The 72,089-nt window shown below is 38.4% G+C and overlaps 2 protein-coding genes across 4 annotated transcripts in view; one reads left to right on the top strand and one right to left on the bottom strand.

The window, feature by feature from the left end:
* Positions 1–15,148, bottom strand: part of HFM1 (helicase for meiosis 1) — a 33,126-nt gene extending 17,978 nt beyond the window's left edge. The window contains 18 exon segments of the mRNA XM_057374147.1: positions 161–294; positions 1,060–1,154; positions 1,569–1,714; positions 3,115–3,216; positions 3,308–3,351; positions 3,995–4,083; positions 4,164–4,364; positions 4,800–4,961; positions 5,106–5,183; positions 5,532–5,683; positions 7,925–8,057; positions 8,559–8,629; positions 9,264–9,311; positions 10,783–11,048; positions 11,806–12,112; positions 13,582–13,703; positions 14,093–14,191; positions 15,080–15,148. Coding sequence (XP_057230130.1) covers positions 161–294; positions 1,060–1,154; positions 1,569–1,714; positions 3,115–3,216; positions 3,308–3,351; positions 3,995–4,083; positions 4,164–4,364; positions 4,800–4,961; positions 5,106–5,183; positions 5,532–5,683; positions 7,925–8,057; positions 8,559–8,629; positions 9,264–9,311; positions 10,783–11,048; positions 11,806–12,112; positions 13,582–13,703; positions 14,093–14,163 — 2,221 coding nt within the window. The 5' untranslated portion in view covers positions 14,164–14,191; positions 15,080–15,148.
* A 21,188-nt stretch (positions 15,149–36,336) lies between these two features.
* On the top strand, positions 36,337–51,379 carry CDC7 (cell division cycle 7). Of its 3 annotated transcripts, none has more exons than XM_057374125.1 (12): positions 36,337–36,416; positions 37,981–38,131; positions 40,048–40,134; positions 41,533–41,668; positions 42,303–42,396; positions 42,509–42,651; positions 44,453–44,540; positions 45,241–45,336; positions 46,335–46,513; positions 47,722–47,804; positions 47,901–48,050; positions 48,991–51,379. In XM_057374125.1, exons 2-12 carry the CDS (start codon positions 38,038–38,040, stop codon positions 49,359–49,361), a joined length of 1,521 nt encoding a protein of 506 aa, XP_057230108.1. In that variant the 5' UTR covers positions 36,337–36,416; positions 37,981–38,037; the 3' UTR covers positions 49,362–51,379. The 3 variants fall into 3 exon arrangements, with proteins under 3 accessions (XP_057230108.1, XP_057230116.1, XP_057230100.1); XM_057374133.1 differs by having other exon boundaries at positions 36,341–36,428; positions 40,051–40,134; XM_057374117.1 differs by having other exon boundaries at positions 36,341–36,428.
* Positions 51,380–72,089: the final 20,710 nt, after the last annotated feature.

Here is a 72,089-nt window from a genome sequence, read left to right as displayed (position 1 = left end):
TGAAACTCCCACTACTTATGTTAAAGCAACAAAATGTTACAGGTCATATTGAGTATCTTGTTTTCATCATGTTATGAAATAACAGTCCATAAGAAAATTAAACAAATAATATGGACCTAACATCCTAGGGGCATAAATAGATAAAAAAATAAAGACAAACCATAATGAGTCGGATTTTTCAAGGCTCTAATGTACAAGAATGTTGATCGTATCCATTCCAAAGCTACGCTGACATCCGTGACAGTATGTAGCACTATTTCTGCATTTAAGTGCTCAATAAGATGCCTGTGCAAGCTAGCAAAAAAAAACCCCAAGAGTTAAGGATATTTACCAATTAGCAATACRAAAAGTGCTAAAAATATCTTTTGGGAARAAACAAAACCAAACCAAGCCYTYCCCCCRACCCACAACAACTGTTCACCATATTCAGTGAAATCAACAGAAAACAGTAAAGATGATGCAAATAATGAACARTGTAATTTGTTTATTATACCATAATGAACAGCAAGCAAAAATAAACTGTCAACTGTGAAGTTTCATATTTATTTGAAAACAAAGTTACATACATTAAAAAATTAGGGCACMAATATTCTGTGCTGATGAAATTCTAAATATATTTGAGAAATTAAATATTAAGAAAAGTACATGAGTAAAATTATCTATTTTACTCTTTAATATCTTAACTTTCCTACATATTTCTCTTGATAATCTGTTAACATCAGATATAGGTCTAGTATTTTCCAGGCTCTATAATCAGAGACATGATCTGCATTCAATTCCTCATTTTTGGCTTTGCAGCATATACTATTTCAGTTTCTTCAGTTTGCCAGCAGAATTAATTTTTTTTTTTTTTTTAATTTAAGATGTTCTAAAGATGCTTTTGGCTGGTAAAACAGAGGCTATTAACTCCTGAATAGCTTAGTTTTATTTTCCTTAATTCTTGAATTCTTCTAAATCAACCAAAGAAACATCCCAAAACCCCCCTGAGAACAACCACATTTTGTAGAAACTATGAAGTTTTGCTACTATCTACATACTCTTATAAAAATACTCAGTTACCTGCTCTCTATTATATCAGCACCATTTAACATCTGTATATATCTCTCCCTGGTACTGCAACGAGTCATAATAACTGCTGTAGCTGTWGTGTCAAACTGAAAAATAAAACCCCAAATAAAAGCTGTTCTCTAGCTCTTCGAAAAAAATCCAATTGAATATGCATCACGCACCTGTTGAATCCACTAAAACTCTTTCCTTAAACACTTATCTRAAATGGCTATTGTGTGCCAGTTTCMTACTTTTTCTTTAATCCCCATTCACTATGTAACCTAAATGTAATCTTCAGAACTTTTTCCAGTGTTAAGGTGAAGAGGTAATTTTTGATGGACAATTTYTGAAGCAAAGAGATTTCTTTCTTAATAGAAAAGTTACCTAGGAGTAATTTAAGTATTAATAACCCTTTAAAAACCAAATGTTGCAGTAAAATTCCTGCTGTAAAATTCTTTGACAAGAATGGTATCTACTGATCTGCCTAYCGATAGCATCAATACAATAAAACATTTGCTTACCTGAGGCCTTCCAGCTCTCCCAATCATTTGCAGAATATCAGTTTCACTGTACTCTTGAAACACTCCTCCAACATAATGCATTGTAGATTTTATAACCACCAGGTGTGCAGGTAGATTGACTCCCATAGCTAAGGTGCTAGTGGTAACTACATAAGATCAAAGTATATGAACACCATCAAAATGTCTGGCAGACACTAAACAAGCAACAAATGGGTGACTTAACTCTTGATGCCTAAGAGCTCTTAGTTTCTAGTGGAATCAGTAGGCATCCTGCACCACAAAGAATTTGACGTACATTAGACTTTTTGATGCAGATACAGGTACTTGCATAACAATTTCTGTGTATCTGATCATCAGCATTCATTTGTTATCAAGTTCTTCAATTAATCACACCCCAGATACTTTAATTTAAACATTCCTTTATATTTGGAGATAATCCAGAATCTGACCCATGTTCAATAATGGAGATAATCCAGAATCTGACCCATGTTCAATACAGTGAAGAAACATTATTCCTCTTTCTTCAAGGGTAGGTATTTGAATACAGCCTTGATTTCAGCCTGCTTAGCAGTGGTCAGCATCTTTAAGATATATTGTTTTAAGTAATCAGTCATTAGCATTTTTTATATCCATGGTATCAAACCAGAATCACCCCTGATATTATCACAACAYTTTACCAATACACACTCTCACATGGAAAACATCAATCAAGTGTGTAGCAAGTTATCTTACACTCATGTTTTCTAATTTACTTCCTGTAAATAATATAAGGGATGGCAGGCATTCAACATGGAAAGCCAGTCACATGGGCCAAGTGATATTACTGTTCTGCTAGGGAAATGAAGTTTTAATGAAATTACCAATGCTTTTTGAAATTAAATCAAATTTAAAATTAAAATCAGCAATTCTATTATTTGTTCATATGACCATTGTAATAAGAAAGAAAAAAAATCCATTAATCTTTTAGTGCTGTACATGAACCATGCARAGAATTCTCTATAAGGTCTGGATCTTTCTTTTTCAAAAAAAAGAAAGCCCGGATGAGTTGAGACAATCAYGTCTCAGATCCCTTCTCATTCCATGTAACAACAGATAAAATATTTCTGATGAACCTCCCCATCAGTCACAACACCTTGCATGGGAGTTTGAAAATAGTATCCTGCCCACCTAAAACACATAAATGAAGAACCTAGAGAAACCACAGTTGCAAAGGAAACTCCGAGGAAACRCATGCTACAACAGAGGTCCACCTCAATTGGAGGGCTCAACTGGAAAAGGAAATGGGCATGGCCAGACCTACATGGACATATTGAGGGGGGAATGACCTCCATGGATGCTGAAAAGAAGTTCTATGGTCTTTAGTGACAGTGCCTATGTAAACTCACAGGGTAAAAGTACGTGTGAAACACAAAAGCATCTTTAYCTGGATTTCACAAATTCCAAAGGTTAAGCAAACTATAGAATCATAAAACATTACCACTGTCAAACTGCAATCTTCTCAAGACACATAAATGACATTTTGGCTTTYGAAGTTAAATTTACTTACAAAGTACTGGCAAGTCTCCTGCAGTAAAAGCTCCTTCAATTATTTTTCTGTCTGATATCTCCATACCCGCATGATGGTAAGCCACACCACATGTTAGAAGATCTGATAATGAAATAATTATATAAACCATTTAACTAAGTTTTCTCAAGCAAATATTCAATCACAGAGCAGAGAAGTAGTAAGTTACACTTACCTCTCAGTTTGGAGTCCTTCAATGAATTTGCAAACCTCTGTAATCTATGCAACACACACATAAACAAAAAAAAATTAAAATATAGTTTTTTTTAATATTTTCAACCACCACCTATCTCTTTTTCACAGAGGGAACAGACTGACTCTCTGAGGCAGTCTGGAGCCTTTCCAGCCCGGTCATCATTCCAAGTTACAATCTACAATCCCTACATGTTGTTCATATAAGGCAAGTTAGAGCATATTTGATGTCTACAGTCAGGAGGCAGCTTCTGCAGCTGCCATGACTAGGCAATYCTGAAGTAAATAATAATTAATATGGCTGTATTTAATAACAGTATCTGGTAAAGAAAGGACATCTTACAGCCTAACATAAAACACTAGTAAAATCACTATTCATATGCTTCATCTTTGCACTACAAGTTCTTAGAGGTCCGTAAGAATTAGCATTTTTATGTTTAGAAAGCAGCTTTAAGAAACGTTTGTGAAAAGTATCCTAAAACTCTAGAACCAAACTTTGAGACGCAAACAAAACTTCCCAAGTGTGTCAATTTACCAAAAAGAATGTCARCCATGATGATGATTTTGTTGCACACTCCTCTGCCAGAAAATGCATTAGTTCAACAGCTTTCCTCACAGGTATCACAATAAAATGTACAAACATTTATTTCCAATTTAAATAGAAAAATACCTTTGTTTCTGTTCTATACTCAGTAGAAATTTAGCATCTTTTGCAAGAACAGAAGCAGCCTGCTGTACTCCTTTTCTTGTGGCACAAAACTATAAACAAAAGATATTTTTGAATCAACACTTTCAAGAAAGAAACAATTTCAAACATGATTAAAAAAAACCTGTCATACCACAAGTGCTGGTTTTTGTTCCGAGTATGTTTGWATAATGCTAGCTATCTTGTAGTTGAGTGTTAAGTCAAATTTGAATTCTGTCTGATTGTCACTGCAAGGGAAACCAAGAACAATTTTGCGTAGCTTCACTGGTCGTTGATCCTCATCTATTTTCAGGCATACAGCAGGCATCTTACTATCTGAAAGCCATTCTGCAATCTTTAAAAAAGAAGAAGTAAAACAGAAAAGATAAATTTCTTCTTTTAATCATACTCCTGCTCTAATAGCATCACAGAATAATTAACTTAGCTTTTGTCACATGTAGACTATTAACACTTTTTTTATCATTTAAAATCACAGGTGAGATTCTGCTTTCTACAGGACCAACATAATTTGGAATGAAATCTCTACTCTGTTGTGATTTCTACATAASAGGCAAAAACCACAAACAGAAATCAAAAACTGAAGCATGCCCACAACTGGCTGATAGTTCCATCTGGTTGAAGGTAATCTTCCATTAGCAGCAGCCTCACAGCTGGCTTCAGCTGACAGCTTAAAAATTACAATTTTGATATCAATCTAAAATTGTAATTCCAGATAAATTTCATAAATACAACTTCATTGATCAGAATACAGTTAAAATGTAACTCTTACATCTTGAGTATTTGGGATTGTTGCAGAAACAGCTACAAATCTCAAGGGAGGAACAGTGTCATGATTCTCTAGCAGACGCCAAAGAGAAGACTGAACAGTTTTCATCCGACTGACTACAACTTCCAAAGTTGCACCGCGACTTTCATCCTTTATAACGTGTACCTATCAGGAATTTTAAAAGACTTGCTAAATATTTCTCCAGTTACAATCTAGACATGTGCTAAATAAATGTAATATTTTCTAAGCTTCTTTTTATCTTCACAAAAGATACAAAACCAGTGCATAAACGCCAATCCATTTTCTTACCTCATCAATGAGAAACAGGCGTACAAGCTGGACTATGGAGTTGTCTCTCCACTTTCTAGTCATGCTATCCCACTTTTCCTTGGAGGAAAAAAACAACACATCAAAACAACAGAAGCTGGAAGATGTTTTAAAGACCAACATATGCCACAACCATAGTACATGCAGACAGGCCTAAACTTTAATAAATCTTTAAAAGGAAAACAGTTAAACAAATTCAAGCTAATGCCATGTATGTTTCATCTGCCCATTATTATATTACTAATTGGTGTTTATATGAACTGAGTCCATAAACAGCAGTGTGCTTTGTAATAAGYTATATAATACAATTACTATGTATTACAAGAAAAAAGGAGCAGTCCTAGCAGCATAGAAGACTGCTAATGTCTGTTAGCCTAAGTTSTTGTAAGAACTGGGAAGGAAACCTACAGGTGTAGTGATAATAATATCAGCATGATGTATTTCAAATAAATCATCCATCAGTGTATCTCCTGTCAGTTCCTTGCAGGTGAGTCCTATAGGTCCAAATTTTTCTTTCCAGTCATCAAAACGCTGACTGCATAGGGCTTTTATTGGAGCCACTAAAAACAACACCAAATAATGAGAATTAAATCAGGAAAACCAAATCTTCAGCTGCATTAAAAATGTATGCATTTAGTTTCTTTAGTAAGATGTCTTCTTGAATTTAATTTCTCTAATTTTCAGCTTTGCTTCAGAACCATAAAATCTGTAACTGGTTTTACTGTCCTTATTATCCTACCCCATGTGCATAATCAATGTTGAGCTTTGRGCAGMAGTTCTCTCCATCAGCAAGAAGAAACAGAACACTTTAATTAAGATTATTTATTTTCTCTCTTAATCCTGTATCCTGTTGGGTTTGGATTTTTTTTTTTTTTTTTTTTTGCAGTACCACATGGAAACAATCATTCAGCTATCAAAGATTTTCTCACAGATGGAAGGAACCACAGGAAATTTTTCTATTGTATTTTCTAATGGAAGATCAGACAAATACCAACCTTTTTCCAGTTAAGAATTATTTGAGTATTCTGTATTCAGAGAGAAAAGAGGTTATAAGTGAGAAACCATCCAAGAGCAAGAGACAAACTATTTATTCTGGTATTCTATCTAAATCAAATGTAGAGTTAAGTGTAGGGTCATATCAAGCAGCTAATTCAGCAGCTAGCAGTTCTCTTGCTAGTTCTCATGAACAGATTCCTAAAACAATCTGTACTTTTTTTTTTTTTCTTGAGGATACACAGCGTACTTTTGCAGATTCTTTTTTTCCAGAAATCAGATGTAATCTCAACAAAGACTGGTATTGACAACACACGTAAGGCCACACTGGATGGTTAATCTACACAGAAAATACAGTGATTTAGGTGAAAGAAGACATCTATGCATGGTCTGAAAACAGCCACAGTATAGCAGTGATTACATTCTAGGTTAGTTAGAGCCACTGGAATATGAATGATTWCTGTGTATTAGCTCACAAATGATCYCTRAAACAAAGAGATTTAAAGAACCAGTCTGCTTCAGAAAGCGGTGCAAAAYCTCATAAGAGTATAAGAGAAGTAATTAGCTCCAGAAAACTGATTAAGCTACCAGCAAGTAATTCACAAAATCATAAAGCTAATCATCTTTAGCAATGCAAGAATGCGAGAAACARGTGATTGGTCCTGAAACTACAGTCACCAGTCGTTTGATGTAAAGCTAACAATTGAGAAACAATTCTAATTTACAGAACTACTGCAAGCTAATTCACATGCATGGGGCCACTGAGGAATCAGGTACCAGTGCTCATASCAGCAGGACACACATAGTCTGATTACCACCTCTGTTCCAACATTCAGAAAACTGGCAAGCCTCCCTTTCCATCATCCTTCCAGTGGAAGCTGGAAAGGTCAGCAAATCTAATTCCACTAGCAGGTAACTGCTTCCTTACTGACAGTTCCAACCAACCAACTTGGATCAATTCTACAAARGCAAGCAGAAACTGTTACCAGACACTCAACCTAGTTCTGATGACAGAGAACTGTAACACATACCTTCTTCCAAGATCAGTTAACAATACACAGTAAACTCTAAAGCAACACTAGTTTTATTGTAAGAAGTTGAACCCAGTGGAATTCAGAAAACAAATGAAACAAACATCCCTTTTGTAAACATAGGGATGAAAACMTTCAATAGCAAAGCTGACAAACATMTCACTGTATGAATAAATTAAAATKARGACAAAATCACCAATTTAATCCAATTTAGATGATATAAACTCAGTTGCCCAGGAAGGAAAGAAAAAAGGTGTAATTGTTGTGACTATCTTCAAGTATTTTCATATTCCTACACAGATGAATTAAACTCATGAASATCACAGTTCTGCWGCATCTGAGSMAGTATACAGAAAAYWGCARGAAACCTTGCCAGGTCAGTGAATACCAGAAAATTTGATCATTATCACAGAGCAACAGACAGCCATACAAAAGATAGTGTCAGCCAGAAATCATGCACTAAGAATTGTTTCAGTTTYCTTTGCTTCCTCCTTACCTTTTTGTGTACATCTTGCCTTCCTGGAGGACAAACTGCTTACAAGGCAGTTTTTATTTATATAGGCAGTGCTGAACGGTACAATTACACAATGCTGTTAGATACTAATAATAGTTACAATGGTAYCACAAATAAACACTAAACCAACTTYTAAAAGAATGAAGTAGGTTGCAATTTCTTAATATCTCTACATTATACATGGGCTCACTCCAGATCTCTGCATTCTCAGAATGACATCCTCTACTCTGCCACCAAAATGTTTAAAGCTGCATAATACTTACTGTAAACAACTTTAATATTTAACCAAGGCAGTGGGGCTTCCATGAGTAATCTGGTAATAGCCAGCTCAAACATTACAGTCTTTCCAGAGCCAGTTGGAGCACAAATCACAAAGTTCCTATCTGTATACAAAAGCTAGGAAAGAATTGCAAAGTACCATAAAGTTTTCAATAATGAAAAATGGAAGTTTTGCATGGCTGCACTTCCCTCCTACACATTTTATCCTCTGCCATCTTAGAAGCCAGGTATGCCCATGCCAGGCTCCCTCATTTTCCTGTGACAAGATTGATTTTTTCTTTCTTTCTTCCTCCGCAATGTCACTCACTCACCAATTTCACTCACTCACTCATACACCCACCCTTCGTCCATGCAAATATATTACTAATCTGTATGCATAAAAATAAACATAAATATAATWCTCATCTTCACACAAATATATTTCAAACTGAGAAAAACATTTTTAGAAGTTCTTCTGGTCTCTTCTACGAGCTAAGCACAATCCTGATAAACTATTCCAGGAAGAAGTTATAGATATACTACAGTTTTCTAACCCCTTTTATGTTTCGAATATCAAAGCACCACTTAAATTTATCTACAAAGTACTACTTGCAGCTGCAGTTTATGTTCCATACTTACATCATCCAAAGCTTTTGACTGTGCATAGTTAAAATATGGGAACTCCTTAAATATACTTCTAAATTGGGTTGCTTGAGAGCATTAAGGAATTTAAAACACTAGAGTGAAAATGACAAAATTTTAGAAATGCAAATGCATCTTGTTCTTGCAATCTAAATATAAACTTAAAACATACAACAATATTTCATAGGCTTGTAAAAAGTAACCTATCAAATGATTCAGAAGTTTTAGATTTTTGGTGTGCCATATATTCCACACAACCAAAAAAACCACAATCTATTAGAGAAGACTCAGGATTACACCAATAAATCAAGAAACTCCACCCTGGCACAGGCTTCATGGAACAGCACACAATTATGGAATGTAAAGCTGAAAGCAACAAACCAGATACAAGAACAAGCAAAATTAAAATTTTGCATTTGACATTTTAAAAATAAAGTTTTGAGAATAAAATKTGAACATTTGAAATAAGAATAACCCTTCTTAAGAATGAATGATCTATAAGTCATTTTACTTTCATTCTAGCTTTAGAAATCCAAAGGATGAACACCTATTCAACATTTGATACCCAGCATTATGTTACAAATTGAAACTTTTACAAAGTAATGCATTAATTCCTATGGCTACGAATTAAATACTATAACTTTGCAAATGTAAAAGCACTGTATAAAATCAGTAAATAGGACACAGCAAATAAAAGGATACGTATTTCTGTAACAGCCCTCAAATTTTCCAATTTTCTTCCTGTAGTTCCTAAAGAAATCAARACAGTACATCTATAAGGTCAGATCCATTTTCAACGAATAATYACAAGTATCTTCCTGACCCCAAGCTATGTGTTCTGTAAGGAGCTGCAAGGCTATACCAAGGTCCAGGCGAAATAAACGTGATGGTAGGATAGGACAGGGAGGTCASTACCTCATCATTTAAAAGGATCATCTTGTTAGCTTGAAGAACTCCAGTTTAAGAATGTCTTGCACGTACCAGAGATTCAAAACTTGGTGCAATATCCAGATGTGGTCTCAAAAGTGCCAAGAAAGGAATAATCACTTCTCTTCCTAGCTTTGTTAACAAAGGCCAGGATGCCACTGGCCTTTGTTACTGCTGGGATGCACTGCTCACTCAAGTTCAGCAAGCTGTTGGCCAGACCCCAGGCACTTTTCCASAGAGCTGCCCCAAGTCAAACCATCCCAGGGGAACCCCAGGGGTTCTTCTCTTTCCCTGTGGCAGGACTGTGGATTTGTTCCTGCTGAATTTCATGAGACTCCTCCAGGGCAGACCTCTGCAGTACTCCACTTGTAGCTGGCACATGGGCAGTGTGACCTGTTATTCACCCTCTGAGCCTGGCCAACCATTTTTAAACCCATGTTGATCCATTCCAAGTGCCCTAACGTGAATGCCAGAATGTTGTGGAAGATGGTGTTTCTCAACCACTCTGATTCTACAAAAATCCTTGCTGAAGGCAAAGTAAATGATATCYACTGCTGTCCTCTCATCCACAAATTGAATCACCACTACTCATAAGGCAATCAGACAGGAATCACACTTTTTATTCCTGACCTGTTTCCAAATCCCATCATAAACCACCACTCTTCCCTACATTTTTCTGCTAGAACTAATTTTCTACTCCATATTTCTGCAGCAAATAAGACAGGCACACAAGGTACATTCCACAGATGTATCAWGTCCCAAAAAGTTTAAAATCTAGACATAAACTGCACTTAGTYAAAAACTATTAAAAGCCAAAAATAATTTCTAAACCAAGCATTTTATAATTTCATCAAAATCTCACCACTTCACTCCATTTTCCAGGTATCTCCTACTTAAAATATATTTCTGCAAAGATACAAATATGAACCACACCACAAATAAACATTTCATTTTCTCTTTCGGATTTCAAATGAAGATGAAACTCTACCACATGAAGGGACAATACTGTTTTTCTTCAAATTAGGGAATATGAAGCGACATTTTCAAATAGCTTTACACATCTTAGCACCTCTGAAAATGTGAATCTTCATCATAAATTGTTTAGCCAGCTCATATTAAACAACAACACTATTAAGTTCCACAGGATTGCAATACATTCTATCAATTTTAGCCAATTATCTCACCTTGAGCTGGWGGGAAAACATTCTTTACCTCAGATTTTGGATACCCTTTATTATTTTATACCAAAGACAGACAATGGACAATTTTCTTGAAATAGAGTAAAAATAATTACCTGTCATATCCAGAATCTCTGAAGCATTAGAAAATGATTGCATTTTAATTTCATTTTCAGACACAATCTCCACATTATTTACCCTATGCAAAGTAAAATCTGAGTCTTTAGTTACAGGAGCAKGATGATTATTTCTCCATAAACCTTCTTTTGTCACTTCTTTCACGTTTTCACTTGTACTTAAGAAAGTACCAGTTTCTTTCRCATCAACGGAATAAGCTTTAAATTCTGTATTTTTATACATATTAGCAGACTTTTTAAATAAGCTGCAAAAGATCAAGAATTTTCATGAGCTTGTTGTTATGTTACAGTTTATCTGATATTTGAAAAATACATACATTTTGTTTTAGAAGCAGAACMGTAAGATTAATAATAAAAGAAAATTGTGTCTAATTTTACAGKGATCTGACCTGAAGACTCCTTTCAAGATACATTTTAACTTTATTTTCATTCCAGAAAGAACCTGAGAGAATAAACTGCCTATCCAGATGGGCTGACTCACTATAGTAGATTAACTTCCAATTTCTGCCTCGTTAAGACAAATAGAGACATTCAGGTTCTGAGGAATGGGAGGAGCTGGACATAGAAAAGCAGTTTATCGGTAAAACCCCTCCTCCCAGGCGGCACTGAAATCACACTGAGAACTTCTCAAGGTATTCCTGACTGGCTGACCTCTGCTCTGCAAAGCAAATGATCTYAGCCTTCTTGCTTGTTACCATGCAGATAAAGAATTCACAGCAGTATTTTCCAAAAGCTTTGTTATCTGAAAATTTCTTTYGAATTTAAGCAACAAACTCATGCTCACTTTTCTCATGAATGAGGCTGAGCTCAGGACACATTTAACTGAAGTATTAAAATATTGCCTAAAAGAAACCTTTCTTCCTTATACTGAAAGAATTAACATCTGGTGCCTGCTGAAGTACCTTCAATTGAAGGATCCCAAAATTTGTGTTCAACAGACTTATTTAAAATAATAATATCATTCTGACAATGATAAATCATCTGAGTTGACTAGACATGTACCTTTTTTTTAATGTTGAATGGACACTCTCATCATCACTGTTTTCTTGAAAATCACTTAATGCCTTATTTTGCTGTTGCTGAGAAAAATCTATTATTCTTTTAGATTTGTTTTCATCAGGAGAGAGAAACAATGAAACCACTTTGCAATTTTCATGCTGAAAATTAATTTTGTCTCCTTCTCCTAGATTTAATTGTAGGACTTCTTTTTCAGGGGCTATGCCAAAATGAACAGGTGGTGATAATTTATCTTCTACTTCCTCTGTGTTAATCTTACRTTGCTGTATAAACATCTGGTGCTTTCTCCCTCCTACAAAAACAAAAAATTATTATTTACATTAATATTAATATTCTTATTCATAGTAATTTAATCAAGTATCTTCCAAACAGAATCACCCAAATTCACGTATATTATACAAACGGATCTTTCTATCTTATTGCAAGAACTTCAATGTATATTTTATGACTTATGCTAATGAATGTAATGCATCTGTTGTCAATTAAAAAGTTACAAAAATAAGGTTCCTTTCTTTTCTCCTTATACAAAGTAAAGAATAAAAACTATTCCTCAGAATCACAAATAATTTGTATGACCAAACTCTTCACCCTGTCCCAGAATAAAGACGGTATTTTAAAAAAATGACACAATGACCAAGTCTGAAGTTCCTACTACAAACTGCTGTGAGATAAACACTGCAGTCTAACCAGTAAAAACTGGTATTCATGCTGGTGACAAGCTGGTTTCATAACCTTCTTGGTTAATTATCACATTTTTCAGAGCTAATTCTTAGTCCTGATCTGGCTGACCAGAACAATGAGCATTGCTATTGGCAAAAGGAAGGCAAAGGCTGGAACAGAAAAAAGCAACTAAATGCAACCAGATAACAAAACAGCTCTATTTTGCAGCCTTAATATCAAGGTTATCCATCCAGAAACTCAACATTACAATGCCCTGTTTGTGACACAACCCCAACAGTTCTAATTCCATGAACACCAAAAAGATTACGCAAATAAGTAGCTCTCAAATTCTCAAGGAATTTCACTTGCATAAAGTAGAAAAAAGCACACCTTCTGTTTTAGTATACTTCCTAAATAGAAAATACCATAAATCAGCATAGCAGCTAGGAAATGCAAAAATCTAGTTGTCAGAGATAAAGCAATTAAAGTTCCTTAAAATAAATTTCCTCAAGATAATCCTGAATGTCTAGGATTGTGCCACTTARCAGCAATTAATATCCAGTTTCAAATTTGGCCTTCCAAGCAATTTGATTGAAGCCTCAAAAGGGGAACAAAAAGTGAATTTCATATAAACCCTGTTCCTTGGATGGGAGACAGGCCATCAGATCCCATGTGATAACATGCTCTTACAGCCACTTCACACTGCGTTACAATGCTCCGTGAAACAATGTGTAGTAACTGAAATTTTGATTGTACTTCTTACCTTGCCCRCTTTTGCACAGTAAACATGTAGAGTGTATATGCCTGAAGAGGACTGCTATGCTCAAAGCTCAAACACCATCATTCTCAACTAAAATGCAGTCTCTACTTGCATAGCTAGAATATTCATATTTCACAGCAAAAGAAGTGATCACACTATTTACTATTACACTATTTACTATTTACTGTCACACTAATTATTTGTTAAGTAATTTAAAATCCATGTCAAGTATTACAGTTTAGTAGACTTTGCAGTGCTAGGTTTATGGGTAGACTTGATCATCTTAAATGTCTTTTCCAACCTTTCCAATGATTCTGTGACTCTATTCTATGGTATTTTACCCATATGAGTGTTGGCTGAGTTTTTTTCCAGTTCCCTCTGTAAGTCCTCTGCAGCTGGAATTTCAGCAATAGCTGGAGCAGGTGCAATAAACCAAGTCTTTTGCTCCTCATTTTCCGCATACCTATTTGTAACACACAAATGTAAGGTAAAAGCATTTTTTGAGCTTTTAAGCCCTCCACAACAACTAGCTCAAAATCACTAATCATAAATAATCTGTTGTTTCTCCTGCCAAAAGATATTCTTGTTCATCAATTCATGTGACCTTTAATAACATAAAATTAAAGAGGCAAAACTTCTGCTAACTATTTCTAACAGCCCGAAGMCGCAGCTGCATATTTGACTGTGCTTGGAAAAACGCATCAAAGTATGGGTTATGGACCTGGAAGATTCTAGCTCTAMATTTATATCAGTAGACAAAAAAGTGAATCACAAGAAAAAATGCTGCTGTAAAATTATTCAGTATGGACAAACTTGGAAAACAACTATATATATCTAAAAATAAAGATTTACCTTTGTCTCATATCTGGTCTTTCATAAAATAAATTATCCAGTGAAAAGAGCATGTCCGTAGAGTTGAACATTTTTAGATCAAATGTGAAGTCTCTTAGTCTACAAAGGGCAGCACAAACAGTTGTAAAACTGAAATTACTTGAATCTATSTAAAGCAATAGAAATGTTATTAGCTGTAAGTGCCAATATTTAATTTCTAAATTGTTTTCTTTTAGASCTCTTGACTGCATTCTTAATTCTTCTTCAAATAGAGAGTCTCTCCTRATAAAATATGGTTCCTATTACTTCTGACTAAAAAAGCCATGAAAGACAACATTTGAAGCAACCTTTACTACCAGSAAGAGAAAGCTTTCCCTGGGGAGAAAAAATGGGTAGGAGTGGAGATCCAGATAAAGTTTATGTTACTTAATTTTTAAGAACAATGCTAGGATTCAGTCTAGAAAAGAGGAGACTGGGGGRAGACCTTATCACATTGTACAACTTCCTCATGAGGGGAAGAGGACGGGCAGGCACTGATCTCTTCTCTGTGGCAACCAGGGATCAAGGGAATGGCCTAAAATTGTCTGGGGAGGTTTAGGTYGGATATCAGGAAAAGGTTCTTCACTCAGAGAGTGGTCAGGTACKGGAACAGGCTCCCCAGGGAAGTGGTCACAGCAACAAGCCTGACAGAGCTCARKAAGTGTTTGGACAATGCTCTCAGGCACATGGTGTGACTCTTGGGGATGGTGCTGTGCAGGGCTGGGAATTGTACTCGATGATCCTTGTGGGTCCCTTCTAACTCAGCATATTCTGTGATTATTTTATACAACTGCAGCCAATGTATTTTTTTCCCTCTGATTGTTTTTATTATGATCATAGTCTGTCAAATGTTTTGCGAAACAAAATTATAATGTTATCTAAAAAACTAAAATTATACTGTCACCCCAACAATTATCTTAATTTACAAGCAAATGAGACTTTTTTTAAACCTACATGCAAATTGCTTACCTGGATAACTGGAGTATGGGGCCAACACCTTAACGTTGTTAACAGGTTTTTTTCTGAAACATCAGGACCAGAGATTATTTCTCAATTACTTTTTGTATACATCAGTATTAAAAATACYACAGCTAATTTCAATGTTTTTCGTTTAGCACCCTCTGTAGGCATTAGAAATGCTGCTTTATGCATTTCTGTTGAGTTTTACAGCTCTTAATTTTGCTTAAGGACAACTTTAAAACGCGAAGATTTTACTAAAAGAATACCACACGGATGATTTCATGAGTCAAAAATCTTAGATTCATTGAAACAAATGGCAAAATACAAATGAAGTTCATGAAGTTCAATAAAGGCCAACTCTGGAAGTAAAATAACAAAAGAAAGCTTTCTTCCTTATCTACAGAGACAAAACCAAATGTGACACTTCTTTTGTACTCCAGCATCTCATTAGTAGCAGATGAAAAGGATCTTTAAGAGTGCTTTGCAAATGGGCTTCAGGTTTATTTAATTACTGTATACTGTCAGCTCTGAATCAAAAATTTTAAAAGTATTTTTCTTTTACAGAATCTGTAAATCTTCAAATATTCCAGGGAGATGTTTCGAATTTAAAATAGAAAACATTTCACAATACCAGAATATAAAGCATGTAATCAAAACTGTCTGTGAACACAGTGAAGAGCTTCAAACAACAAATCTGTCATTGCCCCTTTTACACACAATAAGTCTGCAKTACCATTTCTGCCAATTTCTGCCACACCCCAACTGTCAGGTTTTGCCACTTTCCCCTTCACATTAATAAATCTAGAATTTAGAAATTCCACTGATAAWTGTAACGAAAGTGTTTGATTTTGCCACCATGCTTTCACATGGTGGCAATTATTTTTTTTTAATATCAGTAATCTAAAGCAGGAGCTCTCAGGCATCAGTATCATTTTCTCTAGTATCAGTGGTGGCAGCAGAAAGCATCCATTAGGAGCACTAATCAAGWTGTTATTGAAGTAGTAATAATCTGTGTTAGTGCCTATCCAACTGAATAACCACTGCTCCATCAGCTCCAAGGAGCTGCAAATACTGCACACCAGTATGAAATAGTTTTTCTACCTCRGGAAGGGATTTGTCAATCTATGATTATGCAATTTCCATTTAAATAGTTTGAATTTATGATTCCCATCCTTTAGCAGCCTTTCTTATACACAATGTTTGATATCTCCTCGGACTTTAAGGCCCTTATTCCCTGTATGTGATTGATTCTTTGACCAGCTCTATTAATCCCAATTGCTTGATAATGTAAATAAAAACAATAGCTGATKTCATGGAAGACTGGAAATCTAACAGAAACGCACTCCTTTATGCTGCTCCCACTTGGTCTCTTAGACTTTTAAAGGAAAAGAAGTAAAAACGGTGGGGATAAGGGGGGGGGGGGAGCCCAAAACGTTTCGAAGATGGCCAGGAAACAAAGTCTCTTTTCCATATGCCCAATGCTGCTGGATTTCACAGGGAAAAATGCATATTCCAGAGGCAGAATGAGTTTGCAGGTGCAGCACAGACCGCAGATTCATATTTACTAAGAGGTGTTTGCCAAATCCTGTGACCAGAGATCTCTCACGTAYATGCTTTAAGAAACACCTTACTACAGACAAATACTGCAGGCCACGAGAGGATTTGCTCACTTTGGAAGCCACTTTGCTTTTCACATTCCTCCTAAACGAAATCCTTTCCTCACACCACGTATTTCATCACAGTGCTCTCTCCAGGGGCCCAAAGTGAAGGGGGCACTTTTCAGAGGTTCTGACCCAAACAAACCGCAACTGCCCGGTGCCTGAAAGAGCAGAGAACATCCCCAGCTCACAGCTCTCCTCCCCGGGCCCTGCGAGCCCCCTCACAGCCAGGCCCCCGCCCCCTTCAGCGGGGAAGGAGAGCCCTACCGCTCCCGCCTCACCGACAGCGCCTCCCGCCGCCRCTACCGCGCAAAATGGCGGCGCTGGAGCCGCCTCAGCGGGGCGGGCGGGGAGCGGCGATGGCGGCCCGGGGCTCCCGCGCGCTCTGCGGGGCCGGCGCTCCCTCAGGGCCGCTCCCTCAGGGCAGCTCCCGCTCCCGCCGCTCCCTCAGGGCCGCTCCCTCAGGGCCGCTCCCGCCGGCTCCCGCTCCCGCCGCTCCACGCCCGCTGCCTTCCCTCGGAGGGGCGGCCCGGCCGCGGCAGCTGACAAAGCCCCTACTCGGAAATCCTGTCATGGGAAATGATGGGCCTTGAATTCCTTATAAAAACTGTCAAAGAGGAATGCGGAGACATCGCACTGGCGCTGGATTTAGAGCTTGTCCAAGCATGAATTTGTTGCAAATTAGTCTCTTGAAAAGTCTTTCCTTACTTCGACCCTGGTGTAAATTGGAAAAGGCAGCCGATTYCTGGGCCATATGACTCAGGAAAATGATTCCTGCAGGAAGAAATAAAGATACTGAAAATAYTGATCCTTTCTAGTGAATTTGTGAAAATAATAAGGTTTTTTTCTTGCTGCACAAGTGTTGCAATAAATCCCTCAAATTATATGAATTGAAACAATACTACAAAATATTTGCAAAATACAGAAGTAGGTCACTTCCCCCTCCCCCCCGGAAATAACTGCAGCTTAAAATTMTGGACTTGCCATTAGAGCATACCTTTTGAACTAGTAAATTTTAAATAATCTGCACAACTGTCTAAGAAAGTCTAAATTTTAAGCTGATTCAAAGCTTCATGACACTCAACAAATACTATAGAGGCAGCTACTGTAAATATGTATTTCCTCATACATAAATTGATGAAAAGGAGAATATTTTCTCAAGTATTGATTGATTTTAACATAAATAATTTTTATTTAATCAACTTTTTTTGTTTTTCTTTCTTGAAAATATTGATTAATTTYTAACTTTCTATTTCAACTTCTTAGACATTGTGTACATTTACATAGCGTGTGTTCGTTGTACAAGCCCAGGTCAATTAAGAATTAAAGGCAAGAAATATTATGTTCATTTTTATATCATTTTTACTATCCAGTGTATGTTCAGGTATTTATTTATTCTTTTCTTTAAAAGACTTGCATCAGAATTGTGCTGTATTACAATATTCTACATTTTATACCACACATGAAGATGCTTTAACCCACCTCCCCATCTAATTACTGGGCAGACAGCCAAAGGTGAGAAACACTTCATTCCTACTTCCAACATGATAGGATCTTGGCCATCACGGAATAACAAAAGATTTTATAAAGAGCTTAGAATACAATCAGGATTGACAATGAACCCATTGCCTGAAACTAAATTCCAAAGCCATCAATTTTATTCAGTAATTTGAATAAAAGTGGGAAAATGTTTGTGCTTTAAGCATATAGTAAGCATTCATTTTTTGCTTATAATAAATTCTGAAACCAGAAAACATTTTTCCTTCTTACTATTAGTGAATGCCTTCTTCGATTCTGGCCTCAGGCAAGTTTCCATCTTAGTTCACAACATCTGCTTTTAGCTGACCAGACTTTAATGTTTAAARCCATAATACAAACAGTTCATTTTTTAAAGCTATTTTTTCTTCAATTCCTTTCCCTAGGTGACATCTCCCTCAACACACACACAAATCACATAAAATATATAGCAAAGCAGTCTCTCAACTGCTCTGAGACAGTTTAATTTTTGATTTTCCCCAAGCCTAACATCTGATCTGCCATATGTTTTGAGTCTTTCCAGCTCATGGAGATCAAATACTAAGTCATAAACTTGCATGTTATGGAGTGACACAACTAGCAAATCATGAACACCAGACATTGGTCAGTGAYCCATATGATGACAGAATAATTCTCATACTTGCTAAATACAGAGCTGTTAGAAGATTCAGTTTTCTCCAGAACTYACAAATGGAACAAATCAGCGACAAACAAATCAAGTGCAGCAAAGTAGGAAGATGTAAGCAAGCTGACAAGCAGTGGTGACTGCTCTGGGTTTCCTTTGTTTGGCTTTAGCCACCATTTCAGACACATGTCAAAACCCTTGTTCTCTAAAAAGCCTTTTTCCTCATGGCAGGAACCACTGTGAAATGTTAGAAGGCCTGAAGTCACAGGCAACCCATGCACTGTATGATCTTTATCAGTGCTTGAGGTGGTTGCAGTCATTAATTCATTAAAGAAATAGTAAATTCGATAATTTAAAAAAAAATTGCATCTGTAAGCTTTTCCAGTAATAAAAAAAAAAAAAAAAAAAAAAAAAAAAAAAAAAACCACCAAAAAACAAACAAAAATGCAGCAAAAATGAAGTTACCCAGATGAGGAAAAGGGCAGTTTCTTCCATTTCATCATGTCAGCATTTACAAATGCGGGCCGGATGTTGCACCACCCCTGCAAAAACTCAAACCAGGTGAGTAACTTGATTTGTGGCAGCTGAAATTACTCACGTGCATAAGTGTTTGCAAGATTGGGTCTTAGGAGAGCTAAACGCGGCTCCCGGCGGACTGCAGCAATCGGGCTCTGCATGTCCGCCCGAGGGCTGCCCAGCGCTGACACCAGCCCTGCTCCCAGGGCACCCAGCAGATGCTTCTCCACCAACTTTAGCTCTTCAACTTTGATTCTGATGTGGCTAAACTGAAATATTTTAACACTGTATTTTTTATGGTGAGGTGGAGAAAGTGTTCTTTTCTGTACTTTTTTACCTTCTGCAATTTTCTTACCTGTATGCTTTTTTTTCTTACGCTTCTAAGAGATGAACTCATCTTACTGAATGCCTCAGGTATAGACCAACCATAAAGGATTATTTTCATTACGTATAGCATTAGTCTCACGCTTCAAATTACCAAAACAACCCCATTCCACATTTACAACTCCATCCTGACCAAATCTTGCCATGTACAAGCATTTATTTTATGTCCCGTACTAATTAGAGATATTAACAATTTTGCACATAGACAATGGAGATGATATAATATTGAGTATAGACTTTATAATTCACCTAGCTGATACTTTACAATTCCTGTATATCTAAATCATATGCTCGGGTGATAAAATAAGACATATGAAGAAGAAAAGAAAATGAGATTAATGCTGTGGTGATATTTGCTCTTTTGGAATGTACCTCCTAGGAGGCAAGTCATTGCTGCTTCCCTTAAAAGTGAAACAAAGAATGTCTCACTGACAGTGTTCATGGAGTCTGCTTTTGTAGAGATGACAAACAAACCTGAAAGTTATATCTGCAATCACTATTTTGGAAAATATCTGGCTATTTTCATCTTGTCAATTCCAACAATGAACTTTTTTAAAGGTAAGGATGGAAAGGATTTTTTAAAGCTAGAGCTTCAGTTCTCAACAGAAGTATAAGGTGGAACAAATGCTCTCATTTCATTAGCTTTTTGTTCTAAATTATTATGAAAAAAATCTATTTACTGGATTACAGATCCCCTGATAGTTAATGCTGTTTGAAAATGTTTCCTATCAGCAAAATTTCGTGCTTTGGATTGGAAATCATAATTCTATAATCGAGAAAAAAAATGATTCAGTACTCCTGAAAAGTAACTCTATTTTAGAGTTCTTTCTCTTATTAGATAAGTGTACTAGGACACCTCTGGACTTTTTTTCCTAGAGTAATCTTTTCATTTGTAAAAAAATAAGTATTTGTCAATATTCAAGGAACAGAAGAAAATTTGTGAGTTTTGAAAATACAGGTCTGATATAAGATGAATTTTTAGAATACATTTTGKTTTACACATAGCACTTTTATTCACCACGAAAGTTTATATGTGTTCAAATGTGGTTTGTTATTCTGGCAAACAATGATTTGAGGAGCACATGAAAGGTAAGGAAACTATGACACTATAGCCATTTACCATCTATGTGTCTGATTCCTCCTCAAGGGTATTTATTTTCTTGGCTTTGTGTCCACTCCATTTTGTTTAAAAAGAAAAGAACCAGGTACTGTTCTCTTTGAAACACTCATCCAAGTATTTCTATGAAAACTTCATCTTCCTCACTTTCTGCTTTCCCTGGTCCCATCCTAATTATTAAATTTATATTGATTAACGTGGAATAAAGCAACTTAACCACAAATTCCAAACAGTGTCTAAAGCAGCAGTGTGATCCATATGCAAAGTGTGGGGGGTACAGCCAGTATGATTAATGGCTTGATGTAGCCAGGGCTAACACACATATGTATTCCAGAGATAATTCTGTTAWTTTAAAACTGTCTTTCCTAGGATGACAGCCTACTTACTCAGTTATTTCTAATAATCTTCCATACTGTAGCTATGCTGTGCRTTTTAAGTTAAACAGCAACAATATGCCAATTAAATTTCTGCRGACTATATGATCTAAACACCCTACAGATCCTTAGCTTTTTCAAAGTAGGTCCGTGTATACAGATTTTGTTTGATCTCTGGTTCATGTCAACCTGGTTTTGAAACATACCATAACTAGAAAATGTTTCTTCATGATATGTTAGTTATCAGGAATGTGATCTATACTGATAGAAGAGGAAACAAGTTCATGCACTGATCTTTCTTCAAAAATGAAGTTGATACTCCTTGTATTAAGGTAGAAAGTGTATATTCTTCAAAGTTWATATTTTCTCCCTATTTCAACTTTTATGATCATAAAGAACATTGCCTTAAGCCTTATGATTTTAAATTTACTAATTCAATGCTTGGTCATATATTTACTGATACATCATAAAAAGGCTAAGTGCAAAACTGTGTGTCTTGGACACAGGCAACAAATGGTGGTCTAGTCCTGAGGAGAGCATTAGGATATTATTGCAGTGCACGTAATACACAACAGWAAGTACAAGTGCAGAAATACTGTGCATCCTTGCAGATGATGGAATGGACACAAGCCAGTCCTCCTGACTCCTATCAGATATCAGGAAATTGTGTTTTACAGCACTCGAACCATATTGATATAGGAACTTAACATGACTTGGCCTTTACAACTGTACTGTTGTTCCACTGCAGCAACACACAACAGACAAGAATGATACAGGTATCTAATATCAGGATAAGAAGAAATGGCCTCCWGWTGTGCCAGACAAGGTATGGATTGGATATTCTTCATGGAAAGGGTTATCAGGCCTTGGAACAGACTGTCCAGGGAACTGGTAGAATGACCATCTRTGGGGGGATTTAAAAGGTCTGCAARTGTGATTCTTAAGGACATRGTTTAGTGGTGGACTTGGCAGTGCTGAGTTAAYAGTTGGACATGATCATATTAAAGGYCTTTTCTAACWTAAAGGATTCTATAATTAAGGTKTCTGTTCAGTACTTCATCATAGTCAGTGGCTTCACTGACCTTCATATACAAATGTGTCCAATTCTATTGCACAAGTCTCAAAGGCATTTGAACAGATTTGTTTTCCRATTCAATCAAATTTGTACTGCTGTAAACTCCAGCAGTATTGTATTTTTTGGACTGAAAATCCTTGTGAAACAAGTATAATTCAAAACTTTAAAGTAGCAAGTGTCTTGCATTCTGGAATGCAGTAACTAAATACAGATGTTCRGATTCCAGTTGGGGCACTTGAGGCAATTGTACCAATTCTTGATAGGTTCTGAAAACAAACCCCAAAACAAAACAAAAAATTACATAAGAAGCAGAAAAATKGAATGGCTGAGTGCACTCATATTTAAGAAATTATCCATTGCCATATGGGTTTGTTCCAAGCAAATTGTGGGCTCCAAACTGCCAAGCATCTCAGGAGTAGGCACAGTATTAAACAGAACACATTCTGGGAAACTTCCAAACTAAGAAGTAAAGGCAATGACTGAAGCTTGGGGACTTCTCACCATCACAAAAAACATTTGAGTACAAAATCCCACTGCACTTTGGCACAAAACGCTGAAGATGGCTTACACAGACTTGACTTATCCTCAAAGTAGCACAGCTGCTTTGGTGACAGTGGAGAACCTGAGATATCAACATGTTGCAAAGAAAGAGAAAAACTTCTGTCACACAGACTTTTTGATAAAAATGGAAGAGGCAGGAAAGAACACAGCTGAAAAATGCAGTATGTCGACACACTACCAAAAGAAACAGAGTTAGATATGAAACACTTTTATAACAAGCTGACTACTGACAACGATACAGAAAGTAGGTGACAGCATTTCAAAGTCAAGACATTCTACATACTTGTTGATGTGTTTACAACATAGATGAAAGAGCAGTTTCAAGATTTCACAGAGAAATGCAGGCTGACACGTTGACACTGATAAAGTTTTTAAAACATCTTCTCATATAAAGCCTCGAAGAAAACTTTGTAATTTGCATATTTAGTCCAGCTATTCACTAATCAACCCTTTCATGTATTAATTCAGCTCATATAAACTTACCGGTAAATTTTGTGTTAACATGTTCTGAAGAGGACATATACATTTAAATACACAAAGAAAAGATGGAATGATCAGTGGACTTTGTCTGCAAAASAACTTGGTGTCATAATGGGCTGACACTTTTGTTGTCTTCTACTGGAAGGTGGTATGTGTGTTTTCTGCTGCAATGTTCTGCAGAAAATTGAAAGCCCTGGCTTCGTTTGTAATTCTGAGGATGATTTGGGAATTTACTGAGTCTAGCATGAAAACTCTTATTTTCTTAGTTGAAAAGTTGCTGATAGATAAAATTCTTATAATATTCAGAGAGTATTTTAATTAACTATATATACAAAAAGAAATTAATGTCTTGTCTCCTTGTTTTAGCTCTTTCTTTTCTTCTGGCTTTACAGAGTCAGAAAGGTATGACCAAGGAAGGTGTAAGAATCCCCAGCCTGAGCTCCTTTATGTAAAAAGCCATTAAATTTCACCAAGTCACCCCCTTTTTGAGACCTGTAACTTTTCCTTTTCCTTCCTGTTTTCTATTTTCTCCAAAGAGTGACCTTTGGCAGAGGGATTTGAGGCAGAAACATTTCCTTGGGCAATAGAAGTGGCAACAGCAGGAGTACCAAGGAAAAGAAAGTGTTAGCATAAATCTCCTCTTAACAAACAAACAAACAAAAATTTTTAAAAAAATTGTAGTGCCAAGCTATTCCTCACAGCTACTCTACATTTGTGGGGAAAAATCTTAATCACCTGTGCACAAGGTACTGAGTATAGATCTACAGAACTTCAGAATTAACTTAAGCTCACAGTATTTGTTAAAAATAATAGTAATTAGAAGTTGGAGTGCGAGCAAGAGAAAATGTGCCAAAATGTTAAGAAGYCAGCCCAGCAATCACGCAATTTTAGAGCACATATTTATCAYGYTGACAGTCAGAGCCAAGAGCTCTTKCAAGGCAGCTCCAACCACTGCTTTCCAGATGCCAGAGGAGAGCAGAGGCACAAGGCAGTGATCACAAAGGAGCTGAGATCTATCACCACAATAACAACTATGCAATGAAACAGGAGACATCAGAAAAGTGAGGAAGTTTACTAGAAAGAAAAACGAAAAACAAAAAAAAAACTAAAAAACCCAAAAAGCAAAAAACCCTAGCAAACCACAAACAAACAAAAAAAAACAAAAAAAACAAAAAAAAACCCAGACAGCCTAGGGAATGTCTCCAAGAATGGCTGAGACTCCTGGGATGGGCATCTGGATCCTGACTTCCCAACTTCTGTAGCACCTGCCTAGTTAGCTCCCAAAGAAAGATCTAGTTACATTTACTTACATGTATTTCATGTTTCAAAAGTAAATTCCTACTTCCCCAAATATATTCCAAGCTTTTAAACCAGCATATTTCAAGGATAGGTTAATTTTAATGGTTACAGTTAGTGATTCCTTTGTTGATTTCTGGGAAGCCCACTGGCATTATCACAGTGTAAGCTTTTACCATATGTCATATTTACATTAGGCAGTTTGGTCAGCTTTGTCTTTATACTTCATCAATTTGGTACAGATTCAAAATGATGCTTAGAGTTTGTGCTTTAATTTGTTAAAACTGCCATTTTGATTTGAAAAATCTGAGCGATATTATTTGCTATTGTCATGAAAACAAGCCAACTGCCCCATGTTTTATATAGCTAGACAGTACACAGCATATATCTTAAGACCTATAAAACTGAATTTTGCACCAAATGGTATTTCTAGGTTATATTTTGACATTATACATTATGTTTGGGAAGGATTAAAAAAAGCACTATCATCATATTAAACTGGGGAAAGGGACTTGCTACTTACCAAATTTCTATTCATATTTGCAATGTTTCAAGTAACTGCTATTTTAAACATAAAAAACCTCAAGAAATATCTACAGAAATATTGGAAAAGAGAAGAAAAAAAACCCAATACCAAACACAAAAGACAATGCTGCATTTCATTAATGTAATTGTTGCATTAAACCAATTATCTAGGTTAATAATCTACCAGTTCTCAGGAAAGAGAAACAAAATATTTAATTCATATATATCCAGTTTCTCTGGTTTAAAATTAATTTCTTTCAAAGAAGGTATTAGTTAACACCACAGAGAGTTTTTGCCCCTTTGCAATGTACKGTAGTTCTGAACCACTAGCTGAAAATAGGACTTCAAGGCAGTGGAGTAGAGCATAAGATGAGTTCAGGAGCTTTCTGTGATTCTGCATCCATTGAATCATTAGTACTTCTGAAACTCAAGAAAACTGGGTATTGTGTAAAATAGCTTGAGGGAACAGCTTCAGAACGTTAAAATACAGTCCACAGGCAATTTTCTAAAAGAACCCTCCTTACCATAGTTCTGTCCTCCTTTTTAATATTTTAAGCTAGATGCCTTAAGTGATATATGCATTACTCTCTTTTCAGTCTAAAAGTTCTCTTTGACATTCTGCTTTGGTGCGAGGGCCCCAGCGCTGCCGTGTGCTGGGGGCTCCCTGTGCCCACGGGATCCTGGCACGGCCCCGACAGGGATGCTGCAGTGCCAGGCACGGCACATTTGCTTTGTGTGCATTGCTTTCTTCTTCTGCAGGCAGSTATGGAACAGTTCTCTTGGGAACCGGGGCTCTCTGGGCCTGTGTCCGGTGGCTCTTTGGACCGAAAGCACGGCAGGCAAATGGAAACCCCAGCCACTGCTGCTGGGTTAATTCTGGCTCTGTTACACTGAACAAGGAATAAATACAGTTTTCTCTATAAWGCTAATCTAAGGGAAAGTACACATAAAACAGAGTGGCTAAAGCTTGAAGTTTAGTGGCAGCTTTTAGGTATTTGCAATTTTTAAAGTTTTTATTTGTAAAATCACCTGTAAGGGTTTGTTTCTTTTTTTTGCCAGACAACAACAATAAAAGAGCTAGAATTAAAAAAAACCTACAGTGCAAGAACATAAATACGTGTAGTTTCTTCTGGGTTCAGAGTAGTAAATCCTTGTGTGCATGTATACTTGCAGATAAGTGGGCACAGTTTTACTTGTACAGAAAACKGTTAGACTAAAATAACTTCTCACATCAGTGACAACTTCAAAAATAATATAAATGCTACAAGTATAAAAGATATGACAAGAAAGGCGTTTCAAACAAAGTCAGCTTTCCAGGTTATTAATTCTGGAAGCTGATTCTCCTCTATCATTCTTTTTTAAACCACAGATGAGAAAATATGGAAAAGCATGAATACTGACAGTGTAGCAAAAAGAGAAAACAACCCTAAATTTTTTAAAASTAGGATCAGTGGGTAGAATGCACAAAGAATTCAGTTTTGAAGTGTGAATAAAACAGTATACTGTTCAAGAAGTAGTGTGCAATATKATGCTTTCCTTAACTTTGTTTTAACTTGAAGAATTTAGTCTTGTTAAAACAAGGCCGATAAGAAACAGGTGAATTTTTACTCATAGAAGACCCACACGAGAAGAAATTCAGCAGTATCCAAGACCACAATAGTAACAGCAGCGGAACAATGAAGTTACAATTGCCTAGAAACAGCATAGGAGAGTGGAAAACCTAACCTTGTGCAGTGATTTAAATAAAAGCCTGCATGTATGTTGTTAGATCATATTGGAAGTGACATTGTGTTAAGAGGATTCAGCATTGAAGATGCACTGATGTAAGCTCGGGCAGGATTTGTCCCTGCCCATCACATTTATTATACATGTGCTGCTCGCTGTCTTGTGTTGCTCCATTCTGACCTATTGGCTGTCCCTGTTGGCTGCGATGCTGACTTCATCCTTGACCCTGGCTTTCTTCCACACCCCGATTCTCCTGTGGCTGCATATTACTGCTCTCATTCCTTTAGCAATCTATTTTTCTACCATAATTTCATCCTCACCGAAGTCTCTCATTAAGAAATCTGATTATTTCAAGTTATCATTGAAGCTGTTTGCTTTCCTAATTTGAAATACTTGTGTTTTGACCTTAATGCTCCTCAGTATAAGCACTCTGCAGAAACATTAAAATTAATCCTCTAAAGGTCAATTTTAATGTAAAAGTATGACAGTTTTCATCTTCAGCTATCCCTACCAGCTCTTCATTGATTTCAGGATCTGTTAAAATATGTCTCTCCTTGTTTTCCTCCATGGATTTTCTCCAGACTACCTTTTCATCTAAACGCTGGACTTTTCATTCCACCTCTCCTTAGGAAGTAACTTTTATCAGAGCTGTGTGGATACCAAATGCTATCAAGTAAAACTGTTACAGACAGGTTTGTTGGCACTGTATATATATAAATGCAGATAAAGTCAGCAGAGAATAAGGTCCCATTGGTCAGTGCTACGCAAAAGCGTACTGGGATAAACAGACCATCTATAACACARAATACCCCTAACTGTGTCCAAAGGGTGTATTTTGGATAAAAACAAGAGGAAATTGAGTTTTCAGAGTTGAGAGGGAATGGTTAGGACACAAAGCCTGTGGCTATAAGAATATTGAATATAGTAGGGATCAGGATGGCATAGCCTCTCAGCCTTTCTTCTGGCATGAAAGGCAGTGTTCACAGTGCAGGGAGGCATTACAGTTGCCTTATTTCTTTTCCCTTACTCAAATCTCTGAAGGAAGACACCCTGCTAAGTTCTGTGTTTCCACAACAGCTTCACAGTCCTTGCAACCAGAACAAACATGCAGCCTTCAGCTTTCCCTAGCCACTCCAAATGAGCACTGCAGTGTTCCTGGGAGTTCCCCACCCCCTGTTTAGCACCACTGTTTCCATTCTGTTCTGTTCTTTGTTAGAGTTTTACTGGCATAGTTTACAAAATTGCTTCTGCTCTCTGTAAAAATCCTTTTCTCAACCCTTCCATCTAATCCAATTTCTTTGCCACTCATTTTCAAAATTCATATAATACCTGTTTCTGAGTGACTCCTTTTACTTTGATACAAATTTCAGTTAACAGGACAAAACAGAATATGAGATTTCTATGACAGAGCAACATCTGAGAATGCCATGGACTTGCACAAAGGTCAGTTTGCTATCGCATTTGTACCAAAAGCAGAGACATTTCAACACACCATGTTTGTTGAATACATGCACTAATCACCAGGTAGCTGACAACTCCTATGGACAAAGTATAAACATGCAGCCATTGCATTCCTCACTCCCCCTTCAGGGAATGCTGCTAGGAAATCTATTTTCAGTTAGGCAAAATACCTGGAGTACTCCCTGTGTTGCTTGTGAATTAAATTAATCTCCTGCTTTCTTCTTAACATTACATCATATTTTAGAAATGCCTAYTGGACAACAATATTTCCATTTTCACAGGTAAGTGTTTCGGGCTTGCTGCTTTCTTGAATAGTGATATAATTTTTGATCAACTTAACTCTTAGTTTCTGTATTTTGTAGCTATAATAGAAAGCARTTTCATAATGAGCATACATATTTCTGTGGCTGTACCATATGGTCCTGTGGCTTGCATGCCACAGAATGAAGAACAGAACTAAAATCAGGATSTAGTCATCAAAAGTCTCACTGGAAAGCTCATGTGCAGCCAAACCCACTACTTGCAACATGCTTACACCAAATTACAGCACTGAAATATTTCCTTACTGAGGATAGGAAAGGGATCCACAAACTCCAGAAATGGTGTTGTGTAAGAGGAATTTTGGAACCATTAGGGTCCTATATGCCTCCCCACAAAAAACATACTACAGCAGAAAGCGAGCAACCAGACATAGGCATGGCAGTGTCACATAATAACATTTTCTAGGCGAGTTTCTGTGCTTAAAGGAACATTGATGATTATGGCAATTGAAGGCTCAAAAAAGTTCATTTTTAAATGAGTGTCCTGTCTATTCCAGAAGCAGACACATGTGCTATTTGGTCCATTCCCCCAACTGTGTGGAGAGGGCTTGTCTGAGATGGCTGAATGTGTAACCTGATAACAAGGAGAGTGTGGCTTCCATTTATTTGCCAGAGGTCACAGTAGACTCTAAGCATGGCATGCTTTTCCACGCGGGGGGAGGAGACGCAGAACTGCCTTTCCACAGCATCACATCCCTGCCCTCTGTGTGCCAGAACCTGAGAAAGACCTGCTGATGTATCCTGACACAGAGCTGTGCCTGTCACATGGGGCCAAAGCCAGAGTAAACTTCAACATGCTCCCCTGCCAGCCCACAGAAGTTACCACCTTCTTCTGTCATTAGGAAAATCAGCTCATTGTATTTTTCTTTGTATAATAACAATAAAGCTAGTTTTCATTCCATCACCTGTAGCTGAGAGTAACAAAACATAGGAAAAACAAAAAACCCCAGACAATTCTCTTTAAAAATAAATGAATCAGCCAAGTCGCAGCAAACTACTCACAAGAGAATTCATCCTTGGAATTTAATACAGAACAAGCTCTGCAGTGCACCAGTACATACTTTAAATAAAGCCTTTCCAAGGCATGTTATCCTCTCAGTAAAAGGAGACAAAAATCCAAAGCAAAAAACCAAAAAAAGGTTCTATATTCAAATTCAGTACTGTTAYTCCTACAGTAGCTGGTAGACACYGCAGTAGCRTCAGAGGCAGCTGACTTGGAGATATGACTACTTTCAGTATGAGAGATTGCAAGAAATGAATTGCTTTTCTCAGATTTTAGTGTTGCTACCCCAAGAAAAAATTGAAATGAGAACAGGAGAAAGTTACAAGTGTACCACAGCCCAGAGTGTGGAATTCTGAKTTACTGTTGGGCTGGGAAAGCCCAGGACATCAGCCCACAGCTGAGGCTGGAGGGGAGCAAGAGACCAGCACTGTTACACCACCACCAAAACTCAATTCAAYGGCCTCAGGCTGGGCTGAAATAGGAGCTGGGCAGGGAGAGGCTCCAGGTGGGGGTGACCAGGCCCATCATCACTGTATTGACATTTTTTTAAAAATTAAACTCCAGAAATGMAAGTTACAGTGTTACAGAATTTATTTATCTTCAAAATTTAATTCAATTAATACTTTAGGTATAGCATTTTCAGGTTCTATTCAATGTTATTAAAATAAAATAAAATAAAATAAGTGGTTATACAAGCTAGCATGAAAAGTGGGTGGTTTCTTTAGGRATTTTCTCATTCAAAACACCATTTCAGAGGTTCTGCGGGTGAGATTAAAACTCTKCTTGGATTACAGAATACAGTAATAAATCCCTGTGGGCTGCTATGTAATGTTCAGCAGTATTTCACATCTGGATTCTGACTAGSATTGGTACTTGAAGGGAGCATTAATTGCTGGTCACCTAAATGATTGTTTGAAGGCCAGGCTGTTTCAGGCTGGACTGTACTGCCACACATGAGTTAACCCTTGGTCTACCAGCACCTCTGCCCAGAGGAGGCATTTTCCTGACCTGCTTCTCCCTGGCATTCCTTATAGTCTTCCTTAGACATCTTTTTTTATTCAAAATTGTTTCAGTGTATATGATTAAAAAAAGGTAATAAATTTCCCTGCCTTTCATAGGCATTTCTTGGAACTTAGTGATGGGACCAGGTTTTGTTCATTTTCCAGAAAGTGCCTTTGCCAAGGAGAAATGCATAAAGAAAAGAGTATTTCATCTGGATAACCCAATGTTTCCATTACAATCACATAATGTCTAATTATGTACTCAATAAATCTTCATATTTTGTTATGAAGCTCATAATAACAAGGTCTGATAAATAGATTCTCTCCCCTGGCCACTACCAATTGAGTAGAAAAAAATACTTATTTATGAAGCTTTATTAATAAAATCTGAATAATTCAAAGAGCTTCTTCAGTGAAGAAACAGCATATTCCTATTTGCATATAAATGAAATGATGCTTTAGTGTCAGAGTGAAGAATTAAATAATATGAATTTTTACAGTGCAGTCTTGACAGCCTCATAAATATTATGGTCATAAGTTGCAGTTTCCTAAAAATCTCATTTTATCTTTTATTACAAAAATATGACCAAAGGGCCAAGTCCTACTCATTTTACATGTGTGAGTATTCCCACTGACAACACAATTATTCAGTAAGTGAGGTTACCAGATTCAGCCTTATGTCAGCTACTGGAGCAAAAACACAGTGTTATCTACATATCTATTAGGAGACCAGAATCTCTTGTTTAAACATGAGGAAAATCTTGTGTGTTGATAAARCATAAAGAACAACAAAGAAAACGGTAGCTCTACATTCAAAGAGGAAAAGCACACAGCTAATACACGTTAGATGCCAGCTTTTTACAAGCCAAATATTCCTGTTAGGAGTAAGCAACCACAAAAGCTGCTGAAATTATAAGAACACTTAAATAACTTCAAATGGACTGGTGCTCCTGAGAAAAGTTTTGATTTTATCTATTTCCTTGAAAGGCTGAAAAAGTCTCTGAAGCACAACCACAGACCAGATACAGAGAGAGCTGAACTGGATGAAGGGCATTCTCCTAGAGGTCAAATAAAAGTGAGGGCCATGRCACCTCTAAAGAAACTTCTCTAAGAGTTGTGCAGTCTCAGCAGCTGAGACAAGAAGTAGGTGCCTCCTTAATCTGTCAGTGGTATTTTTCCAGCCACAGTGCTGTGCAAGTGGGACAGAATAGCCAAATACAGATGAGGCATGCATGGAAAGGAAAGCTAAAATGGGGGTGGTAGGAGGAAAATATTTATAGATGTTTTGAAGAGTTTACAAAGTAAAGAAATTTATAAAGTCTAAAGGAGKCTACGGGAGTATATAGTCGGTAGTCCTGTAAATTACAGGCAAGTGTATTCAACCCTCAACTAGGCCTGCTGTACTCAAACACAACCCAGCCTGTGTTTGGCTAGGCTGCATTTTCCAGGGAGACACTGGATCTCAATCTGAAAACACCCAAAGTTGAGTAATCAATGACAGCACTTAACTGTTCCAAGRAATACTTACTGTCAGTACTGAACTYGGTCCTGGAAACTATTTTATTTTGCTAGATTCCAGCTACTAGATGTTATTCCTYCTTATTTCACTCTGGTAGGTTCAAGTGGCCCTTATATTCAATATTTTTTCTGTGCATATATGTATACAATCATCAACTCACCTTTCAATCTTTTTGATTCAGTGGGTAAATTAAGATTTTTAGTTCTTCAATTACATAGAATTTTCTCTGACTTCGGATCATTATGTAGCCCTTCTCTACACTCCATTTTTCAGTATCCACCTTGCAATGCGAGCATCAGAGCTGTGCACAGCACGGCTCAACCACAGCACCTCGCACAAACAGATAAAAATTGTTACCTTTAACAGCTGTGCTCTAAGTCAAGGTTTGCACAAACTCATTCTGCTACAGCAAACTCATCAGCTTACTCAGCTTGGCCTTTTAAAACTTTTCCATTGTGTAGGAGAGCCTACACTCCTTATTAGGTATATATCAATAGATTTTATTGAAAAATRCTTGGTTTGAATGAGACCCAGTTTATAAAAGGTCAAGAATTCCTCTGTATCTTTGCTTGAAGTAATTTTTATATCTATTTTAACTGCTTTTAAATAGGCTGTAGAGACTGCTATGTATTGTAATATGTTTTCTGACACCACAATATTTTTTGCTATTTCAGATATAACTGATCAGAAATTGCTGGAGAGAGTCACTGCCACATCTGAGTGCATTATTCTAGGGCTGCACTCATTTGCATGTGAGAGCAAAGCTGGCAATCTCAGCTTTCCTGGTTAAGGAATGGAAATGGAAAATGGAAAACAGARAAAAGGACTTTAGTCCCGTGGTTTTCAAATCAATCTCTTCATGTTAGTGCAAGACTCATGAGTCCTGAATGATTGAATTTGACAGTATTCCTAAAGGGCACAATAGCATGAAGAGATTTGYCTCAACCTGGTGCCAAAGAGAGCAAACTTTTGCCATAGAATCATATTGCTAACAAAAAGGGTAATTAGAAATAGGAAAGCATGTGTCATTTAGGCTAATGAAAACTGAACAGTACATTTAACAGTCTCTACTGTCATTTAATTTTGTCTATATGTGTATATGTRTATTTTCAAAACTGACAGGGCAACAACTGATTTTATTTGCCATTTCTAAGTAGTTTCCAACTTCTAATTCTAAGTTTCTAATTTATGAACAGATGTTCTTGGCAGCAAGGGGATGTTAAGGATCTCCTGCCTCTGTTTCTGCTGGATACAACTAATTACCTTCCTGGATCTTGCTTATTATTTTTTTTAAGGCTGGAGAACAGTACGAACACAGGAAGATTCTGAGTTTAATTGACCTAGGAAGAGGTTAACAGATGTGATCTAGTGTCAGCACAGATTCTTTTAGGCCTGTCAGCAGATAGAAAAAGTTTGATTCAGCTGCAGATTCTGGCAGCAGTGGATGCAMTCACACAGCAGTGTTTGGATCYTTTCTTGGCGAGCTCCCATTTACGRGCTTTGGCGATTGCTTGTCAGCTGTAGGGAACATTCTGCATGGGCCTGGCTTGTCATTTGGCTTTTCACCCTTCATATCCAGCCTAGAGGTAAAGCCACGAGAGAAGACAGTGCAGCAGTTTGGCTCACAGAGCATTACATGTGCTGCTTTGTTTGTCATATTTAGTTGATGCAATTTCTTCTCTTTCCTTCTGAGAAGTTCCTGCTGTGGTGTTGGTTGGAAGTGGAAGCTCAGTGTTGAATGAGAAGGTGGAGCCTTCTCTGCCCCATGAGGGAAGGAGTTTCTGGTCACCCAAGCCAACAGTAAAGGAGTGTTTCATGCTACAGCAAAGGCACAGAGGCTGTGTAGATGCAAATCAGGRGCTGCACCTTTACATTTTCTACATTCTTCGAAACAGAACAAAAATAAGCTTAAGGTACCTAAGCAAGWACTGAGGAAATATATTGGAAATGGTACATGTGATCCATCACTCTCCCATGAAGATGTACAAGGAGAAAAACATTGCTGAAGAGATGACTTTTGAGAATATATTCATATGAGAAGAGTCATACCTAATCTGACTTAACTTCCCMTTTAAACAGAGGAGAAACAGGAAGGTTAAAAAGTGTTTTGTAAGACATAAATGCAGACAAGCATCAAGGTTGGCATTTCTGGCAGGCTAGAAAGAGTGGGGCAATAAATTAAGAGACAATATTAGATTATACTACGAGGCCAGTTATGTTGGTGAGATCAAAAAGAAGTAAATTTGACATGATGGAGAACCAGAATCACAGGGAGRAYGGCATGRGAGAGCACATATTTGGATTAATAAGAAAGGAGGAAATGGAGAGGAGATAGCTAGATAAATGACCTGAGTCTAAGTGAAAATAATTTTGGCATTGGAACAAAGATAAATTGAGATAGCAGGGAAGGAAACCACACCTAGACAGGGTCTTGGTAAGAAGATGTAAAGAAAGCAGATTTCTTACTTTGTAAAAATGCAAYTTAAGTGACAAGGAGGAAGTTAGTATGGATATGACTGAGAGAGAAGTGCCATTAATGGAAGCTGTATAGAAATGGTGGTGATTTGGTATTCCACATGATGACAATACCAAGGCAGGGAGGCCAGAGAAGTTGGCTGAAACCCTGAGCTGGTCAGGAGCAACAAAGCTAAATAAGCAACTTGTAAATAATTAGCAGCTGTTTTACAAGTATTAACTGGAAAACATAATTCCTGGTTCAACAGTATTCACAAATGGCTGTAGATAAGATTGTCCAAAGAGGTTAATTTAGAATCATGTTATTTGTCATTAGCACTAGGACAAGCCYGCACTCATGAATGCTTGTGGTGCCCTTTGAACCTCTGTAAGATCACAGGTATAAAAGAAAGAACAGAATTGGACCCACATTATTTTGTCATTATACCTAATTAAATTGCTTGATATAATCTGCTTTTAAATAGTCACTCTTCACTGAAATTATTGAGTTACCWTACTTCACTAAATCTCAAGCTGCTGCACTGACATATTAGAGCCCTAAACAGAAAGTGCAGATTAGAATAATTGTTGGGAAAGAAAAACCCACACATCAAATCAAACCCGCCAAAACCTCATTTCTGCACCCTGCTTCTAAAATGTGTAACAGGAAGCACAACAAAAGTGGTGGAACCTGCTTCTTCTTTTGACCATTTGTTAACTTAAGCACAGCTTGTTATAAGGTAAAGCCAAGTTAGAATATTGCCTTGGGAACTTTGGCAACCTCAGGCTTGGTTGTTATTTACCAAGGGCTGCAGTTACAGATCTCTACCTGAATTATGAAATAAATAAACAAGAGTATTTTAGTTCATATTCCAGTGAACGAGAGATCTATGTGTTAGGTCAGGTGCATTAGCACCATCAAATGCAGGGGAGCTACTCTTTAACAAAAGCAGTATTCTTTTATCTTAAAAAAAGGAGAAATATTGACYAAAAATAAGACAATAAGTCCTAAATTCTTCTATTTACAAATATACAACTGTTTTGGTTTCAATAAAATGCAACTATTTCAGGCATCAACAAAACATTACTGTAAAAAGTTCCAATASTTCCACTGAGTTCCTTAGTCCTGCTCATTACTGGTCAGTGGTTACAGCCCAGACCAGAGCCAAGAGGCAAATTTAGTTTTGTATTCTGTGCGATCTTTTTTGTTCTGTCATCAGGCAATCAGGCAAAGCTGCAAGCCAAGCTGCTCCCCCACGATAATGGTGTAGGTGCAGCCATTCCTTGGCCTCTGRGCTACCTGATTGAATTCATAGCGGAGCTAATGAGAACAAGAACTTATTGGGGACTGGATTATTTCGCAATAAYCCCACGTAGAAAAGAAAGTCTAAGGGCCAAATATTGCTGCAGGGGCCTTGAGCATATTAGGCGGATCCCTGAACACATCAGGCGGGTCCGGCCTCCTGAGGGAGAATCCCGCTCCAGCCCGTACACCGGCCATGGCACAGGCCACGCCCCCCGGGCCCGGGCCCCGCCCCCGCCCGCGCGCGCTCCGGCCGGGCCCCGCCCCTCCGCCCGGCCAATGGCAGCGCGCCCTTCCCCGCCCTGCGCCGCCATTGGCCGGGGCCGCCGCTTCCGCCGAGGGCCGGGATTGGCGGCGGCGCGCGGGCGGCCAAAGGCGGCAGCAGCAAAACCCCGGCGCGCGCCGGTGTCCGCGTGAGTGCCCGCGTGAGTGCCCGCCCGCGCCCCGGCCCCGGCCCGGCCCCCCTTCCTTCCCCCCTTCCTTCCCCCGCTCCTTCCCCCGCTCCTTCCCCCCTTCCTTCCCCCCTTCCCTTGTGGCGACCAAAGGCCCGCGCGGGGCCTGACCCGATCCGACCCTCCCTGACCCCTCACACCGCGCCCCGTTCGTCTGGCGGGGCCCCGCCCCGCTCCGCTCCGCGCCCCCTCCGTCTCTCAGTGCCCGCCATCCCCCCCTGCCCGATCGGAGCGGAGCAGGGCTACGACTCCGTGAGGGGAGCCGAAGGGCCCGTCTGCCCCCCGCTGCCGCCGCCCGTGAGCCCCAGGGCCGATGGGGAATCCCGCGGTGTGCCCTTGGCCCGGGGCCTGGCTGGGGGAGGCCGTCCCGTAAAGCTTTGTGTGGCAGTGGGGACATCACCAGTGCCAACTGGKCTTTGGATGTGTGAGGCTCGTCCTGTACCGAGCTGCTGTACCGTAGAGATGGCTGTGAACCTGCAGTCCTGGTGCTGCTGGTGAGGCCATGCTCGTACAGGTTTGGAAAAGGCTAATTTGCCTACTCCACTCTAGCAGAGGGAGTGGCTGCCTGAGAGAGACTAGAACTATCTCTAATCCCTTTCCAGTAGTTTCACAAGTCCCTCTCCAGCAAAGCTCCCGGAAAAAAATGGGCTCAAAAGAGCCAGCTCCTGCCTCTTCTCCCTGTTGTTACAAAAGGATGACAGACTRAAGGTAGCTCAGATTCTTTGGGGACAAAATCTGTTTCTAGCTCTAGAGCTGAAACATGAATCCTTTCATCTGAAGTTTTTCAGTATATATTTCCCCAATGTGGAAGAGTTCGTCCAGARCTCTGAAGGTTTGGCAAAGTAACAAGGAAGGAAGATTTTTGAATGGAACAGTTTTGAGTAACTATAAGAGCTGGTGCATCCAGGCTCACTTGTCACTGGTTGTTCTGCCTTGGGGCTCCCTGTCACTCTTGTTCCTGAAAAGGGATTATATGGGTTTTGTTGATTGTACAACATTAGTGGACTTTATTGGTATACAGTCTTATGTAATGTTTCCAAGATTTGGAAAGAAGCATTTCAAAATAAGCATGTTCTATTTTTCTTGTGTTGGGGGGGCAACAAATAATTATGCCTTTTATTCAACTTATTTAGGAGGGAGAGATCTCTTGTATTGAGAACGTATTTTTTTCTCCTATGATTTCTTTCTAGTTTTCTGACTTTCTACAGCTGTTGCAGTGTGCAGTGCAGCTGTTTGTGTGCATCAGTTCCTTTCCTTTCAAAGCAAACTTCAGGAAAAAAGACAATGATGATTTAATGTGAATGAGGAAACATGAGACATGAAAATCAGTTGTATTTAAGCTTGCCCTGCAGCCTTCCTTTCCTCCTCTGTCCTCTTGTGGCTTTACTGGTTTACTGTGTCACTGGCACAGTGACACTTTGCTGGTTTAGGTAGCACAGAGGAACTCCTCAGACTCCCTAAATCTCATCTCAGGAGCTGAGTGCAGGGCCAGGAAGTGTCTTACCAGATATGCTTGCTCCCCCAGGTGTCCAGAAGTGGCCCTCGAAGTCTTGGCTATTTTTTACTTGAGACTTGTTTTGTGATGGAGACGGTGGTGAAGTCTCCCTGTGATGAACAGCACCCTCAGCAGGCTGAAGACTTCCACGGGAATCTTGAGCAGAACAGCAGGCTTTCAGGTATGTGCTGAAATAGAGATTGTTAACATTATATTTTGTTTCTGACACACTGCTTCATTATTTAGGGAAATTTTAATATTGTTATAAGCCTGTGTGTATATGATCCTGTGGTATAAAGAATTTATGAAATGAAAACATTTGAGGTGGCTTTTAAGTTTATTCCTGCTCTTTTTGTATTGCAAAACTTCAGCAACAGTAGTTTGTCACAATTTGCTAAACCTACTATTTATTTATTACAGAAYATGTTATTATAAGAGGATACCAGAATGAAAAAAGCCAGCCCTTGGAATAAACTCTGACCAGACAGTATTCAAAACCAGTATTTTGCCTTTTAACCTATAATCACCAGCCTTATGTTTCAATATCTTTAGATGTATTTATGTGCATAAAAACACTCKTTTTGTTTTCCTTTGTAGAAGCTGAACGAAGAACATGTGTTCTGATAGTGGTTTTGTTGTTTGTTTTTGAGTCACTTTGTGTATGTTGCTGGGTCTGGACTTCCTCTACAGTGTTTGCTTAGTAATCCCAGATGGTCAGCCAATTTATAGATTTAAAGGCTACTGATTTTTAAAAAATATATAGTCCTCTGTCAATSTCCTGCACATCCATATCCAGAATGATGCTGAATAATGCTTGTCTTGCTTGCAAATAAGGGAAGAAATCACTTTAAAATCTGCTCACAGAAAATGCTGGATATTTTTGGTAGTATTATTACACTGATGGCACAATGWCTATATTCTCTATACTCAGTTTGGGGTATTCAGGCCCGCAGAAGAGACCAGGTGATATTTATACTGCTGTCTTGCCAACAAGGACAGTTGCCGACTTTTTCTAGCACCTCTCAGGATCATTCACACAAGCAGCTGTAAAGAGTTTGAAATAAAAAAGAAAAAAATTAATAAAATTAAAATTGAGAGTTAACTGTAACTTGAGTTACTAGCTATCAGGAAAAGAGGGTTCTTCAGGGAGATTCTGTCATTGTTTAAAATGAGCTACATAGAAGGCTAGGGATGCATGCTYATACACACTTTTGTTTCTAGCATAGCTGTGATATTTTGAAAAAGAATCTTATTGCTTATGACTTGACTGCTCTGCTGAAACATAGTCCATTTTTGCATATAAAATACAGTTCAATTTTTCTGTTTATTCTAAATTTAATTTATCTATTTTTAGGATGAAAAATGTATAAATGTTTCTTCATTTGATTGACTTTTCAAATACYAGTTTGTGCTTAGTTCTGTGTACTAAAATATTCTTTACCCCTTCACAGAAATTAGTCACAGCCTCTATATAATTGATATCTTCAAAAGAAGTGAATTCTTATGTGTGTAGAAAAACACTTAAACGAGGATTTGTAAACTCAATGGAAAACTATATGATTTTTTGGAAATAATATGGTACAGCATCTTTGTGCCATCTAGCGATTGCAGCATGAAGTGCAGCAAYCTAAATGCAGAGCAAACATGGTTCGGCGTCAACTATTTTTAAGTAACATTGTRAAAGATTGCATTAAAAATTATTTTTCTGCATTTTTGATTTGCATCTGATGGATTTGCACCTATGCTTATAGAAACAACTATTATAGTTCTGCCTTTTGTSAAATTGCTGCTGCAAATCTCATGTAAACATTTAGTAGTGAGCTGTAGGCAGTGAGCTGAGAAGGCTTTTGCCATCGCAGAATCTGCCATGTGTCAGCTAAGTAAAAAATAATTGTTTAAAGAATTGTTTACTGATGATTAACAATAATATCAAGCATGCATGTGGTAATGTCAGCAGGGATAAGATACATTTGCGCTGACTTTCCCTGCTTATGTGAATCCACAGTCATATGAACTGAAGTGTAATTTGTGATCTCCAGTATGGATACTGAATYAAGTAATAAAATTCTGAACTTATTTTCCCCATTCTTTCCACAGCAGGAATAAAAAAAGATATTGAAAAGCTTTATGAAGCAGTGCCACAGCTTGTAAATGTGTTCAAAATTAAGGAAAAAATTGGAGAAGGTAAATGTTTCATTTTAGTGTGCTTAGACTTAAGATTTCTTTGCATTTCTAACTTAATGGTATATTAGTATAAATCTAAGATCCCAATATACTCAATTTAAGCCAAATGCCTTTTTTTGACTTACTACGTGGTCTATGTAGGAATTCTAATATGTTGCTGAGCACATAGAAGCATTAATTAGGAACATTTTCAATATATTTTCTTGAAAATCTGACAAAATCTGCCTTTTAAAAAAACGGCGTTCCAGTTTTGACAATTAAAAAWTTTTGAGGTAGATTCAAGTAAATAAGTCCAAAAGTTCCATTCTTTTTCCCCTTTACATGAGAATTCTACTTACATGTAGCTGTGTTTTGACATACTTAATTGGCGTTCTTTAAGTTGGCTTTGTTTCCATTAAAACCTCTTGGGCAGAAGTGGATGAGGAAACAATGTTTTTAAGAAATACCGTTTGCAGTTGAACAGCATTATGAGAAAACAAGCTTCAACTTAGGATTCCACTCTKGAATCACTTTCATTTTAGCAGTTCTYACTGCCAAAAGTAATGTCTTAAGTCAAATTTGATAATCCTTTTTGCTATAATAAATTCTGTTGAAGGCATGGGTCTTTAGGTTGTTTGGGATTTTTTTATGATTGCATGAAGTATTTTGTTTTTGCTGGCATTTTGATGTATGTGTTCACTCAGACTGTTGAACCAGCAMGATGCAAACACGTTACTTAAAACGTAATTTAAAGTAATTTCTATTCTTTATTCATATGGAAGAACACTTCAACTTGAATGTTCAGATTTCTCAGATCATTAGAATAAATTACCCTCATAAGGTAGGATACCCTTAAAATTAAATGGCTGGGTAAGTTTGTCATACAGTCTGAATACTCCGTTTCTCAAACAAGTGTATCRCATTCGATGTGGTGAAATGCTCTGGGCAGACCAACAGTACAATTACCTGTCATGTGGGAAGTCTTACTTTATAGATAAGGTACAGAATTAAGGAAAATGTAGCAATTTCAAAAGTGCTGTGAATAGCAAAGGCAGTGCTTTCCAGATTAGCATTATATAGTCCTCTTACATTGTCGGGAGAGGAGTTAGATGTCAGATGAAAGTAAGCTACCTAAACAAGAAAGCAAATCAAAGATAGGAAATTTACATTCAAAGAGCACTGTGTCCCAGGCAAGTTAGACAGTGTTATATTTGCATTTTTACTGACATAAAAAACTTGTATACAAGATCACTGAATTCAGAAGTAGAAAAAAGGTACTGGATTTTTCTCTGCTTGAATCGGCTTTTGATGTAGTATCAAGTGTACTGCAGGATTGTGAACAGTTAGATCACTTCTGTAAAAATCTGCATTGACCTAATTAAAAATGTTGAAGACAGTGTTTTTCTCCTTTGTTTACAGGTACTTTTAGTTCTGTTTACTTAGCCACAGCACAACTACAAACGGGATGTGAGGAAAAAATGGCTCTGAAACACTTGATTCCAACCAGCCACCCTCTGCGAATWGCTGCTGAACTTCAGTGCCTCACAGTAGCAGGGTACATAAACAAAAAATTGATTGTCATGACTAAACTGCTGAACATTGTCTCACTGTTTTATATTTATTTGAGGTTTTGGCATTTCTCTTGATTAGTTTTTAACCACACACATGTGTATTCTTTTTATTGAGAGCAAATAACAAAAGAAGTTGTATTACCTGTAATGGATGCCCTTTGCTGCTAAACCTCAGTTTGAGGGGAGGGTGCTCTATTTTCCGTCTGAGAAATTCCAGTGTGTATCTCTGTGGTAACAAAATTCCAGTTCTGAAATGCTTGAAAAAAAGAATCACTTCATTAGAAAATGTGGGTTAAGAATGAATACGTGTTGGCAGAGTGTGCCGAATAGCACCTTCTTAAAGTAGTAGGATCATGAAAGTTAGGTCCTATATTTAATTACAGTGGTGACTACAAACCACTGCCCCACAGGTAATCTGTGGAGTTCTCATTSCAAACTTCAGAGCTCAAATGGAACATAGCAGTGAGCAGCAAGAGCACAACTACTGATTGCTGATAAGACTGCTATCAAAATATAAAYTAAGATTATAAAAGAAAGCCTGACTGAAGTTTTTAAGAAATAAAGGAAAATAAACATCCATGTTCTGGTCTTTGTTTAGTAACRTTATTTTTCTTCTAGGGGACAAGATAATGTTATGGGTGTTAAATACTGCTTTAGGAAAAATGATCATGTTGTTATTGTTATGCCATATCTGGAACATGAATCCTTCCTGGTGAGTCTCAGACTTTTGATGCATAGTAAAACATTTAATTAAAAGCAGTTGCATAATTATTCTATAATTATTGTATGATTCTATAAATTAYAGTATCCAAATAATCTTTCAGGACATTTTGAATTTGCTTTCCTTTGAAGAAGTGAGGGAATACATGTTTAATCTGTTTAAAGCGTTGAGGCGCATTCATCACTTCGGTATTGTTCACCGTGATGTCAAGCCCAGCAACTTCCTCTACAACAGGCAGCTAAAAAAGTGAGTGTGGTCATGCTGTGATCTCATCAGGGATGTGTGCCTTGGCAGAAAACAGTCAATTATGCTTTAAGGCTTCTTTCCTTCCAGCTGCATAACATATGCTTAAGTAATAAAGCTACAATTATTTTTTTATTTTTAAAACTTTTCTTCCAATGTTAAAGGATTTAAGAAGGAAAGGATTTTTTTTTACTTAATACAGCATCTGCTTCATAGAGTGGCAAGTACCTGATAAAATGAAGATTTTACTACTGAGTAAAAGTACTACATTTTCAAATAAGGATGAGAAGAATAAAATCAGAGGTTTTTTTAAATAAGAAAGTTAATTGTAACTTGTGGTGCCTAGAATGATCTTTTCATTTTTAGTRATGGATAGAGTAAAACTGATACAGATAAGATAGCTGGCTTTGGGSTGTTTTCACCTTACATTGAATTAATATTTATAACTAGTAGGGTTGGCTTTTTTGCCTGCAAGTCACAAAATTTAAAGACTGCAAAAAATGAGGTACTGCTTCTTTGTGAAGAGCTGAAATGGATATAATGCTTCAGTGCTAGCAGCCCTATAAATGTGTTTGTTAGCATTGTGGTCTGTACAGTTGAGACACTGAGGTGCTCAGTGTGTCCATAGCAAAGCACTGAAGCTGGCGGAGGGTTTGGAGCACCAGACTTAAGAGAGCAGTGAAGGGASCTGGTGGGCTCAGCCTGGAGAAAAGGAGGCTCAGGGGAGACCTCATCATTCTCTACAACCACCTGAAAGGAGGTTGTAGCAGGATGTACATCCACTAGTAAAAAGGGGTAAGAYATCAGGAAATGGCCTCAAGTTGCACCAGGGAAGGTTTAGGTTCAACGTTAGAAAAATTCCTTTACAGAAAGAGTTATCAAGCATTGAAATGGTCTGTCCAGGGAAGTGGTTGAGTTACCATGCCTGGAGGAATTTAAAAGACTTGTAGGTCTAGCACCAAGAGACATGGTTTTGTAGGACTTGGCAGAGCTGGGTTAACAGTTGGACTTGATTTTAAAGGCCTTTTCCAGCCTCAGTGTTTCTGTGATTCTATGCAGTGAAAGTTTGTAGGGAAGATTTGACTGCATTTTGCCAAACCACAAGCTTGAAAGTTTGAGAAATACTGGGRTTTTTTTTCAATCTGTCAAAATGAATATGTACTGTCATTTTGCTGTTCCAGCATTTGTTTGAGCCTTAACCTCTACTTTGTATCTGGAGGCATGGAGTTGAATTTGAGACCCAGGGGCAGRTGGATTGCCTCTGTACTGGTTGTAGCAAAAAATAATTCTTTTTAGAGACAGATCYGAAGTGTGAACTAATGTAGTCATACCTGTTTGGAGACTGAGGTAAATTCCCGTAGTATTTGCTAGAAGTCTGTCAAAACTTTAAGTATTGTTGGTCTTGTCTGCCTTCACTACTGCCTTTGTCCTCTGCCCATGGGAATASTGCAAGAGTCAAGTCACTTGTACGTGACTGCTAGCTCAAGATTCAGAGCTGTACGATTAGAAGAACTTCAAAAAAGAGTTGCTGGCAATATTTTTTTAATGCCTCTGGAGAAAGCATGCACTTGAGAAGATTTTGGAACAAGAAACAATGACCAGTGATATAGGGTAAAAATATTGGGGGGATAGGTAAGATGGGACAATAGCAGGAGAAGGAAGAAAATAGGATAGTGAAGCTGTCAGCAGTACAGATAAGCAACATTGAAKAAAATGTGAAAGAAAGATAAATAAGTAATGGATAGTAAATTGATTGATTAATATATATTTTATAACTCCTGATTCTAAATCTGTGTCTTTTCAGGTATGCCCTCGTAGATTTTGGCCTGGCACAAGGAACTCCTGATACAAAAATTGAGCTTCTTAAAACTGCGCACTCTGAAGATCAGCAGGCAAGTTGCTTACAAAATAATCCTTTTGTAGAATTGGGAAATGGGGTTTCTGTCAGTGTCACAGAATCTAATCAGATACTCAACTGTCAGCCTCAAAAGCAGCTGATAGGTGCAGCTGACTTTCAAAAGTACAGATGACACAAGGAAGAGGAGGAAAGTTTCTCAGTCTCATTTATTATACAGTTGTATATGTTTCTTCATCCAACAGGGGGAGATGCAGTACTTGCACAGGAGCYGAGCCTGAACATTTTGCAGAGCCCCAGGAGAGTGCACAGCATCACAGTGTTCATGTTGATGGAGCTAATTCTACAGAACTATTGGCTTCATCAGTATCTGTTAGATGTAATACAGTGCTGAAGGCTATGTAAAACCCTAGCATGGCTTACTATAGAYAGCTTTAAATCCTTTTTTAAGAGACGTATATGGTGAAACTCTTCCCCAAGCCAATAATCATTCACCTATGTTTAGTACWGACTACACTGAGATTGTCTTGGGGTACTTCAGAGGTGTGATTCGTTTTGTAAACATGTTTGCTGTTCTGTCTAGACCATGTTTCTTCACTCACAGTAARCGGATGCCTGAAAATTACTTATATGCAGCTGTTCTTGTTTTATATCAATTCACAGGTTTTTTTTTAAACTGTCAGGACCCAGATGCCTGTTAAACAGGATCCTTATTGTCCTTTTTGTTGGTATTGTAGGAGGACTCTGTGCACCATTCTGTCCAGCGCTCTGTCTTTGGAGAGAGGAATTTCAATGTCTATAGTTCCACATACCAGGAGAACGCGAGTACAAAAGTAAGAAGTATGATTCATCAGTAGGATCAATCTGCTGCATACTTGAAAATTTATAGAACTGGTTGTTCTGTAAGACTAGTCACTGCTGCAGAATACYATGAAGCTAGAAGTTTTTGAGCGGATTATTAAATGTGTCTTTTCTGGTAGACTCAAAAGAATTTTTCATTTCTGTTTCAATCCCTTTTGAAACTCTTAAACGAGTTCTCTAGCTTTCTCCCTAGCTGATCTTGTTTGGTTGCTAAGTTAATTTTTTTTCCTATACATCTGTCTGTGCCACTAATCACAGAATCACAGAATAAGCTGAGCTGGAAGGGACCCATGACTATCATTRAGTCCAATTCCTGGCCCTGCACAGGACCCCCAAAGAGTCTCACCATGTGCCTGAGAGCATTGTCCAAATACTTCCTGAGCTGTGTCGGGCTTGGTGCGGTGATCACTTGYCCAGGGAGCCCGTTCCAGTGCTCCACCACTCCCTATTTACCTTGTGAAACTTTTAAATTATTTTGCAGTTGAAGCTGAGGATACAACTTGTAACTATTTCTGTGTAATTAGTCTTTAATATGACAAGGGAAAAACCCCAACTAAATTAGAGAGGTTGGTTAGTGATATTTTATCGTAGAACTAGAGTTAATATCTGTGTGTTGCTGTGGCATTTCATATTTTTTCCTTATTCTCATACTGAGCCAAAAAAATCTTGAAACACTATAGTAACTTGAAAAATACTTGTCTTGCAGCTTCAGACTATCTAATATATATTGCATTTTACTAAACACTGAAAATGTCTTCTAAAGGGGAAGAGAAGAAAATCAGAATATTTAGAAAGTTCCAATGTCTGTTTTATAGCCATTCTGGTACTGTTAAAAAGGTTTGCAATATCTGTCCTAAAATTCTTCTTGTTCATGAGCACCTGTTAAGTCAGTATTTTTGGTACTGGCCTATCTATATATAAAGGGAAACTTCTTAAACATGTCACCTTCTCTAAAATATCTACATTGCAGCTCATAAAACAATCAAAGATGATAGATGTTTCATCTAGGAAGTTGGTAACAAAGAAGAAGATCATTTCTACCAAAACTGTGAGCAATGGGGTGGCGAGGAAAGCTGCCAGTGGTTGCCCTTTAAACCTGCCCTGTGACTGTTATGAAACGGACAGAGTTTGCAGTGTTTGCCTTTCAAGGTAATTTGCTTTGATAATGCTGTAAAATCATCTGCTCTGCTGTCAAGCAAAGTCAGAAACTTAGATTTACTAGACTGCTGATTTAGTAAGTGAAAGATAGCATTTAATGTCTGCAGCCCTTAAAACACTCAGTATGCCCTTTTTAAACAAAAATAGTTAATGGAATTCATGGACTAGTTCACTGCTATCTGCATCTAGAAAGATTTCCTGTTAATTATTTTCTTCTTCTCCTTCTTACTTATTCACTTGCATGTGTTGTAGAAAAYCACTTGAGCTAATGACAACACTTAGAAAGACAATACATCAATCTGTCATTTAGTAGTTACCTAACAGGGCTAAATTATGCCAATAGTTTGGGTTCTGGAAGTCATGAAATGTGGAATAAAAAGGAAACATTTACTGTTTTGTATTTGTTCATCTAAAAACTGAATAGRATCACAGAACGGTTTGGGTTGGAAGGGAACTTGAAGGTCATTTTATTCCAAACCCTCCTGCCATGGGCAGGGGCARCTCCCACTAGACCCCTAGATTGCTCCAAGCCCCATCCAGCCTGGCCTTGAACACTGCCAGGGATGGGGCATCCACAGCTTCTCTGGGCAAACTATTCCAGTGTCTCATGGTGGAGAATCTTAGTAGCTCAGTTAAACTCCATCCCTCTGCAGTTAGTTTTGGTTATGATCTACTATTGCCCTTTATCCACACGATTCTTTAAATAATGATAACCTCACACCTTATAGTTAGTGTAACAAAAAGTAAATGATTGGCAGCACTCAGAGAGACCTTTAGTTTGCTCTGAACTAATACAAAGCCATAGCATCCACATTCAAAAATCTCATGCTTTTTGCCTTTGGTTAATTAGCCCCAACTTCAAAGTTTCCTATGAAAACAAGCCTTTAACAAAAATGATGCCTCTCTTAGATGAAGCTAAGAAAAAGTCATTATGAGTTAAGTATGCAATAACTATTTCCCTGTATCTTATGCTAGATAATGTCATTAAAATATAATAGATCTTTATCTACTACTTTGTGTATCTTATAATTTCATGCTAGGTAAGATGCTTCAAACATCTATAAAAACTTGAATAAAGCAGGGTTAGGCTGTTTATACATATTACACAAATATATTCTAAAAACAATATTAAGCATTATTAGATTTTGAACTTAATTATCAATTTTTATATTCTAAATATATTTGTCTCTTATTACAAGGCGTCAACAAGTGGCTCCCAGGGCAGGAACTCCTGGATTCAGAGCCCCAGAAGTATTAACAAAATGCCCCACTCAGACCACAGGTACTGCACCTCAGACTGAAACAAAAGCTGGTTTTGGGATTTTGTTTGTGATGAAATCATGAGTTTAGTTATTAATAAATTTGCTTTCCTTTGCAGCAATTGACATGTGGTCTGCAGGAATCATCTTCCTTTCTCTACTCAGTGGACGGTATCCATTTTTCAAAGCAAGTGATGATTTAACTGCTTTGGCACAAATCATGACAGTTCGTGGATCCAGAGAAACCATTCAGGCTGCTAGAACTTTTGGTATGCAAACCTTAATTATGGGGAAAGGGGGAAACTATTATTTAATGCCGTAATATACAACCAATKAATTTTTGTGTGTATATAAATATATTTTTATGTTTGAGAGTAATTTTGGAAGTTATTTTTGCATGTAAAATCTRTAAGCATTATTATATATTTACAGACTTCTAAGACAGTTTTGTGGTTTTCTGTCTTTTACAATGTGTGCATGGGGTACTTTGTCATAGTCTTCTCAACCTGTCTGCTGCCTTTCTCTAAGTCAGGGCTACTTGAGGTGAAATATGCCAACTAAATGTTTCCTACTGGCATTTGGCTAAAATTCTTGAGACAGTGTTTCTATTCCTACAAAATTTGGCCTGGAGGCTAAAGTCAATATGACTTAATATTTAAATGATGTAAACATTGCTTTTCGCCTTGCCCCCTTCCCCCAGAAGGACTAGTCAAACAAACAACCAAAAAAACCAAAACCCAGCATCTGGCCTGTTTAAAAGAAACACAAGCACCACAAAACACAAAAGATCCAAATAACCATACCCCTAATTCCTTACAGGCCAAATGCTGCAGCATTTGCTACCTCAATGTGTAACTGCCAGCATCAATTTTCATTCTTCAGACAAAGGTGTAAAAATCAGTATTTAATTGTCTTCAGCTCTGTTAAGAAGTTGATGTATGGAGTGGCTGACCTTCACATAACCCAAAGCTCTTTGTTCTGAGCAGAACTGAGATGATGACCCTTCTAACTTTCGGGGGCTACTGCTGTAACAGCTGGGCTGGTGTGGAGGCATGGCGGGCTGGATTTGGTTCTTTGATAGATTTGGGATGTTTTTCTTTCATGCTGGTTATACTTTGAGACATGAAGTTTCTCTGAAACAAACTTGGAAGTTACAGTTGCATAGAAAATACAATAAGATGTGCCTTGCTCTACAACCTTTTTCCCTAGGCAAATCTGTTGTGTGTACCCAAGTTGTCCCAACACAAAACTTACGAAGCCTCTGTGAAAAGCTGAGAGGAACAAATAGCAGCGGTAAGGGATCTCAGGGGGAAGTGCCCAGCAGGTCTGAAGCCAACAGAGCTTTGCCAGTTGCAGCAGACAAATYCTGTGCTCCTGAGATACTCGGAAAACAAATTCAACAGAGTTTTCAGGAAGGTGATGGTGCTTTGGAAATGAGGGCRACTGACATGAAAGGATGGGATCAGGTTCCTGATGAAGCATATGACCTACTTGATAAGCTACTAGACTTAAACCCTGCAACGAGAATAACTGCAAAAGAGGCTTTGCAGCATCCTTTTTTCAAAGACATGAGGCTCTAAGAAGATAAAATATTCTGTTATTCCTTTCATATGTTTTGTATGGAAATAAAATACTGAGGTAGTTTTACCTTGTTGCCCTCAGCATTTAAACTCATTGAAATGACATAACACTGCTCTGAACTACTGAAATATTGTCTTGTACAGTTAGACTGCAAATGTCAGTTTAAGAAATACTTGCAGATGCTAAAGTTACATAAACATCACTGACATGGTCTTATCCTAAGACACTTKTGAGAGGTTATTACGGTGCTGCATACCTGTTTCTCTGAGAAAGATAACTTTGATCAAAAACAACAAGGAAAAAAGAGTTTCATAAACTCTTAATTCTCAAGATATTCCTTTAAAATGTACAAATTTGCCTTAAGGTAAGACTGAAATAAGAAAGCATTTGAGAGACTTTTCCATACTTGCATATCTGCTTTGTTCCTGTTTAGTACATGGGRGACTGAAAATGGAACAAAGTGTGTTCATTTTGTTCAGACTATTTTCAGAGAACACTATTACTTTGGGAGTGTTGCTAGAGGAAGGACCAGGTGCTGGAGATTATATCATCAAAAGAAAAGCATAACTTTTAGAAGTACATTTTTGTTCCTGTCTGGCCTTCCCTACTTAAACAATAACAATAAATGTAGTTACTCATTTTGTATAGCCCATGTTTCCTCAATGCCATGGGTAACTGTCAATATTCCACAGCTGCTGCCTTCAGAGTGTCTGAGGTCCCAGGCATAGGCTTGATTTCTGTTATGGAAACTGATTTCTTAAAACATGTCTGTTCAATAAATGCTTTGGTTTTATAACTTCAGAAGCTTGTGTAGAGATGCTTCTATAAAAGTCAGGTAAGGTTTTCCTATGGGCTGTTTCTGTTCAGGGAGAATCTTGCACATTGATTTCCTGTATAAATTCCTCTGACAAAAGGCTCTTTTCAGATAGCTCTAATGTGTGTGGCTGTTACAGTGGAAGTATTTTAATTATCAAGGAAGTCTTACCACAGAACTAGCTAGCTGTTTTCAGATCCTAAGGAAGAAAATCCTATACCTTCGATGTGCAACGTAAGCTACATCAGGTTCAACAGAAGTTTCCCTAAAACCCKTGATGATTCTGGAGACTGAAACATAATACARTGTTTTTACATGTACATTTCTTGARATGCTAATGGARTTGTTGCTGTGAGAGATTAYGGGCCATTCTGAGAAAAGATTGCTGCTTTGATAACTCTTGCAAAAGCCTTCTCCTACAAGTGCTGATGGTTATGACAGTGTAAAGATCCTGACCAAGACTGGGGCTGAAGAGACAAGATTTTAATATATTCAAATCTTGAATACATAGAAAGCGACGGTAATGTTGCTCTGGCATCAGCTGTTAAGGAAAAATATTTGCAGATGTCAGAATATTGATCGCAAAATCTTGAAACACACAAAACCCTGGGGCYCAGGTCTTAGTAATTTTTTCTGTTTATATAATTTCAACACAGCRCGTCACTGAGAAATTATTTATCTGAAGGAACTGTGGCCAAATTTGGCAAGCAATGTTATCTGCCAGTGTCCGCAGATGTATTGTTTCCTCCTACATTCACTCCTGCTGTCTATGGTCTTATGAGAGCACCAGCTGACAGCAAGCTAAAATATGTCAGCTAYCTCTTGTGAGTTTTTAAAGTAAGTTCAGCTCTCCAAGCCTCCCTGCTAGCAGCCTTCAGCAGCTCCTTCCATCAGGCCCTTCAACAATTAACCACTGCCTTCATTTAAGAGCCAAAAAGGGAAAATCATTGCGAGTGGGATTTTTACCAAAACATTAAARGTAAACAAAATTTGTAAGGAACAATTTAAGCTCCGTGTATTGCATAATGAGCTGGAGGAACACATCGGTATTCCTTCTTCCAGACAGCTGTTTAAAATGGGGAGAATTTTTTTTCAAGGGGAAGGATAAAGTAAAAAGTGTAGCTTTTTTTTTTTTAACTAGCATATGCTTAGGAAGTACTTTTTGTAGCACTCTACGAAAGAAGAAAGCTGGAAATAAAATATTAAATGCAATGGGCTCTCACTGGGGGGGGGGGGAATGATGAAAAAGAGCAAGAAAACACTAGAGCTGAGCAGTGGTTTCCCTGGATTTTCTGTTTCTCTCTGCTGTGGTTCTAAGAATCTCTCAAAACCACAGGTAACAGCCAAGTACTAAGATTCCTTTATAGTTTAAACACATGACTTGAGATATTTATAAACTGAGCATGAATGTCGAACCATGAGAGCAGCAATTAGAAAAAGTTCTGTGCAGAAATTACATTGCTACAAYCAATGTTCAGTGGTTGTGAGGCTGCAGCTGGGTTAGTGTTAAGTTTTGGACAGCATCTATGACAAGGTTATTAACAAATTGGGCAGAAACCAAAAATGGCAGCAAAAAGCTGCACGGACTTGGAAAGATGAAGAGAAATTGATACCTAGAATTCTGAGAACAGAATGCTGGGAGCAAATCTGAATCCATCTGTATGTTTAGCATAGGGAAGGCTAGCTTTTGSTCAGTACTAAGCCAGACTAGGTGAGGAAATGATGACGTTTATTATGTTAATCCTAGTTGAAAAGAGTAATAAATACTTATTTATATTTCATTTCCTAGCACCTTTCTGGCCATTACATTCTACTACTGAGCAAAACACAAGGGAAAAAAAAAACAACTTTAGAGCTTGCTTCATGTAATTTGTTGGTGATGATGAGGTATATTCTACTGAATGMGATTATATAAATAAAAGAAAGTGCTCGCATTTGGCAGGGCACACCTGAACTTTTTCTACCTCATGAAGGCAGGCCCCACAAGGCAACAGAAGTAAAAAAGCCCCAGCATCCCAGTTTTCTGTCATTTGTTCAATTCTACACCACATTTAAAAGACAGCTTGGCTATGTAGAGAAAATGAYTAACCATTCAAATCACTTAATAGAACAACAGCATTTWAAAGGCAATTAATGCTTTATGGCTTTATAAATTCCTAATCTATAATGAAACTATACGTTAGTTTTACCAAGCTCACGTGGTAGGCTTATAGCAAGGACCGTTCTCTTGAGACATTACTGAGGCARTGTTCTTACTGTAGCATAATTGTAATTGCTTTTCTTTGGTTGGGGTTTTTTGATGTTTGTTTTTTTAGAGCACGTAGTAAATTATTCTACTAATGTAGCCACAGCATGCTCGCTTCAGATTTCTCTTGTAGCTTTTCCAGAAAGCAGAWCATGTCCCAGGTCAGTGGCAGCACATGTGTGGTTCATGCCCCTCTCTGCTGCTGCATTGCTGGCTGGCCAGTTCAAGGGGTAATAAATATTTAAATTGGCAGCCTGCAMACAGTGGGTGGAAATTGGATAGTCCCTTTGATCACATGCTTACAAAGGCCAGCATATAGTTTTGTTACCCTGGTAACAAATTCTGGTACTGCTGAGTTGRGGGTCCAGTAAATTTGATATTTTGCATCAGGAAGGTACAGCATAACCCAGATAACAAAGGGTTTTTAAATGTGCCTGTTGTATGCTTATTCTGCCTCTCCATGACTGAACCCTTTTTACTTTCATCTCCATTGACTGCYAGAATGCAATCCCTATACAATGCTTTATTGTGTCCTGTTAAAAACTAACCACTATATGCATTCCTGAGTATCCCCAGAGTATTGTTTATTCCATTTATGGAAAGACTCACATATTCCTGTGGGTATATGGCACGGAAGAGAGTGGTYTTGTTACATAGAATTTGGTTTCTTACATAAACTTCTTCCATAGTTTTCAGAAGAGCCATATTTTAATCTAAGACCTAATTAAATCTGTGTTTCAAAAATTCTAGTGCTAAGAAATGTTTTGCCTAAGGTATGGATTTGATCCGTATCTTTCATATGATATAAATAAACTACTTGTAACAAATAATGCATAATTAGTTTTACTTCTTGATGTGATGGGATAGGGATGTAGCCTGAAAACTCACATTTTAAAAGAAAATTAGCATCTAATGAGGATAGGTTAAATGATTGATATAATAAATGCCACAGATCATGTGTAGCAGCATGCAGCTCATTGATAAAACCTCTCATACTTTCCATTCCTGTATTTTTCTCACCACCTCCCCCAAAAAGTCCTACCAAAGATTAGATTCACTCTGTGTTGCTATAAGGCATTTGTCTTTAATGACTCTTTTGCTGCTCTAAGTGTTGCTGTGTGTTATGTGAAAAGCACCAATTATTTCCAAGTGTCCTGTTAGTCCTGCCTCTGTTCTACTCTCCATTCACTTGTTTCAAAGACTGCAGTTCCCTTATCAAAAATCCCCCACTTGCACTTGGCAGTGTAGGTAAGAAATTCTAGAGTTCTCTGTAGCATTTCACTTTTCTGTAGTCTTGTCTTATGGGAKCAGGGAATGCCAATTTCAAATGAAGAGAGCTGCTGAAATTTCTACCATGCGAGTACACATTTGTCAGGAGGAAAACACTGAGGTGAGRCAGTAGAGCGGATCTCAGAGGACACAAAATGCTACTGCCAGCTTCTTTTCTTATTCTATAAACAACGCAACATCTTTTTCCTTCACCAAATCCATATTTAGCTATAACATTTGTTTCAAAACTCCAAGAGGTTATTCTGCCTTCTAATGGCCAGCTCACTCCTGTGGGCTACTTCAGCTACTCATGGGGCTCCTTCCACATGCCAAAAAGGAGGGGATTACAAGAGCTCACTGACTGCAGCAGGGAAGACACACAGAATCMTACAATATCCTAAGTTACAGGGGACCTATCAGGATCTTCAACTCCAGCTCCTGACCCTTGCAGGASACCCCAAGAGTCACACATGTGCCTGAGGGGTTTGTCCAAATGCTTATTGAACTCAAACATTGAGAAGCTCTGTTCTTTTTGCACTTTTAATGGATTAAACCGTGGTAGTTTACCACGGACAATTCACCACRACACAGAATTGTCCTGCACACAGCTTACAGCCAAGAAGTTATTGCTGCTGGGATTCTTCACAATCTGGCATATGTTTTCCATTGCAGATCTGCTTGCAACTAGTTCTGTAACGTGAGTCATGTTCATTGCAGTTACTTAATGAAAAAACAGTGTGCAGTTTGATTTTATAGGTRTTTACCCCAGTTGTCTTTGTAAAACTCAGTATTCTGAAAAATTCACTTACAGGCAGCCCATGCTGGGAGGGGAGAAAGGTCTGAGTTAATTACCTCCTGATTGCTATGCTTTTTATTTGCTAAAAATTAATGCTTTTATTAATTTGCTGCATTWTGACTTACATATGGTAAATCCCCTATCAAGACAGCAAAACTAGGACTRCAAAATCCATGGTAAATTACTTTGGACAAGGATACAAATATACTGGACCAAGAGTGCTCCAGAACTGCATTCCCTGGCCTTCTTTCAGAGCTTATAAATGGAGACTTTATGTAGGGCTTTTCCTTGAAACATTTCCATAGAGATTCACCACACAGAAATTTTGTAGAGCACATAAAACTGATGAATCCAGGCCCACTGTTTGTAGCCATTTTGGAACCTAATGAATGTGGTTGGACATTACTGTGCCACTTCAGCTGATTGCTGCTGAACTACCGAGCCTCTGCTGTCACACTGCCTTCAGGAATACACACTGACCCTTGGAGGTCAGAGCACAATCGGAACATGCATCACTCTGCCTGTGGCCTCCCAGTAAAAYTCCAGGTAAAAAATTAAATTACCAAACAATTGTTTTTCAAGTGCTGACAGATCGTAACACAGTTTGTGAGGTGGTATTGTTTTGTTCTATCAGGTACTAATTATTCAGAAGAGCCATATCATCATGCTCACAACACKCTGGTTTTAACCCTGTAACTTTTGTACATGAGGGGCATGAAATGCTGAGACAAGCCACACGTTTAAATTGTAGCTACACCATCAATATGTCAGCTTTAAGTGCCTCACTACATGCTAAGCTTTGGCATGCAAACCTGAAAATTAGATTTAYTACAGAATTTTCAAATATTAACGTCATTCATCCCCTATCTCTAGAATCAGCCTGAGTGAAATGCTAATTTGCTATGTTCAAAGAAGTCTCAAAATATCCAGGGGAGAAATTCAGTGCTGTGATTCAGCCAATTGCATGTAGGCTGGATTAATCCCAGCAGGTCTATTTTCTATCTTTCAGTGCAAAAAGCTCCTTGTGAATTTACTTGAAGTTATGAGAYGGGCTTCTGTAAAAACTAGGACTACATTCAATAAGAGATCAAAAGCAAAATTCAGGTAACRCAAGAAATACACCTGCTATTATTACAGACAGTGGGAGAGAAGTGTCTACCTCTCAGAGGGCAGGACAACTCAGAGCAGCAGTGTCTCTTGATGGCCTCATGGCCTCATTTGGGGGTGCATGTGTGTTCCAAAGACTGCTGTGATGAGTCAGCTCTGGAGGGCTGCTCTAATTCCCTYAGCTCTGTGTGCCTGGATGGCAGGCATCCCATGGCCACTGCTTTCTGGAAGCCTAAGGGAGGGATGAAGTAAAGCAGAGATGCGGTGCTGAGCTGCCTCTGCTAGTTTCAGTGTTGCTGGCAGGGGCAGCTCCTGGTTGCAAAAGCACTGGCACAGTTAAAAGCATCACACATGACTGAGTGAGGAGCTCTGTCCATAGCAGGCTCTCATGGTGGTGGTTTCAAGGAGGGCAGCTCTCCCAAGGGCCCCTTTCAGCCCTACAGAAGCCATAATTCTTCAACAGCAAACACGGTCCAAACCACCAGCTCCCCAGAGCTGAGGAGCAGGGCAGTGTCGTGCACGGGTGCTCCCTCACGCCTGGGGCCAGGCAGGGTTTGGGGCTGTAGGTCTGGAGGCAGCAGTGGGGGAATGTCCTGCTGGGGTGGCCCCTGTCCACCTTCCCTGTTCCCCACTCAGCAGGAGCACTCGGCCACCTCGCTGATGCCATCTGGCCCTGCACACAACACGAGCTGCAACCCTCCCTTTCTCTTCCCACTAATCTTTTCCAGTTTATAAAACTGACAAACAGAGGGTGATTGATGGTTTAAAAGATATGCAGCTTATTTATCAGGAGGAATGAAGTTGGATACAACAGCACAGGRTTTTTTCCTTATCAAAACAGACAAAGAACTGAAAGATGGATGCTACCAGATACCACAATAAATTCCAATTCTCATCAAACAAACTGTAATGAGTCATTAACATCCTCCCACTCAGATACAGAGAGATCATCCTGTTGGTCTGTTAACAGAAACACAGTATTTGTTGTCAAGCCTTATTTCCCTCAGTTCAGAATTAAATCTTTCTAGTAGTGAGAAGTAAAAGGTGTTTGCTTCCCACTCTTTCCTTTTGACTTTTGCATTCTTCTTCCCAAAAATGAGTTTGTCAAGAAGTTAGTGTGTAATTAAGTATTTCAGACCTGAGCATAGGAGGCAYCTKTAAGAACTTTACYAAACTCAGTGGCAGCCAAAGAATCRGATGAGGTCTCCAAGCTGAGTTCCTTTATTTGGGTGGATCAAAGCAACATTTTCCACTGTCTGGAGGAAAAGAGTGCAAGCAAAAGGCTTCAAGAGGCTCCTGCTGCTTTTCTAGCAGCTTTTCAGATAGAACATCAGTGTCATGACAAGAATGTCATTTCCCCCAAGCATTTTCAACCATAGTTGTTCTTGTAAGGTTCTCTTTGGCCATTTTTTCATTACAACAAGGACAACTGAGATTTTAATTCAGAACTTTATCGTAAAGTAATATATAGAATGTATGTGTACGAACTGCTGCAGCTAGTAAGTAGTATGAGTACAGAAAGARTCTGAAGAGGCAAAAAGCAGAGGAAAATACACGAGAGAGAAACACAGAGGAGGAGCAGCAGCAAAATGAAGTGGGAATGGAATTGARTCCAAAAGGAAGAGTAATTTGTTTTCATAGCTTGAGGGAGTAAAGGATCAAGCCCACTGCAGGTGTTCACAGCCAGAGTCCCTCAGATAATTCACAAATACTGGTCAGCCCACGCACTGAGGTATTACTGAACACACCACCCCAGCAGAAAGGGAAATCTCAACACTGAGAATTTTTCAGGCTATTTGTGTACTGGGACAGGTGTCCACCCAGCAGCTCTGCATCCCTTGATTCTCCAGCAGGGACATTTCCATGAACAAGCTACAGCTCTCTTTTAGGCTGGCTCCCCGCTCTGCAAAGCTAGCATATGGAAAGARAAGGGAGGGACAAATCTGGGGACTGCATGCCTTTGTCTTGCCCCRCCATGTGAAGGCAAGCACAAGCCAGGGAACAAACTGCATCCTGCTGGAAAAGTGCTTCCTAAGCATAACCTTGTGAAGTAAAGCTCTTGGAATAGTGTTTAAAAGCAAACCCAYCACCCTCTTAGCAGCTCATGTCAAAGCAGCTTAAGCACAAGCCTAAAGTTAACCAGATGTTTAGGTTTCTGTTCGTGGGGCCTGTGCTGACTCTGCAGGATTGCTGGTTTACAGGACTGGCTCACAGCAACCCCAGGCCCTAAATTCTGCTGTACCTCTGCTCTGCTGATATGTGCTCCTTGGTATGCACACTCTGCAAGCACTGACCCAGTTGCCAGATTTCTATAACATACACAAAGCCATAAAAGTACTTCTCAGACTCTAGCTATCTAGTGGATTCAAATAAAGCAAGTATGTTTCTTGTTAAATATAGATATACTTGTGCGATACACAGGTACAAAATGTTTTCTTAACATTATCATTCACYCAAATATCCTAAAATGCCACAATAAAGCAAGAGTGGCCAAAGACAAAAATGCAAGAGAAAGTGAAAAATACAGATTTTGTKACAAGACATTCTTTTCAACCAATGACACGTTCAAAAAGTGTCATACCCACACTATCTATAAATAAGCGTGTTATTTGAGTTTAATCTCTAAAGGATTCTTCAAAACTCTTTGCCCTTTTCTAGTCTAAAATGTCAGGTTCTTCCAAGTGGAYGTTATCTGCTTTAGAGACAGACTCCACTGTGGGGGGAGGCTCAGTTGCCAAGCACTTGGCAAGACAGATTTGCAATGAGGTACTTCCCTCTACCCTGGGGAACCTGGTCTGTAAAGAGAGAGCAGGAGACAGACCCAGATTTAACTAAAAGAACTGCACCCACTCCAAATGCTGYGTGCCAAGTTTCAAAATAGTCTGACTTGCAATAAAGCTTTAAAGATAAGTTTCCAGCAGCCATCTCAACAGGCTGCTGAATGCACCRTGCGTGCACGGATTTCATACAGAAATACTGTCCGTAGTGAGGCCTGGGAGATGTAACTTTTGCCAGAATTAGGACATGTATGGAGAGCGAGCTCACACACTGTGGTGAAACTCAGTCCATTAATTACAGTTGGCAAGCAACACATAGAGGAGACAAGGGTGGTTGTGAAACAATTTCCAAGATATGGTGGTTAAAACCCATGCCAGAGGTATATAAGCAGCTTGTGAACATATGAGTGCATTTCTGCAAAGCATTATTGACTACAAACAGGTCCTTCACCAGTGCTTCAGATCCAGCAACTGGCATGCTAATCAAGTTACACTGAAAATACTTCTTTCTTACAGTCTTTTCAAAAAAAATTGCTGCAGATGCACATGTCATTTGGGAGGAAGAGATAAAAGGGTCACAAGATGCTCAAGTCTTGTCACAATTAAAATTGAAAAAGTATTTTCTAGTCCTTTCTAGTTTCTGAAGAATGAAGAAGCAAGTTAAATGAAGAAGCAAGTTAAATTATGCATTTAAGAGGACTCTGTGGAAGAAAGCCTAAGCCTTACTCTGTAAGGTTAAAGGTATTTATTCCCTTCACAGGTGAGATTTGCAGTGATAATGAGCACCCTGTTCCTCTCCTACCTGGTTAAGTTTGCTGAAACATGCTAGTTCCACAAGAAATTCAGCCGCACAGAAACAGATCATCCATCAAGGAAATGAATGTACACACACAAGGGCAAGCAATCTGAACCACAGCAATATGAACTAAAGCAATACAGAGCATTCAAGTGCAGTAGAAAACATTTTCATCTGTAGTTTAAAAAAATATCGAAAATTATAAAATGTATAAAAGATTAATTTGATATTACATTGTTTATTAAATTCCTTTTATTAAATATTCTACTCATGACTTTAAAACCAGATCTAAAAATTATCAACAGCCTATGTAAGTGTTGTCTGTACCTGCCTAGTCAGACCAGTACAAAGGACCAAACAATCCTGCTTGGATTTTCCGATAAATTCCACAAAGAAAGGACACAGTGAAGCACAAAGAAAGAAACAGGATACGTGTAGTAGAGAGGAATAAAATTCTTTATACAATTGCTGGATTTCTAGTAGCACAGAGTCTGTGCTAATATCTTTTCCAAATCTGATTTTTCCATTAGCTTTTATATTAATAAACAAWGCTAGAGGTAAGATAGTTCTTCTTCTTATCCCCAGAGAGCTGTACTTTTAAAGTRATTGATCAGATGGGGCACTGCTCGAGGCACCAGAATTCTGTAGTATCAGGTTAACAATTCTTTCAGAGAAACCAGAGAATCTGCCCCAAAAAGATACTGGCAGTACCTTAGGACCTTCTAAATTTTATATAAATGTATTTCAGTCTGGTTTTGTCATTATAAAACTGTAATATGAGGAAAGTTTACAAAATATCTTGCTTAGGGTGTTGATGATGATAGAAGAACGTAATTTCAAAACAAAAATGAGTTTATTTCATGTTTAAAGAATGTACTGACAAYGACCATCTCTGAGTAAACTGAGGAACCACTGGGAACCACAGCRATGTGAAATCCATTCTTCTCTGAAATACACAGGAACTGTTTATTTCTTCATGTGCTCAGACATAATCTGGATTTTCATTTACTTTTTACTGCTGCACAYTGAAGGAGAGCTGTAGCATCCTGGTAAATTAATTATTACCAGTTCMTCTCCATCCTTCTCTGGTTTGATTCTAATTCCACAGGACAGGCACAATATTTCCCCTCCTCCCTCCTAATACAAGTTAATAATTAGAAAGGACTGAAAATACTGCTGATATTGAGCAAGATTCTACTATATATCCCTTTCAAAACGGAGGTTTGCTTTTACATGGCATTTCCATTTCCAGTCACTTCCAAACAGGTGAAGCTCAGCCGTGCTGAGTAATGTGTAACTGGAGCTGCAGGTCCTGATTCAGATAGGGTTGGCCTGTTTATGATCCATGATTGACAGGTAAAGATGGAGTTTCCAAAGCTCAGGTAGACTCTCCAGGGAAGGTTTTGCCTCCTGGGGCAGAGACATTTTGGTCCAGACAGATCAAGGGAAGGAGGGAACATTCACACACCACCAGGTTATAGTACAGCACAACCGACTCCTCAGCACCCACACCATCCTCCACTGCAGCAGGGCTGAAGTGCTTGCTTGCCAGGCTTTTTTTTTCTTTTTTCTTTCTTTTTTCTTTCTTTTTTCTTTCTTTTTTTTTTTTTTTTTTTTTTTTTTTTTTTTTTTTTTTTTTTTTTTTTTTTTTTTTTTTTTTTTTTTTTTTTAAGGTTGTCCATGCTAGAAAAAGTAGGCTGAAACTGTCGTTTTGAATTCTGGCTGAGCAGATCTAAATTGTCCCAACCCAACCCATCAGAGATCAAGGATCCCCCAACTTTGCAAAATTTTAAGTTTCTGCCTTGTATTATCTCTCTTATTCTTGGGGAAAATTGAGACAGTATTTTGCTTAAGAGCTCTGTTAGTTCAATTCCACCATATCTGCATTACAACTATTGAACTCTGAAGGTCTCCAAATATCACCACATAAAATAATTCCTAAAAAACATCAGCAAGGTTCTTGTTGCAAACTTGCAGTAAGGACTCCAAAACCTGGTAACACACTGTAAGAAGAACACTGAAGAAACTGCTGCCCCTGTTCTGGTCCCCACATCCACAGGAAATTTGCTAAACAAAAGCCTGAGCTCATCCCAAGAAGCAATCAAAGCCCTCAGTATACAGGAATAAGATAGGATCKGAAAAGAGAGGTCAGGAAACACGTTGTCAATCGGCACAGTGTGAGTACATGCATGGCCAGACACCTTGAGAAGTTTTGTAACCCCTTGAGAAGCATAAATGGCACGAGATTAAGTTGGATTCCATCATCTTCTGTAGCAGTGTGATGAGGTGCAGGGGAGTTGAGCAGCACATTGCTGTGGCTGCTGTGTCACCCTGGGACACCGTTCAGTGCCTCAGCAGAGCACTGCCTGTGATCCAATGCAAGGAAGGGCCACTGAAGGCCAGGGAAGAGCAGCAAGAGCAGGGCTGCTCCATGAAGGGCTGGGAGCCAGAGGCTGAGATGGCCCAGGGCAGACAGACCCCACACACACAAACCACAGCCTCACCTCGTGTGACAGCACAGACAGAGCTGGGTGCTGGCACATCAGCTGTCCCTGACACAGCAGAAGGGTCTTGAACTGAAGCACAGCCCCAGAGCCAGTGGGCTCCCAACATCATGGTTCAGACCTTAACTGCTTGTTAACTTCTTATCTCCTTGTTACTATTGCAATCCTGTTGCCTTTATTGTTGTGTTTCCGAAAAGAAAGACAGCTGCCTTAATAGTCCTGTCTCCCTTAAGAGAACAGTTTTTAAACCAGCTGTTAGGGTAATTTAAACTCAKGCTGTCAAATAAATTGACCATGCAATTTTTGAGGTTTACTTCATTTATACCTTTTAAAACCAGCCTCAGGGACTTTAGAGTTGCTACTCAAGTGAGGATTTCCTTGCTTTAACTTAGTATTGAAAACATATTACTGTCATCTCTCAATCTCCATTTGGGCCTTCCATGCAAGCTGCTTCCTGCCACATCACACTCATTCATTTCTGGTTTTCTAYATAAAAATCACAGACCCAGCATGCGCCTGTTACGTAACCCCCTGCTAACAGCCTGAGGAATCCGGGATGCCGAGCAGCCGCAGATGAGTGAGAAGACTTGGCGAGCTCAGAATTTACTTCCTGTGAARCTGGAATGCAGAGCAGCTTGCTGAGCTTTGGAGTTTGAGCAGTAATTATTCCACTAAAGACTTAGTGTGAGAAAGGAAAATAAGACAGGCGTGGAAGCAAGACTCCTGCCAAGCCAGCAGAGTGGGGTTCAGCTGGAATGAAGTGTTTTAAAGTAGGTCAGGACACCATAGTGCACCTAGAAATGGTCACTGTTGTCAAATGGGCTGTGYGTCACTGGGCTGCAGCAGAACATACAACAACAGGATTCCAACTGAACGTGACTCACAAAAGTCAGCCTGCCCTGGTCCTTCTCTTCTATATCCTATTCCAGCTTCTCTCTGCTCAAAATATTTAAAAATATTTTAACTGCTTGATTTCTAATTAGGTGTCTGCTGTGAGCAATGAAAGGGGAGCTGGGTTTACTTTTGGGAGCGCTGGATCTACAGAAAGCTGCCTTGTTCGCAAGCTCTGGCACCAAAGGAGCCCAAATATTTCCAAACATCTGGAGATGYTGCTTCAGGACAGGCTGCCCTGGGCTAGCACAGGCCCACTGACCCTGGCAAGATACCTGCCCTCTCTGAGCACTCAGGAGCACTGTGGAAATGGAGTGCATTAGGCAACGAGAGACTCTATAGAGGATCACACATGCTAAATTCAGAAAATATTTGCAAATCCCCTGCCTCTGAAAGAATTGGGCTGAATTGCTGCACCAAATAATGAACAGGCACGTTTCTCAGTGGAAACGTAGAAACACATGTCCACTCCTCCACTCCAAGAAATGTGGTTCACTTTCTGCATGATAGCTTGAGTATAACAGTGATAATAAATTTCACACTGCCTACTCAAGGCAGTGTTGTCTCCACCCCTGGGAACTCTGGAAGGGGGACATGGATAGTTGGATGGTTTTGAATAAATTTTACAAACCAAGTTGTTAGTCCTTTTAAGTTTAGCTAGTACAGGAGRCAGAATAGAAGCATCCAATCTATACAAAAATCCCTGCAAAAGGGGGTTCCCATGGTACTGGTGGCAGAATCCACACACCTGCTATTCCTGGAAGACTAAACCTTCCAAATCCCACTTCTCTTTAAATTTCATCCCATTTCATACCCAAGAAAGTGCTCCAGTTACCATCAGTGCCCCTTGTCCCAAGCTCAGAGGGGCACACATCAGAGGCCCTTCTTATTTCTGCCTCTTCCTCTCCAAGCAGAGATGACTTTCCTCAAACTTGAACACAGAGCAGCCCTTCATGATTGAAGCAGGATCAAGGTATGATAATTTCTTCCCAGAGAAGGGAAGGGGGTTTTGTATTTTAAAAAAGAGTTACTTTTGTAAGTGACACCAGTAACTAAGTAACTTAAAATCTCTAGAATACAAAATTTCTTATTTTTTGCTTCCTCCGTTAGGAGCATAACTGTGTTTTTCAGTCAAGGACAAGATCTAGAAACAGTTAAATAGTCCTTGTTCCCCTAAAGATAATGAAATTGCTCACATGAGACAATTCTGAAGCATAGCAGATTTTAGAAAACATTTCTTTTGGCTTAAAATATTTAGAATAAGATTGTTAWTTTTCCAACAACACAGCTGTTAGATGTCTGGCTTCTAACCCAAATCTGTTTGTATCATAGTAAGATTCCCAGTGAATAGCTGCAAAACCTCAGGGCTGATTTTCCTCAGCATTGAAAATTTATCCTGTTATCAATGCATTTTTGTAATAGATTACTTCAGTTAAATTTCCCTAATTTCCTTTGAGAATGTATTCTGTTTATTAGATATTTGATAAGATTAAGGGTAGCTCAAGTCCCTAGTCCCAAACCTGGAAGTGAGAAGTTCTTGTCATAATCTCGGAAGGAAATTTTCATTTCAGGAGGAAAAGTTCATGATTTGTCAAAAGATTCTCATGGGAAGAGTTTAATTTTCCTGAGTATAATYGATTTTTATAACAATCAGCATTCAAAACATTTAAATTCTAAATGAAAATATTGAGATCTACTGTCTCACGAGAAAAATCAAAGAGGGAGACTTAYAGTTCTCTAGACCTTTTCTTGCACTTCTGAAGCTGTAATCAATTAGATTTTCTAAGTTTAACAAGTCTGTTTATTTCTATGAACTACCTATGAATAGGAAAAAAAAAAAAAAAAAAAACCAAACTCCCTCAGTATCCTGCTTCCATCTGAGTGCAGGCTAAATCAGGTTTATTCAACAACCTCCTGCCTGGGTGGAGGCAGTGGGAAATACTTGGCCATACTGATTGTTCCTGACATCAGTTGCCCTGAAGGAAAGTGATGTTATACTACAGAGAGAATTGTGGGTGTTTCCGTGTAGGGAAAACCCACTAAAATCTCATACTTTCTCAGCACTTGATGTTTATAGATCTAAACCAAATAACAATATAAACAATAATAATACATTAAATGAGATACCAGCACACATCAGGGATCCCATTTTGCCCACCTCTACATGCCAGCAGCTACCATGGGAGGAATTGTGTCTGCTTCCCCATTCCTCTCATGGTGATTACGCTATTTTAACCCATCTGTGGCACATTTGTAACACTTGCACATTCATCACAGAACCTTCTTCTCTCCGAAAGTGCTATGCAAAACTTGAGGAGTTCAGAGATGCAAAAAGCCAGGACCACCATCCAAACTCTGCAAATCTTATCACCAAGCTCAAGCCACTGCATGTGGGTACAGCCTCCCATGTAYGGGCCACCTCCTCTTACATGATGAAGATGAGCCATAAACAAAGATGTCCTGAATATAAAGCTTTCTGTGAACAAGACATTCAGGGTAGAGACATGTCAGAGTGTGTAGTGACCCAGCCATCACAGAACAGAATTGCCTGAGAGTACATTTTCTATCAGAAGTACAGAGCAACAACAGAGTCTTTCAGCCATCAATCAGATCCCAGCTTTGTGGRGCAAGAGCGACCCCAACATTGACTCACTTGTGCCTTCTGCTGTTCCTGGCTATTCATGTACAAAGCCATGCACARTTCCATAATTCCAAAGTTCCYCTTTGCAATTCCTTACATGTATGGCATGTAAGGCAAAACCTCCTGGCAAGCTGGCGTGACTAATCTCTGCATTTCTTTGCTCTGAGACTCTTCTAGAATAAACTTGACTGAGCTGTCTGTAGCCCCCAACAGCAGTTCAGTTTCAAGTTAAAGATTAAAAAAAGGTAGGAATTGAAGTGTAGTCCCTATGTCTTATGGAGAAATGCCATAAATCCTTATGGCTAGAATACAGCACATAGTTTTTGGTGAGTTTCTTCAAATCACTTGTAGGATCCCTTGAAAAATGAAGTCCATGGTATGATCAGCTGCAGGTTTCACTGTGCTTTATTTCTAGATTGTGACAATGTCTCGGTTTAGAGACAATTCTAGGAGAAAACGTTCTGGAATGAACATTTCATCTAAAGAAAAGAGTTTCAGCAATCCCTTCCTGCCAATACATTATGAATTTTCTGGATGAAAGTGAAAAAAAAAAAACCCTGTTTATTTACCAAACAAGGTGCCCAAAGGGCATGGGAAAACAAGAATTACTGTTAGATCTTGAACCTTCAGAACCTTACCTCCTCCACACACTCTGCTGGTGCTGAAGTCTAAAGTTCAGATCAAAAATAGCTGATTAAGAGTTTGATTTTTGGATAAAATAACAACACTACCAAGGCRGTTTAAAAAACAGCTCAATTTTCCATCCATCCTCACTTTTGAAAAGATAGCAGAGCAGTTTTGTCTACATTATTAAGMAAGGTATTCCACATAAAAGTAAACATGCAAAAAACATCTCCTATCTTGTAGGGCACTAGCATAACTGGAGTTGCTCAACTTTTCCTGTTTCAGGCTTTCCCATCTCTGTACTTTCCCAGTATCAATTACTTCAATCTATTAAAAAAAAATATACAAAAAATGTGAGTGCTGTCTCAATTCCAAAGACACATTAGTTTGACCATGCTGCTTTTGCATATTTCTGGATTTTTTTCTCAAGACATATTGTGTCCCCACCAAATCTTTGCACTTGTGTCCAGAGGAACACTGGGTGCAGAACACTAAGAGAAGATGGGAATTGCTGCTGTGCAAACAATTTACTTACAGTGAATATTCTAGAATTTGCCTCATCAACTAGTATTCACTGGAGCAAATCTGGGTTAAAGTAATTTGGCTGATGCTCTTCTTCCCACTCTTCCATTCAAGTCAGCAGATGAATATTGTCTCTTGAGGATTTCTTGGCCTTGCAGAAATTCTGACACTATTGTCTGGTGCTTTGAGTGTTACAATCAAATGAGTCCCAGCTGTTTATTCCCCCATCCAGCATGTTCTTTCCCTCAACACACCCTTCAGTTAAACAACTGATACATTTCCCCTTGCATTACCTAGCGGGCCTTGGGTTTTGGGTCTGATCTCCTGCACTAAGGAGGTTTTAGTGACTGTACTGCCTCTTGYTTATCCATAAACCACTTTCAACTTTTTTTACCAAAACTGCTAAAGAGGGGAAACCTCTAAGGTTTGTTAATAGTTGGCCTATAAGATAGTCCCCTTGTGGGCRAGACATTTGGGTCTATCTCTATTATGCATATAAATACACATTATGTAGCAAGAAATCCACCCACAGGCACATTAGGAAACTGGGAGCAGAAAGCCTGAAGCATGGCATCAATACCCAGCTGGATTTCCACATACACTGCCTCAACTCTTCAAGAATTCTTACAAAGTTCAGGCTCTGAAATCTCCTAAAATAGAGATAACACATAATACATTGTACTGGCAAACTCGCAGCCCCTTGAAACACATTAACAGAACTGCAAAATCTTGCTCTTCACCTTCTTTTCTGTTGTCTATTTTCAGATTTTTTTCCCCAATTTTTCAATTATTACAAGTTTGCTACTATTGCTTGTCTCTCATTTTTTGAAAAGGACATCTCACTCTGCCATTATATTTCACAAGGCTTTAGCACTCAAATTGCTTTTCATATAAACAGTGTCACCAGTTAAAGATTGCTATTTAACCATGATTGATTATTTTGCAGATGTTTGTACAGAAAAGATCCCGCACAATCCGCTTGCATCAGCAGTATTTTCTTTTATAAGCAAAAAACTGCTAACACTTTGAATTTTCTCTCMTCGAATAGTTTAAAACATAGAATGCATTTCATTCACAGAATTATCCATTCCCATCTTTTTACACTGTTTTTAAACTGTACTGCTTTCTGCTCTATTACTCCATAAATGGCATGGTTTACAACAGAAAATACTGAAACCRCCTTTATCTTTTATTTTCCAATCCCTTGCATTACTTAGTTCTATTTCTAGTTAACACAAGCCTATTGTAGCCAGCAACACTGGCTGTTGCTATGGTTTTGCACTCCTTATGTTTTGTTTCCATTTTCTACTGGTCCKTTTTTCAGTTGTTTGACGTGTTTTTTGTTGCTTCATCTATGGTTAATCTCTTTATTGACTCACTTGCTTAGGTATCATTTGGACTCAAATAATCTGATCACATAGCTGGAATGCTCCCAGACTTTTGAAACAATGTTATAGGATTTTGTGCTTAGAGTTAGGTGGCAGTTTAGCTCTTAGCTAGCTTTATTCTCCTCTTGAGTGACTGCAGGGAATGAAGAATAATCCAGAATTTCAKGGTTGTAGGGATGGAAATGATCTTCACCTGAAAATAATTTTCTATCTTATTACTCCTTATGATGTGCAGAGAGGTAGGGGTTTGGGATGGAGCATCTGTAAAATAAAGTGAGCAGCTCCCATTTTATTTCATGGTTCTGTTTCTGGTGGTTCACAGCTGGGACTCTGGTTGGCCTCTGACTTTGCCTGGAGAACACCAGGCTCAATCCTTTCTTGGATTCAGCAATTTCCAATAGTTCCAGCCATTTGTGTGGAGTTGAAATCACTTCAGAGAAGGCCATTTCCACATCAATAAAGAAATTCATGTCTCTATGCTTGTGACCATGCCTCAGTACAATATGCACCCAACACMTACAGATGCTTTGGGCAAGGTTGGACAGAAAGTGGAAAATTAGAAAGTATAAGTTGATAGTGTTGGTAAAACTTATTTCCATTTCCACCAAAGCCAAAAATGTGACTCACATAAATCCTCACCATCACAGCTACAGATCACACAATCAGAATACTGAAAATAGCAGCAAAACTTATATGGACATGACACTATTTTCAAACCTGCAGCCAGAGAGTTCAGCCTTCAGTACATCAGACCAAATTGCTTTTCATACACAGACTGACTGAAAATACTGCTGAATCTTTGTTTAAATCTCTCTAAAACACAACCCAGCCTTTTTCATGTGACATTTGCTGTCCCAAGTGTCCCCCATTTGGCTAAGTTGGACCGTGGTTGCCTAAATAATATATACTAGGCATAGGATAACCAAGCAGATGATTCAGGCTAACCTGGCGAACAATCATTGCCTAATCTTTTCACCAGGGATGCTTTCTGATTTATCCATTCACACTAGGTAATGTTTGCCCCTATCCCATCCTTATACTGTTTGTAATGGCAGTGGATAAGTGGTATTAACAGCTATGGCATCAAAAATGAATCAAAGAATTCTGCTCTTTCCCACATATGAAAGGTGTTCAAAATGTAATTTTACTTTACTTTTCACATCTTAAAGTTCTTAAATTTCCTTATGTAGGACTTCCATACTATTAGATACTAATTGTATTTCATAACTCTTTTCTGTGGGTGTTTAACAGGAGAGAGCAAAACATGAATACAGGCATTCCCAACTCCACAAAATCAGGGAGACTGAAAATGTGTGCATTTACTCTCAATATTTATGTTGCATTATCTTATTTATATTCTCTAATATTACCTTTTAAAAAAATCTGCCTTATCTGTTCTGAACATATTCTGTTCTGCAAATACAAGCGTGCACAAAGAACATGTTTGGGCGAAAGACGGTAAGCTTTCTCTTCCAGAATTTTCCCCCTCCTCCATGCATATCCAAGTACTTCCTTATCAGGGATTCRGAACTTGCCAATTGCAAAACAGCAACAAAATATCTAGTCAAAACTTACAAATGGCAACACCCTTTCTAATTAAATATTTGCATAGTGCTGAAGTTCATCATGTATCAAGAGTTTACAACATTGCAATTTAGAAGGTAGTATATTTTCTATCAGACTTTTATAAGGAAAAGCTACTTTGCCAGGAAAAAAATTACTTTTCACTAGTGAAAAATCACAATGGAAATCCTGCTATTAAAACCTCCCTCATAAACATTATCAAAGAACCATACCAAATAAGGTTTGTAAGGATCTTTTATTTAAATAACTAACAAACTATTTATACTTTTACAAGAGTCTGTCCTATTTTAGTAAATATTTGGCAAAGTTATTTGATTAAGAGAGCAACCTGACCCTCATTTAACATGGTTATTTGCCATAACTTATTCTTTCATCATTTTGGTTTAACTACACAAATAATTTTTTGACATCTTTAGGTTAAGTAATACTTCTCATAACTTGATTAAGACTGGATTTGCCAAGACAAGTGGTCTGGGATCTTTGAGAAAACCTTTTACACAGACATCTTGGAGTCGAAATCACCCTCAGCAACTTGTCATGAAGCGCTACATGGAGGACAGCATGGTCACCTCTTGTTTGACACTTCTTCCATTTTCTGAACAAGCCCTGCTTCAGAGGCACTTTTTTTTTTGTCTCTGAAAGCTTTTTAGCAGCTGTGATTTCTTTTGTCTCYTCAGACATGGAAGTGCACCTTGTCCCCATGGCACATCACCTAATGCAGTGTYTTGTAAAGCAACTTTTACTCAACAAAACCAAAGGAGAGCTTGGCACTAGTGCTGTAGAGAGTAAGGTGATGAGGCACTATCCCCACCCTGCAACTGTCTGCATTCAGACTCTAAAACTCCTGAACTGTGCTGCACTGTTTAAACACGTCCCACTGCATGTTATTTATGCACATCYGCAGGTGACTTGGACAGAGGTGACRGATTACCTGGCTCAGTGCCCACTGAGCTTAGCTGGAACGTTTCCACTGACTTTAGAGAGCTTTGCACAAGGCTGTTAAGAGAGGCTTTCAATGAGAGAAAACTTGTACTCTGTCAGTTCTTATTAGCAATGTCAGACTAGGAACATGTTAACATTCTGGATGTCTTGGTGAAGCCAAGGGGTGCAGAAAACACACAGTCCTATGCAGCATTCAGAACTTGATTCTGCTTTTCAAAATAAACTTGCTTCCCCTTAGAACAAAGGGAAAAAAGATCCTTCTTTTTTTTATTGATTTTTCTTCAGTGTGGTCTGATAGTCTTACATTGACAAACACTCTCCCAAGAAACAATTTTTTTTCCCAAAAATCAGTTTGAACAAACAGCAGATTCCCCAAGGCAGCTGCCTTGCATGCACAACAATCTGTCCCTTCCCAATGGAGTTTTAGTCCAGGGCAGCTGGGACTCCTTACTTTTCTGGATAAAATTCCCTGTAGTCCTTGTGGGCACGCAGCCTCCATGCTTAACATGCAWGCATGTCTTGTTTATAAAAAAACATTTCAATCAACATCCCAGACAAAAACCATGCCAATAAATAAAGATATAATAAAACCTCAYAGGAGAATACTGAGTTAAGTATTTAACAGAAACAAGCAACAGGAATCAACTTTTTGAGCTCCATAGGGAACTGAGAGCATTCAGCAACCATCAGATTCAAGCCATTGATAATTCTCTTTTCCTGTTCACTTCAAATTAGACTTTTAGCATGAATCGCTATCCAGACCATATGCATCAGATCCACAGGATTATTTATACCACACTCACACTTTCCTGCAAAATCCATATCTTTGCATTTATTGCACTCAACTCCTCCCTGCTGCACTCCTGAGACCAGGCAGGATCAAGCTGCCTCGTTAAAAGCCATTCCCTGCACAACCAAGCTAAGTGCAATGAAGTGCTGACAGAATGYCTTCACATACGAGGGAAATGTGCTGTGGTAAGAGTGAAAGAGAAGGAATGTCAGGGTGGAAGGTGACTCAATAGCTTGTGCATTCCCAGGCCTCATTTCAGTTAGAATATTTTTGCTTAAGCAGGCTCTTCTGAGATAATGTAGAGTTTATGTTTTTCACTGTTTTTTTTTTTCTTTTCAAAGATTTTCAGAATTCTAGGATACAGCTGGAGGCACCCTTGCTGTATTCCAGGCACATAGCCCACAGAATTAATAAATATAGYGTGGATATATCCACCTTGACACACTCCCTCCAAGAGGTTTTGCAGAGAAAGGAGAAGACAGACTTTGCGGAGTGCTTAGGGCTACATGCCTAACATGCTCTTGGAGCTGCACATTCCCAGAGTATGAGAAGACAGCACCAAATATCCTTCCTGCTTACCAGGGGGAACTCCAGCTCCAACACATCTGCTGACCAAAGACACAGCACTTTCTCTGCAAGTGGTGTCCCAAGCCACTTAGATTTTTACAACATAAAACTCAAGCTAACTATATAGAAAAATCTGTAATCRCAAATTATTATAATTTTCAACCATAATATAAATTGTGAGGAGCATATATTATAGAAATTCCCCAGAAGACTGCAAGAGCTGATTGATCAGTCCCAGGAAGCTCTGTCCTGGGAAGCAGGCTGCACCAACCTGTGCTGGCCCTGCCTTCAAAATCACAGAACTGTTTCTTCTCTCAGACTACAAAAATGAGTTGTTCTATCCTGAAAACCTGATTTAACGTACTCAGTAAAAAATTATTTTGCTCTTGAGACTTAAAGTGCTATGTCTTTTCTTTGGGGGTAATACATATCCCACAGATTTTTCTCTCTTGTTTTCCCTAATGTATCAT

The sequence above is a fragment of the Malurus melanocephalus genome, unplaced genomic scaffold (assembly GCF_030028575.1).
Source record: "Malurus melanocephalus ecotype Western Australia unplaced genomic scaffold, MMel_1.1 scaffold_8, whole genome shotgun sequence".
Lineage (NCBI taxonomy): Eukaryota > Metazoa > Chordata > Aves > Passeriformes > Maluridae > Malurus > Malurus melanocephalus.
The sequence above is the reverse complement of the archived record's forward strand: the minus strand, read 5'-3'. Positions and strand labels throughout refer to the sequence as shown.